The sequence below is a fragment of the Cherax quadricarinatus genome, chromosome 20, assembly GCF_038502225.1.
Source record: "Cherax quadricarinatus isolate ZL_2023a chromosome 20, ASM3850222v1, whole genome shotgun sequence".
In the NCBI taxonomy this organism is placed as follows: Eukaryota; Metazoa; Arthropoda; class Malacostraca; order Decapoda; family Parastacidae; genus Cherax; species Cherax quadricarinatus.
The window spans coordinates 34,011,025-34,076,884 of NC_091311.1; the positions used below are offsets into that span (position 1 = coordinate 34,011,025).

Sequence of the window (65,860 nt, forward strand, 5' to 3'; positions counted from 1 at the left end):
TGCGTGCTAAAGGAATAACAGGAAAAGTCGGTCGATTGATCTATAATTTCCTCATTAACAGAACACAGAGAGTAGTCGTCAACAGAGTAAAGTCCGAGGCAGCTACGGTGAAAAGCTCTGTTCCACAAGGCACAGTACTCACTCCCATCTTGTTCCTCATCCTCATATCTGACACACACAAGGATGTCAGCCACAGCACCGTGTCTTCCTTTGCAGATGACACCCGAATCTGCATGACAGTGTCTTCCATTGCAGACACTGCAAGGCTCCAGGCGGACATCAACCAAATCTTTCAGTGGGCTGCAGAAAACAATATGAAGTTCAACGATGAGAAATTTCAATTACTCAGATATGGTAAACACGAGGAAATTAAATCTTCATCAGAGTACAAAACAAATTCTGGCCACAAAATAGAGCGAAACACCAACGTCAAAGACCTGGGAGTGATCATGTCGGAGGATCTCACCTTCAAGGACCATAACATTGTATCAATCGCATCTGCTAGAAAAATGACAGGATGGATAATAAGAACCTTCAAAACTAGGGAGGCCAAGCCCATGATGACACTCTTCAGGTCACTTGTTCTATCTAGGCTGGAATATTGCTGCACACTAACAGCACCTTTCAAGGCAGGTGAAATTGCTGACCTAAAAAATGTACAGAGAACCTTCACGGCGCACATAACGGAGATAAAACACCTCAATTACTGGGAGCGCTTGAGGTTCCTAAACCTGTATTCCCTGGAACGCAGGCGGGAGAGATACATGATTATATACACCTGGAAAATCCTAGAGGGACTAGTACCGAACTTGCACACGAAAATCACTCACTACGAAAGCAAAAGACTTGGCAGACGATGCAATGAAAAGCAGGGGTGTCACTAGCACGTTAAGAGATCATACAATAAGTGTCAGGGGCCCGAGACTGTTCAACTGCCTCCCAGCACACATAAGGGGGATTACCAACAGACCCCTGGCAGTCTTCAAGCTGGCACTGGACAAGCACCTAAAGTCGGTTCCTGATCAGCCGGGCTGTGGCTCGTACGTTGGTTTGCGTGCAGCCAGCAGTAACAGCCTGGTTGATCAGGCTCTGATCCACCAGAAGGCCTGGTCACAGACCGGGCCGCGGGGGCGTTGACCTGGAGTTTACCTGGAGTTTACCTGGAGAGAGTTTCGGGGGTCAACGCCCCCGCGGCCCGGTCTGTGACCAGGCCTCCTGGTGGATCAGCGCCTGATCAACCAGGCTGTTGCTGCTGGCTGCACGCAAACCAACGTACGAGCCACAGCCCGGCTGATCAGGAACTGTCTTTAGGTGCTTGTCCAGTGCCAGCTTGAAGACTGCCAGGGGTCTGTTGGTAATCCCCCTTATGTGTGCTGGGAGGCAGTTGAACAGTCTCGGGCCCCTGACACTTATTGTATGGTCTCTTAACGTGCTAGTGACACCCCTGCTTTTCATTGGGGGGATGGTGCATCGTCTGCCAAGTCTTTTGCTTTCGTAGTGAGTGATTTTCGTGTGCAAGTTTGGTACTAGTCCCTCTAGGATTTTCCAGGTGTATATAATCATGTATCTCTCCCTCCTGCGTTCCAGGGAATACAGGTTTAGAAACCTCAAGCGCTCCCAGTAATTGAGGTGTTTTATCTCCGTTATGCGCGCCGTGAAAGTTCTCTGTACATTTTCTAGGTCGGCAATTTCACCTGCCTTGAAAGGTGCTGTTAGAGTGCAGCAATATTCCAGCCTAGATAGAACAAGTGACCTGAAGAGTGTCATCATGGGCTTGGCCTCCCTAGTTTTGAAGGTTCTCATTATCCATCCTGTCATTTTTCTAGCAGATGCGATTGATACAATGTTATGGTCCTTGAAGGTGAGATCCTCCGACATAATCACTCCTAGGTCTTTGACGTTGGTGTTTCGCTCTATTTTGTGGCCAGAATTTGTTTTGTACTCTGATGAAGATTTAATTTCCTCATGTTTACCATATCTGAGTAATTGAAATTTCTCATCGTTGAACTTCATATTGTTTTCTGCAGCCCACTGAAAGATTTGGTTGATGTCCGCCTGGAGCCTTGCAGTGTCTGCAATGGAAGACACTGTCATGCAGATTCGGGTGTCATCTGCAAAGGAAGACACGGTGCTGTGGCTGACATCCTTGTCTATGTCGGATATGAGGATGAGGAACAAGATGGGAGCTAGTACTGTGCCTTGTGGGACAGAGCTTGTCACCGTAGCTGCCTCGGACTTTACTCTGTTGACGACTACTCTCTGTGTTCTGTTAGTGAGGAAATTATAGATCCATCGACCGACTTTTCCTGTTATTCCTTTAGCGCGCATTTTGTGCGCTATTACGCCATGGTCACACTTGTCGAAGGCTTTTGCAAAGTCTGTATATATTACATCTGCATTCTTTTTGTCTTCTAGTGCATTTAGGACCTTGTCGTAGTGATCCAGTAGTTGAGACAGACAGGAGCGACCTGTTCTAAACCCATGTTGCCCTGGGTTGTGTAACTGATGGGTTTCTAGATGGGTGGTGATCTTGCTTCTTAGGACCCTTTCAAAGATTTTTATGATATGGGATGTTAGTGCTATTGGTCTGTAGTTCTTTGCTGTTGCTTTACTGCCCCCTTTGTGGAGTGGGGCTATGTCTGTTGTTTTTAGTAACTGAGGGACGACCCCCGTGTCCATGCTCCCTCTCCATAGGATGGAAAAGGCTCGTGATAGGGGCTTCTTGCAGTTCTTGATGAACACAGAGTTCCATGAGTCTGGCCCTGGGGCAGAGTGCATGGGCATGTCATTTATCGCCTGTTCGAAGTCATTTGGCGTCAGGATAACATCGGATAGGCTTGTGTTAGTCAAATTTTGTGGCTCTCTCATAAAAAATTCATTTTGGTCTTCGACTCTCAGTCTGGTTAGCGGCTTGCTAAAAACTGAGTCATATTGGGACTTGAGTAGCTCACTCATTTCCTTGCTGTCATCTGTGTAGGACCCATCTTGTTTAAGTAGGGGCCCAATACTGGACGTTGTTCTCGATTTTGATTTGGCATAGGAGAAGAAATACTTTGGGTTTCTTTCGATTTCATTTATGGCTTTTAGTTCTTCCCGCGATTCCTGACTCCTAAAGGATTCTTTTAGCTTAAGTTCGATGCTTGCTATTTCTCTGACCAGTGTCTCCCTGCGCATTTCAGATATATTGACCTCTTTTAGCCGCTCTGTTATTCTTTTCCGTCGCCTGTAAAGGGAGCGCCTGTCTCTTTCTATTTTACATCTACTCCTCCTTTTTCTTAGAGGAATAAGCCTTGTGCATACATCGAGTGCCACCGAGTTAATCTGTTCTAGGCATAAGTTTGGGTCTGTGTTGCTTAGTATATCTTCCCAGCTTATATCGGTTAGGACTTGGTTTACTTGGTCCCACTTTATGTTTTTGTTATTGAAGTTGAATTTGGTGAATGCTCCCTCATGACTAGTCTCATTTTGTCGGTCTGGGGCTCCATGCATACATGTCTGAACCTCAATTATGTTGTGATCTGAGTATATTGTTTTTGATATGGTGACATTTCTTATCAGATCATCATTGTTAGTGAAGATGAGGTCTAGTGTATTCTCCAGTCTTGTAGGCTCTATTATTTGCTGGTTTAAATTGAATTTTGTGCAGAGATTTAAAAGCTCGTGTGAGTGTGAGTTTTCATCAGAGCTGCCTCCTGGTGTTATTTCTGCAACAATATTATTTGCTATATTCCTCCATTTTAGGTGCCTTAAGTTGAAATCCCCCAGGAGCAAGATGTTGGGTGCAGGAGCTGGAAGATTTTCCAGACAGTGGTCAATTTTTAACAGCTGTTCCTGGAATTGCTGGGATGTTGCATCCGGAGGCTTGTAGACTACCACAATGACTAGGTTTTGGTTCTCGACCTTTACTGCTAAAACTTCCACTACGTCATTTGAGGCATTAAGCAGTTCTGTGCAAACAAGTGACTCTGCAATGTACAGGCCAACCCCCCCCTTTTGCCTGTTCACTCTGTCACATCTGTATAGGTTGTAACCTGGGATCCATACTTCGTTGTCCAAGTGATCCTTTATGTGGGTCTCAGTGAAAGCCGCGAACATTGCCTTTGCCTCTGCAAGCAGTCCACGGATGAAAGGTATTTTGTTGTTTGTAGCTGGCTTTAGACCCCGGAACTCTCTCCAGGTAAACTCCAGGTAATGATTACATGTCGGTTGGCTACATGAAAAGCGGATTTAAGGTCAAGGAAGGTAGTGTATGAGCTGTCAGTGAATCACATCATCAGAAGCTTGAAATGTTGCATAAAAGAGGAAGAGGTCCAAGCAAATACAGGCACAGGGAGCTCCCAGCGCTTGTATTTGTTTGGACCTCGTCTTTTTCGCAACATTGCAAGTTCCTGATGATGTGTTGATTGCAACACGAAAGACCTAGAGGTATCATTTAACTCGCCCCGTGGTTGTTTTGCATACAGAGAGACTTGAAGCCTTGTTTCACTTGTCTTCGTATGAATCGATGACGTCCCCAGTGGCTGGAACGTTTCCCTATATTCCCTGGCCAGCACGTTTCATTTTCATTTCATCACACTGAAAGTTAAGACACATGTGCAACATCTGGATATCTTTATTGTAGACGTTTCGCCATCCAGTGGCTTTATCAATACAGATTCTGGGACATAATTAGAAGACAGTAGAAGTATATACACCACATCACACTGTTTAGATGTATCTGCCTGAAATGCCTAGGCATGCTAGTGGCCTTCTTTGTAATTAATATTTTATAATATGTAAACCACACATTATAATCTTCACAGAGAAAAAAACATTTCAATTTCATTATATACATCTCCATTGTATATATTCTTGCATTAAAAAGTTCTGTATTACTGCATTATCTTCGCTGTAGGTTGTGTGTATTAAATAATCATTATGGATTGTGTACCTTTATCATTGGAGTGCTGCAGATAATGGCTCAATCGTTCTCAAGGTTAAAGTCGTCCATCTTCCATGAAATGTATTATACATATTAATTATTGATCAATTTAATTTGTAAATATTTCAAAAGGAAACTACACAGTGCTACGTCAGAAGGCATTTACCTAAAATTTTATCATGTTGGTTCACAAGCAAGAAAGGCTTTAAAAATTGTCCAAGTTTGCCTTTAAAATGCTATTACGTTTGTACTGTGAAAACAAAACTCGTGAATATGAAGATAGCAGTGGTTGTCATGGTAACTGATGTAAACAAGACATAGGCACAGCTCCACGCTGAAAGTTCACAAGACGTTTATTGTGTGGCAGTTACCCGCTTCTGAAGCTCCTCTGTGGCAGTGTTACCCGCTTCTGAAGTTCCTATGTGGCAGTGTTACCCGCTTCTGAAGTTCCTATGTGGCAGTGTTACCCGCTTCTGAAGTTCCTATGTGGCAGTGTTACCCGCTTCTGAAGTTCCTATGTGGCAGTGTTACCCGCTTCTGAAGTTCCTATGTGGCAGTGTTACCCGCTTCTGAAGTTCCTATGTGGCAGTGTTACCCGCTTCTGAAACTCCTATGTGGCAGTGTTACCCGCTTCTGAAGTTCCTATGTGGCAGTGTTACTCGCTTCTGAAGTTCCTATGTGGCAGTGTTACGCGCTTCTGAAGCTCCTATGTGGCAGTGTTACCCGCTTCTGAAGTTCCTATGTGGCAGTGTTACCCGCTTCTGAAGTTCCTATGTGGCAGTGTTACCCGCTTCTGAAGTTCCTATGTGGCAGTGTTACCCGCTTCTGAAGCTCCTATGTGGCAGTATTACCCGCTTCTGAAGTTCCTATGTGGCAGTGTTACCCGCTTCTGAAGCTCCTATGTGACAGTTTTACCCGCTTCTGAAGTTCCTATGTGGCAGTGTTACCCGCTTCTGAAGCTCCTATGTGGCAGTGTTACCCGCTTCTGAAGTTCCTATGTGGCAGTGTTACCCGCTTCTGAAGCTCCTATGTGGCAGTGTTACCCGCTTCTGAAGTTCCTATGTGGCAGTGTTACCCGCTTCTGAAGTTCCTATGTGGCAGTGTTACCCGCTTCTGAAGTTCCTATGTGGCAGTGTTACCCGCTTCTGAAACTCCTATGTGGCAGTGTTACCCGCTTCTGAAGCTCCTATGTGGCAGTGTTACCCGCTTCTGAAGTTCCTATGTGGCAGTGTTACCCGCTTCTGAAGTTCCTATGTGGCAGTGTTACCCGCTTCTGAAGTTCCTATGTGGCAGTGTTACCCACTTCTGAAACTCCTATGTGGCAGTGTTACCCGCTTCTGAAGCTCCTATGTGGCAGTGTTACCCGCTTCTGAAGTTCCTATGTGGCAGTGTTACCCGCTTCTGAAGTTCCTATGTGGCAGTGTTACCCGCTTCTGAAGTTCCTATGTGGCAGTGTTACCCGCTTCTGAAACTCCTATGTGACAGTGTTACCCGCTTCTGAAACTCCTATGTGACAGTGTTAACCGCTTCTGAAACTCCTATGTGGCAGTGTTACCCGCTTCTGAAGTTCCTATGTGGCAGTGTTACCCGCTTCTGAAGTTCCTATGTGGCAGTGTTACCCGCTTCTGAAGTTCCTATGTGGCAGTGTTTCCCGCTTCTGAAGTTCCTATGTGGCAGTGTTACCCGCTTCTGAAGTTCCTATGTGGCAGTGTTACCCGCTTCTGAAGTTCCTATGTGGCAGTGTTACCCGCTTCTGAAACTCCTATGTGACAGTGTTACCCGCTTCTGAAACTCCTATGTGGCAGTGTTACCCGCTTATGTAGCCTGTGTGTAGTATCTCGAAGTTTAACGTTATGTATAACTGAAGTTGGTTAAACAAGACTAAATAAAAATATAGCTTGGTAAAGACAACACCAAACAGAACAGTAACTGATTATTGTCTAGGAATACCTTTCCTCTACTTCATATAACGAGTATTTAGTCTCTGTCTTTGTTCTTCCGTCTCCCTCTCTCTTACACACAATTAGAAGCACGAGCATACTCTCGCTAGCTTTTGAAGACAGACGGGCATCGTTAAACTTCAGACCAGTGTCGCTGACATGCATTTTATGGATATTATCAGGAAAAACAGTGGTGGAACACCTAAAATGTAGTGGGTGCATACATGACAACCAGCACGGCTTTAGAGATGGTAAATTTTGCCTCACAAGCCTAATTGAGTTCTTCGACAAGGTAACAGAAGACAGGAGAGAGGGATAGGCAGCTTCCATCTTCTTGGACTGTAAGAAGGCTTTTGTCACAGTGCCGCACAAGAGACTAATACAGAAGCTAGAGTAGGAGGTAGGAATTACAGGGAAAACAATACAGTGGATTAAACGCGTACCTGACAGGTGTCGGAATGGGTGTTATTTCTTGTATACGTGAATAACATGGCGAAAGGGATAGTCAGAGGTATCCCTGTTCGCAGGTGTAAATCTAATGAGAATACTATTAGACATGGACTAGGACAGACTACAACTGGATATGGACAGGCTGCTGGCCTGGTGTGACAAGTGGCTACTGGAGTTCAACCCCAGCAAGTGCAAAGTGATGAAGCTTGGGGAAGGGCAAAGACCGCAGACGGAGTACAGACTAAATAGGGGGACAAACCTTAGTTAAGGAGAAGGATCAGGGGTGAGGATTGTATCGAGCACATCGTATGAGGCGCACATGAATCAGTTTAATGCAGTAGATGTGCCTCTGGTAAATTAAAGAGTAGCTTTTAGACATCTAAGTAAGGAGCCATTCACGATTCTGTGTGCTAATTTCTTGACATGCTTGACCAGTGTAGAACCCACACCTAGTTAAGCATGTCAAGAAAAGAGAGAAAGAGCAGAGTTATGCAACGAAACTAGTCCCGTAACTAAGGAGTATGCCTGATGATTCTGGAGAACAGGAGGATTAGGGGTGACATGATAACGTACAAAATACTAAGACGAATTGACAGAGTGTATGTTGACAGAGATGGGAAGCAGGAACACGAGGGCACAACTGGAAGTTGAAAACTCAGATTAGTCACAGGACGTAGTATTTCTTGAGCATTAGAGCGGTCAGGAAGAGGAACTACCTAGAGAGTGAAGAGGTAATGGCAGGATCCATACATAGCTTTAAAGGTATGATAAGGTTCTCGAAGCCAGGAGTGAATCTAGTAGCAATTAACGAAGAGGCGGGGTCAGGAGCTGAGACTCAACCTCTGCAACAACATATAAGTGAGTATATATACGAGTACGCGAATACGCGCGCACGCACAGACGCAGACACACACAGCGACCAGTGAAGAGGCGGGGCCAGGAGCTTGGAATCGACCCCTGCAACCTCAACTAGCTGAGTACACACATTGAAGAGGCGGGGCCAGGAGCTATGTATTGACCCTTGCAATAGGCGAGTATCTAGCCTAGACAGGACTCGCAGCAATGGTTTTAAGTTGGAAAAATTCAGATTCAGGAAGGATATAGGAAAGTACTGGTTTGGTAATAGAGTTGTGGATGAGTGGAACAAACTCCCAAGTACCGTTATAGAGGCCAGAACGTTGTGTAGCTTTAAAAATAGGTTGGATAAATACATGAGTAGATGTGGGTGGGTGTGAGTTAGACCTGATAGCTTGTGCTAACAGGTCGGTTGCCGTGTTCCTCCCTTAAGTCAATGTGACCTGACCTGACTAGGTTGGGTGCTTTGGCTTAAGCCGGTAGGAGACTTGGACCTGCCTCGCATGGGCCAGTAGGCCTTCTGCAGTGTTCCTTCGTTCTTATGTTCTTCTTATGTTCTTAAATAGGTGAGTACACACTACCGACGTCAACGCGCGCGCGTGCATCTGCTACCTCTGTTGATAGCAGTTAAAAAAGTTCTATGACATCGTCCAAGAAAGAAAAAACGAAAGCCTCCAAAAAAAGAAAATCAGAAAGATTCTGACAGTCTTATTATCATTATATATATATATATATATATATATATATATATATATATATATATATATATATATAAAATATATATATATATATATATTATATATATATATGTCGTGCCGAATAGGCAGAACTTGCGATCTTGGCTTAAATAGCAACGCTCATCTTGCCATATAGGACAAGTGAAAATTTGTGCATGCAATAATTTCGCAAAAATCATTCTGAGCCTAACGAAAAAAATATGTTTCATTGTGTTTGTTTATTATTAAATTATTGTAAACTTATCTAAAATATATTTAGTTGGATTAGGCTAAATTAAATTGCGCTTGCTATAATAATGTTAGATAAGTTTTGTAAGGTTATTTTGGTACAAAATTATTAATTTTTACATTATCATAAATTAAAAAAATGATCTTATCTTTTATAATGAACTTATTTTTAAAGGAGTTCTTGCTAATTGACCAATTTTACCTATTCGGCACGACGTGTATAATATAATAATATATATAAATATATATATATATAAATATATATATATATATATATATATATATATATATATATATATATATATATATATATATATATATATATATATATATATATATATATATATATATATATATATCTTCAGAGAAGAATATAAACGTCCTGCCGAATCCAGCGGAGTTACAGGATTAACATGGAAGGTATGTAGACTTCTGTTACTGTATTTGATGATTCACTGGATCAGCACCATGACCTTGCTCAAGGCAGCTGGATACAATTCAGTTTGATATTTTTATTATGCACTCCATATCTGTGGAAGGTTACCTTATCTTATCTCACGCAATTGACACGGTTCATGAATACTACTCCTCAAGCACTCTAATCTTTTGACCGGCACCACAAGATGGGTATGGGGCGCATAATAAAGCAGGTATGTTGATTAAGGGGCTCTTGATTCAAAGAACTGAAGCTGTTATCCCCATCCAAGGAGCAAACCTGAAAAATAGACAAATACGACTATATGAAAACTTTTTGGACGACGTTTCGCCCAGGCAGGGGACTTCATCAAGCGAGAAGATAATCCTAAAAGAGAAGGGTAGGTGGGCGAGTCCCCTGTGGAACGTGTAATTGAAGGGGCGGAGAAAACCTTAGCTGTCTCATCCCTTTGAGGTGTACTTTTTTTTTTAGTTCAATTTACTTCCATTAATACCTGAAAGTGGGCGTCAGGTCACACTGGTTGCTAAACGTCTTAGACGCTTCCTGGCTATAGAGGTTCTGCTAAACTAAGAACCACTGTCATGACCCCAAAATGCCGAGGGCTGATTCAAGGCACTTTCTCCTTTGCACATCGTCCTCCTTAACGATCAATGCTCCTTCATTTCAATTCATCATAGAGTTGCGGACATTTCACTGGGCCACGCAGGCGTTGCTCAAGTATCATTAGATTAATGGTGTATAATACCTACAACTAGACGAGTATGACACATGTACAACAGTTGGGTATGTATTGCCGAAACGTTTTGCCTGCTATGCAGTTTCTTCAGTCAGAGTTATCTTCTCTACTGGTATACAGTAAATATACTGTACAATTAAAACCTCCACTTCATTTGTGTCATTTTCACCAACTGTCTACATCATGTCCTTATCTTTACCATGCGGTACGTCAGTCAGACGTTCAATAAACTGGAAGAACTCGTAGATATTTCTTAGCACATTTAAAATTCAAGTTAAAATTTCCCTCTAACATTAGTCCACTACTTACCGGTTATTATTATTATTATTATAATCAAAAAGAAGCGCTAAGCACTACTTACCGGTGATTCATACACCACTGAAGAAAAAGAAATGAAATCTAATAAGGGGCTATACAGCGCCTGGGAAATGGAAGGCAAACAGGTTTAATCAAAGAAAAAGATCAAGAGCTCTTCATCAACATCAAGGAACCCTTTTAAAAATAGAAAAGAAACCATAGTGAATATACCTAGAAGTATATATTTATTAGTGATTGTACACAGGGTTGATATTAAGCAATTTCTTAGATATTGAGAATTCTTGATTATTCAGGTACAAATAAGAAATCAAGGTTCCTTGTGCAAGTCATGATGCAGCTGTCAGCTGGTTATCAACTCCGACAGGTAAAACAGCGTTCTAAACCAACTAACAAGCTGAAAATTAAAAACCACGAGTTATGTTCTTCACTGTTCCCAGGTCCTGAAGTTAGGGTGGGGGGCTCTGGCCACCACTGGGTGCGTGTGGACTGGGGGGACCCTGATGGGGACCTCAGTAGTGGCGACTCTCCAGGGTCGTCGCAGGGAGGTGACCCCGGTCACGCCACCCCTATTGATGTCACCACCCCCAGGTGAGTCTACCTGGCCTGGTCTCCCCTCCGACAGGTAATAAGGGAGGATGGGATGAAATTATGCTATTCCCTTTTTCTCTCTCTCCAACGTATTCTCGTTCGCTTATAAACCTCTGATAACTGCTCTCTCAACATGTTATATTTCTCCCTTTCTCTCTTTGCTACAGTCTATCTTCACATTAAACACCCACATATCATCTTTATATCTTATGTGGGATTGAGAAAGGAACGGGAGATGGAGATAAAGGAAGACATGTTGAAGAAGACAATGTTCACTATAGAATTACTAGAACATATAAGACATGGAACAGGTAAATTAATGTGGGTTCGAATAGCAGCCGCACATATAAACATGTTTGAATTACATGAAGTGTGACAAGGTAGAAAAGAACAACATTTTTTGCTATCCTGGCAGACCCCTCAAGGAAGGTTCCTTGATGTTGGTGAGGGGCTCTTGATTTAGGGAATTGGATCTGAGCTCCAGTTCCCCGAATTAAGCCTGAATGCCTTCCACAAGGCGCTGTATAATCCTTTTAGCGCTTCCCCCTTGATTATAATAATAATAATATCCTGGCAGACAATACCTTCAGAAATCCTTCCCTTACAAGTAATTAAAACTTTCTCAACTAACTTCTAAATTCAGTGCTCTCAAACACATACAATTTGCATGGCACATCACAAAGATTAATTACACTTATGGCTGTTTTAACTCTGATAGTGGGAAGGCGAGAAATGTTATCATAAACGAACCTGATAACGCAAAACAGAGAAATGTTCTAATTAACAAGCGAGCTTTCACCTTACAAACTGTGCTGTTTGCCATATTTATTGCTTTCATGAGTGCAGAAGCTACGACTACAGATAATTTACATGTCTGTGATGCCCTCTTTTCACTGTTTGCGCTAAACACTGAGATCTAAATGTAATATGCTTGTGTTTGATGCCAGAAACAGGTATTCACGAATTATTGACAAAGAGGATACAAGTCAAACTTCTGTAGATTCCCTCCCACATATAGGCCTCCAGGAACGTGAAGAAGTCGATCCCTTGGCTAGAGTAGGTACCATCACATCACCCCATGTTTAAATATGAATGCATATACACACTCCACCAAGGACTTATACTTTTGCTCTTTTGTTTAGTCACTATTAAAAAAAAAGAGACTAACAACGAGTTTGAAGATAATAAATCAGTACAGATGAGAACTACCGGATCCATTGCCCATCAGATTTTCATTAACTAATTGCATCAAATCTCGTTGTGAGAAGACACACATGACCACACACTAGAACACTCTTCCATAAATTGTCCAACAATCCTACCATTTAGATATAGGACCAAATAAATCCTGCAGAAAATGGCTAATATCTTCTTTGTCAATAAGAAAATCTCTAGGTGGTGCAAAAGCATCACCTATATAAGCAGATCTAACTTACAATGAGACTAATGTAATTAAAGATATCTGAAATTTTATCCACACATTGTATTCAGTAGAATATTAACTATATAATAATACTGTAACTTATGAAATGACTTAGAGTTAAAAGAAATACCTGTACCCAGTGTGGTCTAATAAGGACTCACTATGAGCTCTCATCCATTCTTGAACTCTACTGCTCACAGGATTAGCTGCAGGTGCACACTCCTGTCAGGGGGATGGGAGTCCCCTGATGCTGACGAAGAGCTCTTGAATCAAGGGCGCTTCAAAGAGTTAGAAATACTTTAATGCTAGTAAAGGAGTTTTCATTAAAGAAACTTGAACTACTCGTCTTTAGATCAAACCTCGTTACACCATATTTCCCAATTACATAACCTTTGTAAATATCTGAAAGGTTTACATCAGTCTGGAACTAAAGGGACTCTTGTGTTAGGATTCGTGGGTACTTTGTAATCGAGGGTCTGGGTGTGTTGTATCACATCAGCCCCTTAAGGGCAAGCCCTGACACTTGTATCATTTAATATTTTGATCGGGTTCTCCTCTTATTACCATCTCTACCACTACTGAGTAATATTTAATGACAGAGCTGGAGAAGAAGTGAATGATGTTTGACTTCTTTAACAGTGACAATCGTATTCATTAATATTTTGATCAAATTCTACTCTTACTACCACCATCATCATCATCATCATCATCATCATCATCATCATCACCATCATCACCATCATCACCACCACCACCACCACTGAGTGATGTTTATTGACAGGGCTGGTGAGGGTGTCAATGATTCCTACGAAGACTACCTAGAGTTGGCCTACGCTAAGGAAGTTCAGCCAGACACTTACCTCCAGGACGAAGACGTGAGCTCCATCTATACATTTGTACACAATTAGTCACATATGCGAGCATTGAGAGTAATAAAGCTGGGATGCGTGTCTTTCTTACAAACTTGTCTATGTTCATCACCCGTTTTGACTTGTATGTTTAGTTTGAGAGTTTTATTATCTACACTATGATCATACTTTGGGTGGTAGTTACCCCATACCCATCCAGTGGCCTCGGTCAAAAAAAAAAAATACAGACACAAAACACAGACCGGGCCGCGGGGGCGTTGACCCCCGGAACTCTCTCCAGGTAAACTCCAGGTAATGAGTTCATTGAATGGGCACCCAACATTTTAATAGCTAAGTTCCAGTTGTAATGCTCTGCTATGCTAAAGTGATCTATTACACAATGTTAATAATAATAATAATAATAATAATAATAATAATAATAATAATAATAATAAATGTGATTCAAGAGTGGCTATTTTTATTGGAAAGTGCAGCAGTGGAAAAAAGTTACATTGACTTCACTGGGTTAGCCTAGGTTACTCTATACGTAATTTAGTATATAAAACCACTGGAAAAGTTTAAAATTATGTGGGAGGCTCTAATAAACACTCGCTATAGGGTCTGGATGAAGGTCCTATGGAGGAGGAGATGGACCGCACTGAGGTCTTCCCTGAGCGTCCCACACAGGTGTACACGGTCCAACTCCTCTCACCCAGAACCGGATGGACCACCATCTACAGGTCAGTCATTACCTCTCCATTACCTTGTCAAGTTTTTATTTTATTTTATCTTGTTGCCACACTGGCCGTCTCCCCCAAACAGAAGACACCGAACAATATAACTCATTCGCCATTATTCACTCATTAGCCGTTTCGTCAGAAATATGCGGACCCTCCAGTAGCAACACTCCAGGACGCTTCCGCTTCCAGGACTCAAGTCTGGCTAACCGGTTTCCCTGATTGCCTTCACGTTACCTTGCTCACACTTCAATAACACGTCAAACCATGAAAACCATTCGACTCCATTCATTCCAATATATCTCGCTGACACAGGCCTTCAGGATGCTCAAGCCCCTACCACTTAAAAAAAAGCTCCTATACCATCTCCCTCCAGCCCTTTTGGGATGACCCCTGCCCTTCCTTCTACCCTGGATGTATATACCTTCCTGGTCATCCAACTGACAGGTACTCTTATATTTCTGTTTACGGCTTCTTTCTCATGCTACACATGACATGACCACAATGCCCACGCCTATTATAATCGGTGCCATTTACCGGATGCCACATACAAACATTCCAAATTTTATTGATAAAATAAAGACACTAATAATAAACAACCAAGTGAACAAGCACCACCTACTCTTAGCCGGAGACTTCAACATCAACCTTGACCTAACAGATGATCAACCAGTAATAGATTTCATCAACAATATGAGCAACACACTTCTCATAGCATCTATAACTAAATCAACCAGGCTGACAGAGGCAACTGCAACCATAATTTACCATAAATGGACCAATATACTAGCCCCCCTTAAATCAGGGATAATCACAGACAGCACTACTGCCCACTACTCCACCTTCCTCGTAACACTGCTAAACCTCTCGAATACAACAAAATTTCTTTTAGATTTCATGATGAGGCCTCAATAAGCAACTTCACAACAGAGCTACGGACAGTTGACTGGCCGACAGAATTCTCCAATGCCAATGGTATCGATAATTGGATTGACATATTTCTTAAAAAATGCTTAGACTATATAACGAACATTGTCCTATAAAAATGAAACAAATCACGAATAAACGGTTATGTTGCCCATGGCTAACTAACAGCATACTAAGGTCTATAGATAAGAAACATCAGTATGAAAAGCAATATAGGCAGGGCTTAAAACACAAAGACATTATTAAACACTATGCATCAGTTCTCACCAAACCGATAAAGACCAAGCAATTATACTATTCAAGCAGATTCACCGAAACAAGAGGAGTTATAAAGACCTGGAAAACACGCTCTCAGATTCTAGGCACCCACAAACTGAAAAAAACAGGGATATTGTTCTAACTAAACCAAATGAATCACAATTACAGCCTATTGATACAGTCAACAAGATAAATGTCTTCTTCTCAACCATAGGATCAAACCTCGCCAGTAAAATCCCAGGTACCAACGCCCGAGCAAGTGACTATTTAAATGGAAACTTCCCATCCTCCTATCTTGCACCTACCGAGCCCACCGAAGTCACCTCGATTATCAAGTCACTTAAAAATAAACCAGGGAACCTGTCTCAAGTCCCACCATTATTGTACAAGCGAGCGGCTCATGCCCTTTCACCTATTTCTTTACTTAACAAATCCCTAGAAATTAGCACCTTCCCGACACTACTCAAGACAGCAAGGGTTACACCAATACACAAAGGTGGTGACCCCACAGATGTAAATAACTAAAGGCCATTATCAAACTTACCGTTACTATCCAAAATCTTCGAGAAACTCGTACACAAGAGACTAAATTCGTTTATAACAGCACAAAGAATACTCAACCCTTGCCAAATTGGCTTCAGGGAAAAACAAAAGCACAAACGATGCAATAGTAAAAATGCTAGACCTGCTCTACACTGCAGTGGAAAATAAGGGATATCCATTAGGTTTCTTTATTGACCTAAGGAAAGCTTTTGATACAGTAGACCACGGTATCCTACTCCACAAACTTGACCATTATGGTATAAGAGGCCATACACTTACATATTTCAAATCCTACCTTACTAACAAGTATCAATACGTCTCCATTAAGGACACCTCATCATCACGACCACTTGATACTGGAGTGCCTCAGGGAAGTGTCCTTGGTTCCCTGCTCTTCCACTTATACATCAATGATCTTCCTAACGTAGCAGCACCTGAAACCAATTCTCTTTGCTGACGACACGACTTATGTCATCTCCCACCCAAATCTTGCCTCACTCAACACCATTGTTAACGAGGAGCTACTCAAAGTATCTACTTGGATGACAGCCAATAAGCTTACACTTAACACTGACAAAACCTTCTATATTCTGTTTGGTAACAGAGCAGGTGTTGCACAACTCGACATTAAGATCGAAAGTGCTCCTATTGCTAAGCATACTGAGGGAAAATTCCTGGGCCTACACCTTGACAGCAACCTAAATTTCAGCACCCATATCCAACACATAACAAAAAAAGTATCCAAAACTGTTGGGATCCTCTCTAAGATATGTTACTACGTACCACAATCAGCCCTACTCACACTATACTATTCACTCATCTCTCTCTACCTCACATATGCCATTTGTGCTTGGGGATCAACAGCAATTACACACCTAAAGCCAATAATAACTCAACGAAAAGCAGCAGTGAGAATTATCACAAAGTCCAATGCTAGGCAACACCCCCCCCCACTCCTCAAAGACTTAAACTTACTCACTGTTCAGAACATCCACATTTATTACTCTCCAATCTACATTTACAGAACCACAAATTCCCATATTAACCCTGAACTAAAACACTTTCTTGATAGTTGTGACATGACCCATAGGCATAATACCAGACACAAACATCTCTATGACATTCCCCGTGTCCAGCTAAATCTATACAAAAACTTCAATGTACATAAAAGGGCCTAAAATTTGTAACTCCCTGCCTGAAAACTCTAGAACTGCAGACTCAACCACCATTTTCAAAAGCACAGTTAAAAAAATCTTATCTCCCTAATACACCCCACCGGTAGCTAACCACATGAGAACCACCGTATCTTGCATATATCCAAAACAAAATACACTTACTTGATATCTGTGACTCCCCCTAATTTACACTAATGACTGTCAACATAAAATTCTGAATACAGCTTTTGATAAATAAGTCATAAGTTTGTCTAAGACACTCCGTTATAGGAGCTTTAATAGAAACTGTTATCATGCCAAGACGAGACCAGTCCCATTGATAAACTAATTGTTAATATTTTAAATGTTTTGAACTACCTCACTTTTGTAAATCTAGTTAATCACTACAGCTACCTCACTTTAATACCAGTATGATCCATAACTTATGTCAATATACAGTAAGAAATACATAACTTCCCTGGTGACTCCACCAGGGGCAGCGGGCGAAGCTGTGTGGTGGAGGGCCTGGCGCCTGCACAGTTGACCCAGGTTCGAGTTTGCCTGGTCCAAGACCAACTCACCTCTCCCTGGTCTACCCTGACCATCAAGACCAAAAGTGAGTTAATCCACCCATTCATTAAACATCTCGTGAAACTTAAATAATTATACATTATATTTTTGTACATAAAGTAGCTGCTAGGTAAACTCCAGGTAAACTCCAGGTAAACTCCAGGTAAACTCCAGGTAAACTCCAGGTAGGGAGTGAGTGTTGAAAGCATGCCTTTTTATTCATTTTCTAAATATATTGAAAAGAAGAGAGTACAACATGAAAATATAGACTAGAGATTTTGAGAGATCTTGCAAAAGGTTTCAATAAAATATAAAATATAAATACGAAGATTAAGTTGAGAGAGAGAGAGAGAGAGAGAGAGAGAGACAGAGACAGAGACCTGTGGATCTTGTGGATCTGTCAGTTACAATAGGGTTACGTTAGATAAGGGTTCCCCAAAGTGGTCAATATCGACCCTTTAGGGTCGATGGTACTATCGGAAGGATCGATATATGCCTGGGGGTCAAAAGGGGGTAAATAAATGTCTTGGGACTTGCTTTGCGTCGTGTATCTGACCTTCCACCCTCTCCCTTGTCTCTCTCATCTCTCGTGTCCTGGGAAGGATATACATACTGAGCGTACTTCATCACCTTCAGTATATTCTCAACACCCATAGTGATACCAGTGGTGCCAAGGAAGTGATTACTGTGCATCTATTATAAATTCAGTATTATTACACCCATAATGGCAGCTGCTGATACCAAGAAGTACCGGCAGTATTCACAAGAATATTTAAAATTCGGATTTGTAACTTTGTTTACCAAAGAAACAATGTCAGTGAGCCTGTTACGTGAAAATACTTTCAGCAATATTGCCACGAAACCTTCGAAGATGAAGACCACCTTGAAAGGGTTCACCCTAAGAAACAAAAAAAAAAGAACCTGATTATTTTAAGTTGCTTTAAGAAAAAAGAAAAATCAACCAAATTTAAAGCCATTTTTCAAAGCAAGTGCCAATGTTGATAATAAAGTAAGAGTGAAGGCATCATACAATATCTCCCTCACCATAGCAAGGAAAGGAAAACCGTATCCAATTAGCGAGATCATAATTACAGCAATTACAGAGGTAATTGAAATTGTTATGAAGACTCTCAACCTGCGACTAGCTGAGGATTCGAACCCATGTCATTTTGGCGCGCCTAATGGTGAGCGAAAATCACACATGACGCTCTAACCCAGGGTACATATACTTTATATATATTGTATATATTGTATATATTGTATATATATATATATATATATATATATATATATATATATATATATATATATATATATATATATATGTGTGTGTATGTGTGTGTGTGTGTGTGTGTGTGTGTGTGTGTGTGTGTGTGTGTGTGTGTGTGTGTGTGTGTGTGTGTGTGTGTGTGTGTGTGTGTGTGTGTGTAGGTATTAGGTTGGTAGACAGCAACCACCCAGGGAAGTACTACCGTCCTGCCAGATGACTGTGAAACAGAAACCTGTAACTGTTTTGCATGATGGTAGGATTGCTGGTTTCTTTTTGTCTCATAAACACGCTAGATAACAGGGATATCTTTCTACTCCTACTTACACTTTGGTCACACTTCACAGACACGCACATGCATATATATATATATACATACATCTAGGTTTTTCTCCTTTTTCTAAATAGCTCTTGTTCTTCTTTATTTCTTCTATTGTCCATGGGGAAGTGGAAAAGAATCTTTCCTCCGTAAGCCATGCGTGTCGTATGAGGCGACTAAAATGCCGGGAGCGATGGGCTACTAACCCCTTCTCCTGTAGACATTTACTAAAAAAGAGAAGAAGAAAAACTTTATAAAACTGGGATGCTTGAATGTGCGTGGATGTAGTGCAGATGGCAAGAAACAGATGATTGCTGATGTTATGAATGAAAAGAAGTTGGATGTCCTGGCCCTAAGCAAAACAAAGCTGAAGGGGATAGGGGAGTTTCGGTGGGGGGAAATAAATGGGATTAAATCTGGAGTATCTGAAAGAGTTAGAGCTAAGGAAGGGGTAGCAGTAATGTTGAAGGATCAGTTATGGAAGGAGAAAAGAGAATATGAATGTGTAAATTAAAGAATTATGTGGATTAAAGTAAAGGTTGGATGCGAAAAGTGGGTCATAATAAGCGTGTATGCACCTGAAGAAGAGAGGAATGTAGAGGAGAGAGAGAGATTTTGGGAGATGTTAAGTGAATGTATAGGAACCTTTGAACCAAGTGAGAGAGTAATTGTGGTAGGGGACCTGAATGCTAAAGGAGAAACTTTTAGAGAGGGTGTGGTAGGTAAGTTTGGGGTGGTAGGTAAGTTTGGGGTGCAAGGTGTAAATGATAATGGGAGCCCTTTGATTGAACTTTGTATAGACAGGGGTTTAGTTATAGGTAATACATATTTTAAGAAAAAGAGGATAAATAAGTATACAAGATATGATGTAGGGCGAAATGACAGTAGTTTGTTGGATAATGTATTGGTAGATAAAAGACTGTTGAGTAGACTTCAGGATGTACATGTTTATAGAGGGGCCACAGATAAATCAGATCACTTTCTAGTTGTAGCTACACTGAGAGTAAAAGGTAGATGGGATACAAGGAGAATAGAAGCATCAGGGAAGAGAGAGGTGAAGGTTTATAAACTAAAAGAGGAGGCAGTTAGGGTAAGATATAAACAGCTATTGGAGGATAGATGGGCTAATGAGAGCATAGGCAATGGGGTCGAAGAGGTATGGGGAAGGTTTAAAAATGTAGTGTTAGAGTGTTCAGCAGAAGTTTGTGGTTACAGGAAAGTGGATGCGGGAGGGAAGAGGAGCGATTAGTGGAATGATGATGTAAAGAGAGTAGTAAGGGAGAAAAAGTTAGCATATGAGAAGTTTTTACAAAGTAGAAGTGATGCAAGGAGGGAAGAGTATATGGAGAAAGAGAGAGAGGTTAAGGGAGTGGTGAAGCAATGTAAAAAGAGAGCAAATGAGAGAGTGGGTGAGATGTTATCAACAAATTTTGTTGAAAATAAGAAAAAGTTTTTGGAGTGAGATTAACAAGTTAAGGAAGCCTAGAGAACAAATGGATTTGTCAGTTAAAAATAGGAGAGGAGAGTTATTAAATGGAGAGTTAGAGGTATCGGGAAGATGGAGGGAATATTTTGAGGAATTGTTAAATGTTGATGAAGACAGGGAAGCTGTGATTTCGTGTATAGGGCAAGGAGGAATAACATCTTGTAGGAGTGAGGAAGAGCCAATTGTGAGTGTGGGGGAAGTTCGTGAGGCAGTAGGTAAAATGAAAGGAGGTAAGGCAGCCGGGACTGATGGGATAAAGACAGAAATGTTAAAAGCAGGAGGGGATATAGTTTTGGCGTGGTTGATGCAATTATTTAATAAATGTATGGAAGAGGGTAAGGTACCTGGGGATTGGCAGAGAGCATGCATAGTTCCTTTGTATAAAGGCAAAGGGGACAAAAGAGAGTGCAAAAATTATAGGGGGATAAGTCTGTTGTCTGTTGAGTATACCTGGTAAAGTGTATGGTAGAGTTATTATTGAAAGAATTAAGAGTAAGACGGAGAATAGGATAGCAGATGAACAAAGAGGCTTTAGGAAAGGTAGGGGGTGTGTGGACCAGGTGTTTACAGTGAAACATATAAGTGAACAGTATTTAGATAAGGCTAAAGAGGTTTTTGTGTCATTTATGGATTTGGAAAAGGCGTATGACAGGGTGGAGAGTGGGGCAATGTGGCAGATGTTGCAGGTGGGTGTATGGTGTAGGAGGTAGGTTACTGAAAGCAGTGAAGAGTTTTTACGAGGATAGTGAGGTTCAAGTTAGAGTATGTAGGAAAGAGGGAGATTATTTCCCAGTAAAAGTAGGCCTTAGACAAGGATGTGTGATGTCACCGTGGTTGTTTAATATATTTATAGATGAGGTTGTAAGAGAAGTAAACACGAGGGTCTTGGCAAGAGACGTGGAGTTAAAAGATAAAGAATCACACATAAAGTGGGAGTTGTCACAGTTGCTCTTTGCTGATGACACTGTGCTCTTGGGAGATTCTGAAGAGAAGTTGCAGAGATTGGTGGATGAATTTGGTAGGGTATGCAAAAGAAGAAAATTAAAAGTGAATAGAGGAAAGAGTAAGGTTATGAGGATAACAAAAAGATTAGGTGATGAAAGATTGGATATCAGATTGGAGGGAGAGAGTATGGAGGAGGTGAATGTATTCAGACATTTGGGAGTGGACGTGTCAGCGGATGGGTCTATGAAAGATGTGGTGAATTATAGAATTGATGAGGGGAAAAGGGTGAGCGGTGCACTTAGGAGTCTGTGGAGACAAAGAACTTTGTCCTTGGAGACAAAGAGGGGAATGTATGAGAGTATAGTTTTACCAACGCTCTTATATGGGTGTGAAGCATGGGTGATGAATGTTGCAGCGAGGAGAAGGCTGGAGGCAGTGGAGATGTCATGTCTGAGGGCAATGTGTGGTGTGAATATAATGCAGAGAATTCGTAGTTTGGAAGTTAGGAGGTGCGGGATTACCAAAACTGTTGGCCAGAGGGCTGAGGAAGGGTTGTTGAGGTGGTTCGGACATGTAGAGAGAATGGAGCGAAACAGAATGACTTCAAGAGTGTATCAGTCTGTTGTGGAAGGAAGGCGGGGTAGGGGTCGGCCTAGGAAAGGTTGGAGGGAGGGGGTAAAGGAGGTTTTGTGTGCAAGGGGCTTGGACTTCCAGCAGGCATGCGTGAGCGTGTTTGATAGGAGTGAATGGAGACAAATGGTTTTTAATACTTGACGTGCTGTTGGAGTGTGAGCAAAGTAACATTTATGAAGGGATTCAGGGAAACCGGCAGGCTGGACATGAGTCCTGGAGATGGGAAGTGTAGTGCCTGCACTCTGAAGGAGGGGTGTTAATGTTGCAGTTTAAAAACTGTAGTGTAAATCACGCTTCTGGCAAGGCAGTGATATAGTGAATGATGGTGAAAGGTTTTCTTTTTCGGGCCACCCTGCCTTGGTGGGAATCGGCCAGTGTGTTAATAAAAAGAAAATAATATGTATATATATATATATATATATATATATATATATATATATATATATATATATATATATATATATATATATAATATATGTCCACTGGTATGATACATATATACAGAGAGAGCAAAATATATAGAGTGTGAGCCAGCAGTTGTCTGCTCAGACAAGTGTGCGCGAATGCGGGGGTAAAGCTGGAAGATGGTGTCTCAGGTCAGCTACGCAGTACTCTAGCAGGTGTGTCCTTGGACAGGTAGGTTTGTGTAGGGGTAGAGTGTGTGTGTGTGTGTGTGTATGTGTGTGTGTGTGTGTGTGTGTGTGTGTGTGTGTGTGGTTGTGGTGTGTGTACTCACCTGATTGTGGTTGCAGGGGTCGATACTCAGCTCCTGGCCCCGCCTCTTCACTGAGTGCTACTAGGTCTTCTCTCTCCCTGCTCCATGAGCAGTGTGTGTGTGAGTGTGAGAGTGAGTGTGTGTTTTGGAGAAATGGGGGGGGGGGGAGGTCAGAGATGGGTAAACAGTACTTTAGCTGCTAAAGCATGTCTTTAGGATCAGGTTAGAGGACATGTGTAGCCCTAGTGATCAGTGCCCCTGGTGGTTGTCTCATGGGTCAGGTGTGGGTGGGAGTATACCGCTGGTGATGAGCACTTAATCAGATGTGTGGTTGGACAGGTGTGCCGAGCAGCGGGCAAGACCTGGTGGAGGCGGTGCAGGAGGATAATGCCTCACTGGTGAGAGATGTTCTTACAGACCTTCACAAGTTCTCCCAGTAAGTACCGACACTTAGAATGATGTCCTCACAGTTCTATACTTCTTCCAGTAAGTAGCAACGTACAGACTGACGTCCGCTCAATTCTAAAGTTTCCCAAGTAAGTAGCGACACTGACTCATGTAACAGACCAGAAGGTAAAGAGAAAAATAGGTCATTATTATTTTATCCAGGCGAAAGCGTTAAGCCCGTAAAGCGTAAAGGAATGGGGACTGGACAGTTATCAGGTTTGATCCAAGCTTGAGTTTCTCCCCGCCTCCATGATGCCTCTTTAGTTTGACAAGGGATCTTCAGAAGCGTGATTCCTTGTCGGTCAAGTTAGGTTAGGAAACAGGACAAGTGTTTCCTGACGCAGGTCTTAGTCATATGATAACCCATCGCGGGAGTTTTTGGTCATCTGACCGAGATCTTCCGCTAAAAATTAGTTTCCTTATCAAAGGTATTCTGGAAATCCAGGTGTACTACTGATGGCATTTTTTGTACCATTTGTTACATATACAATTCAATAATTCTAGTTAATTTCTTAAGCAGGATTTATTTGGCAAAATATCGTCTTATTTTTCATTTTATACCTTATCTTGAACCATTATTTTTGTTTTCCATTCCTCGCAACATAATAAATGTTCTGTTTATCTTATGGATTAATTAACTTTTTATTCATTTTGTTTTTCGTGTCTTGAGCACAATAATTCTTTAATAAACATGATCTTAATATTAGTACACTTAACGCCATAATCTTCACATTATTTGTTTTAGTCCAACTTTAACCCGAATTTGTATACGTTTTTGTTTGACACTCACTATGTTAAACTTAAAGGTAAATCGGCTGCATATCTATGCTGTTTTGTTAGTATTAATTAGTCCCTATTAGAATTTTTATTTGAAATGTTGTGTACATTATGGGATTTTTTAATTAATAATGATTTCGAGTTAATAATTTATCTTCCGTAAATTTAATGATTATGCAAGTAGTAACAGCTGTTTCTTTACCCAAAACTGACGTTAAGCTAGTTTTATGGAGAATCTTTAGTGTGTGTGTGTGTGTGTGTGTGTGTGTGTGTGTGTGTGTGTGTGTATGTGTCTCTATATATATATATATATATATATATATATATATATATATATATATATATATATATATATATATATACATACATACATACATATATATATGTCGTGCCGAATAGGCAGAACTTGCGATCTTGCCTTAAATAGCAATGTTCATCTTGCCATATAGGACAAGTGAAAATTTGTGTATGCAATAATTTCGCCAAAATCATTCTGAACCTAACGAAAAAAATATATTTCATTGCGTTTGTTTAGTATTAAATTATTGTAAACAAATCTAAAATATATTTAGTTGGGTTAGGCTAAAATAAATTGCTCTTGTTATAATAAGGTTAGGTAAGTTTTCTAAGATTCTTTTGGTGTAAAATTATAAATATTTACATCAACATTAATTAAAAAAAAATATATCTTTAACGTACAAGAAAAAAATTCAGAAAGGGTTTAATTTTAAATGAGTTCTTGCTAATTGACCAGTTTTACATATTCGGCACGACATATATATATATATATATATATATATATATATATATATATATAGATATATATATATGAGAGAGAGAGATACAGAGAGAGAGACAGAGATACTGGGAGGGTTCGTGGAGATGTGATGGCTGGAGTTAAACACACTTGTTGGATGGTAACACATATATTAGCAGAGTGTGAAGGGAGGAGCCCAGACTGCCTGGTAGGTCTACGGTGAACTAAGGGCAAGACAGCGCATCCCACACACTCATTCGGCATCACATGACGTCACACATGCTAGTCACTGAGCCTAGCAAGGAGTCATGCAGGTGAAACATATGGATGGTACTAACTATGATACTCAGGTAACATATACATGTACAGGGGATCAGCAACTATGCTGACAGCTCGGTCATGTTATGTATGTCGTCTCGATATACAATACTATGCTATAGGCTGAACAAGCAGGTGGGTCTGGGCTGATTCTATGCAATGGCAAAGACATATGTAACTTAGAATTGATGGATGGTACAATAATGGATGTTAACGTAATGGGTGTTAACATAATGGGTGTTAAAATAATGGGTGTTAACATAATGGGTGTTAACATAATGCATTACGAATTATAAGAACAAATTGTGGTATAATAAAGGATGGAATTGATCGATCGATCTGTATTCATGCACTCTACGGATTCTGAGGAAGAATACATATATTTACAAAGGTGAAAGTAATTAACAGCAAAGGCAGATCTGGCACACACAGATCATTACTGCTAATCTCAGAATTCGGAGGGAAAGTGAACAAAAAAAAATCTGAAAAACTGATCAGCTAATAACAGAGAGAGAGACAGACAGAGAGAGACAGAGACACAGTGTGTGTACTCTCCTGGCCCCACCTCTTCACTGAGTGCTACTAGGTCCTCTCTCTCCCTGCTCCATGAGCTTTATCATACCTCATCTTAATGCTGTATATGGTTCCTGCCTCCACTATCTCACTTGCTAGGCTATTCCACTTCCTGACTACTCTGTGACTGAAGAAATATTTCCTAACATCCCTGTGACTCGTCTGAGTCTTCAGCTTCCAATTGTGTCCCCTTGTTTCTGTGTCCCATCTCTGGAACATCCTGTCTCTGTCCACCTTATCTATTCTCCATAGTATCTTGTATGCCGTTATCATGTCTCCCTTAACCCTCCTGTGTGTGCGCGCGCGTGTACTCGCCTGATTGTACTCGCTAATTGTGGTTGCAGGGGCCGAGACTCAGCTCCTGGCCCCGCATCTTCACTGATCGCTACTAGGTCCTCTCTCTCTGCTTCCTGTGCTTTGTCATACCTCGTCTTAAAGCTACGTATGGTTTCTGCCTCCGCTATCTCACTTGCTAGGCTATTCTACTTCCTGACGACACTGACTGAAGAAATACTTCCTAACATTTCTGTGAGTCATCTGAGTCTTCAGCTTCCAATTGTGTCCCCTTGTTTCTGTGTCCCCCTCTTCTTGACGTGCTTGACCAGGTAACGGTCCAAACTGGTGCTGCATACTCCAGTATGGGCCTAACGTACACAGTGTACAGCGTCTTGAACGATTCCTTATTAAGGTATTGGAACGCTATTCTCAGGTTTGCCAGGTGCCTGTATGCTGCAGCAGTTATCTGGTTGAGGTGTGCCTTCGGAGACGTGCTTGGTGGTGGTACTCACCTAGTTGAGGTTGCAGGGGTCGAGTCCAAGCTCCTGGCCCCGCCTCTTCACTGGTCGCTACTAGGTCACTCTCCCTGAACTTTGAGCTTTGTCATACCTCTGCTTAAAGCTATGTATGGATCCTGCCTCCACTACATCGCTTCCCAAACTATTCCACTTCCTGACTACTCTGTGGCTGAAGAAATACTTCCTAAGATCCCTGTGATTCATCTGTGTCTTCAACTTCCAACCGTGTCCCCTTGTTGTTGTGTCCCATCTCTGGAACATCCTGTCTTTGTTTACCTTGTCAATTCCTCTCAGTATTTTGTAAGTCGTTATCATGTCCCCCCTATCTCTCCTGTCCTCCAGTGTCGTCAGGTTGATTTCCCTTAACCTCTCCTCGTAGGGCATACCTCTTAGCTCTGGAACTAGTCTTGTTGAAAACCTTTGCACTTTCTCTAGTTTCTTTACGTGCTTGGCTAGGTGTGGGTTCCAAACTGGTGCCGCATACTCCAATATGGGCCTAATGTACACGGTGTACAGGGTCCTGAAAGATTCCTTATTAAGATGTCGGAATGCTGTTCTGAGGTTTGCTCGGAGCCCATATGCTGCAGCAATTATTTGGTTGATGTGCACTTCAGGAGATGTGCCTGGTGTTATACTCACCCCATGATCTTTTTCCTTAAGTGAGGTTTGTAGTCTCTGGCCCCCTAGACTGTACTCTGTCTGCAGTCTTCTTTGCCCTTCCCCAATCTTCATGACTTTGCACTTGGTGGGGTTGAACTCCAGGAGCCAATTGCTGGACCAGGTCTGCAGCCTGTCCAGATCCCTTTGTAGTTCTGCCTGGTCTTCGATCGAATGAATTCTTCTCATCAACTTCACGTCATCTGCAAACAGGGACACGTCGGAGTCTATTCCTTCCGTCATGTCGTTCACAAATACCAGAAACAGCATTGGTCCTAGGACTGACCCATGTGGGACCCCGCTGGTCACAGGTGCCCACTCTGACACCTCGCCACGTACCACGACTCGCTGCTGTCTTCCTGACAAGTATTCCCTGATCCACTGTAGTGCCTTCCCTGTTATCCCTGCTTGGTCCTCCAGTTTTTGCAGTAATCTCTGGTGTGGAACTGTGTCAAACGCCTTCTTGCAGTCCAAGAAAATGCAATCTACCCACCCCTCTCTCTCTTGTCTTACTGCTGTCACCATGTCATAGAACTCCAGTAGGTTTGTGACACAGGATTTCCCGTCCCTGAAACCATGTTGGCTGCTGTTGATGAGATCATTCATTTCTAGGTGTTCCACCACTCTTCTCCTGATAAACTTCTCCATGACTTTGCATACTATACATGTCAGTGACACTGGTCTGTAGTTTAGTGGTTCATGTCTGTCTCCATTTTTAAAGATTGGGACTACATTTGCTGTCTTCCGTACCTCAGGCAATCTCCCTGTTTCGATAGATGTATTGAATATTGTTGTTAGGGGTACACATAGCGCCTCTGCTACCTCAGGACCCATGTAGAGATGTTATCCGGCCCCATTGCCATTGAGGTATCTAACTCACTCAGAAGCCTCTTCACTTCTTCCTTGGTTGTGTGTACTGTGTCCAGCACTTGGTGGTGTGCCCCACCTCTCCGTCTTTCTGGAGCCCCTTCTGTCTCCTCTGTGAACACTTCTTTTAATCTCTCGTTGAGTTCCTCACATATTTCACGGTCATTTCTTGTCTCTCCTTCCTTCCTTAGCCTGATTACCTGGTCCTTGACTGTTGTTTTCCTCCTGATGTGTCTGTATAACAGCTTTGGGTCAGATTTGGCTTTCGCTGCTATGTCATTTTCATATTGTCGTTGGGCCTCCCTTCTTATCTGTGCATGTTCATTTCTGGCTCTACGACTGCTCTCCTTATTCTCCTGGGTCCTTTGCCTTCTATATTTCTTCCATTCCCTAGCACACTTGGTTTTTGCCTCCCTGCACCTTTGGGTGAACCATGGGCTCATCCTGGCTTTTTCATTAGTCCTGTTACCCTTGGGTACAAACCTCTCCTCAGCCTCCTTGCACAGTGTTGCTACATATTTCATCATCTCATTAACTGGCTTCCCTGCCAGTTCTCTGTCCCACTGAACCCCGTTCAGGAAGTTCCTCATTCCTGTGTAGTCCCTTTTCCTGTAGTTTGGCTTCATTCATCCTGGTCTTCCTGCTTCCCCCTCCACTTGTAGCTCTATTGTGTATTCGAAGCTTAAAACCACATGATCGCTAGCCCCAAGGGGTCTTTCATATGTGATATCCTCAGTATCTGCACTACTCAAGGTGAATACTAGGTCCAGTCTTGCTGGTTCATCCTCTTCTCTCTCTCTTGTAGTGGCCATTACGTGTTGGTGTATGAAGTTTTCCAGTACCTCCTCCATCATCTTAGCCCTCCATGTGTCTTGGCCCCCATGTGGCTCCAAGTTCTCCCAATCGATCTCCTTGTGGTTAAAGTCACCCATGATCAGGAGCTTTGCCCTGCATGCATGAGCTCTTCTGGCCACTGCAGCCAGTGTGTCAACCATCGCTCTATTGCTCTAGTCATACTCTTGCCTTGGCCTCCTGCTGTTCTGTGGTGGGTTATACATCACTGCAATTACCACGTTGGGACCTCCAGAGTGAAGTGTTCCCGCTATGTAATCACTTGCTTCTCCGCTGTCTCCTCTCTCCAGCTCATCAAAATTCCATCGGTTTTTGAGCAACAGTGCCACTCCTCCACCCCCCCTACCTCTGTCTTTTCCTCAGGATCTGGTATCCCGTTGGAAAGATGGCATCTGTTATCATACCTGTTAGTTTGGTTTCTGTGAGGGCTATGATGTCTGGTGATGCCTCTTTGACTCTTTCGTGCCACTCCTCCCACTTATTTGTTATTCCATCAGCATTTGTGTACCATACCTTCAGTTTCCTTTCCAACACTGTAGTTTGGGGGGCCTGTGAGGGTGGGAGACCTGGTAGCATACTGTGGGATTCTATAGCTGGGTGTTGGGTGGAAGCTGTGAGTGTGGATTGTAGTTTGTGTTGGGATGGTGTTCTGAGGATAGTTCTGTGTACTTGCCCTTGCTGCTCTGTTCTGCTCTGATTGACCTCTGCTGATTCCATCCTTGTCTCCTTTCGCTTTTTTTGTCCTCTCCCTCATTTCGATGACACAGGGTGGTTTGGTGTGTGTGTGTGTGTGTGTGTGTGTGTGTGTGTGTGTGTGTGTGTGTGTGTGTGTGTGTGTGTGTGTGTGTGTGTACTCACCTAGTTGTACTCAGTTGTGGTTGTAGGGGTCGAGTCATAGTTCCTGGCCCCGCCTCTTCACTGGTCGCTACTGGGTCACTCTTCCTGCTCCATGCACTTTATCATACCTCTTCTCAAAGCTATGTATGGATCCTGCCTCCACTACATCACTTCCCAGGCTATTCCACTCCCTGACAACTCTGACTAAAGAAATACTTCCTAATGTCCTTGTGATTCATCTGAGTCTTTAACTTTCAACTGTGCCCCCTTGTTGATGTGTCCCATCTCTGGAACATCCTGTCTCCGTCCACCGTCCACCTTGTCAATTCCTCTCAGTATTTTATATGTCATTATCATATCCCCCCTCTCTCTATCTTCCAGTGTCGTCAAGTCGATTTCCCTTTACCTCTCCTCGTAGGACATACCCCTTAGCTCCGGGACTAGCCTTGTTGCAAACCTTTGCACTTTCTCTAGTTTCCTCACATGCTTGGCTAGGCGAGGGTTCCAAACTAGCGCTGCATACTCCAATATGGCCCTAACGTAAACAGTGTACAGGGTCCTGAATGACTCCTTATTTAGATGTCGGTATGCTGTTCTTAGGTTTGCCAGGCGCCCGTATGCTGCAGCAGTTATTTGGTTGATGTGCGCCTCAGATGTGCCCAGTGTTATATTCACCGATAGATCCTTTTCCTTGAGTGAGGTTTGTAGGCTCTGGCCCCCTAGCTTGTACTTCGTCTGTGTTCTTGTTTGCCCTTCCCCAATCTTCATGACTTTGCACTTGGTGGGGTTGAACTCCAGGAGCCATTTGCTGGACCAGGCCTGCAGCCTGTCTAGATCCATCTGTAGTTCTGCCTGGTCCTCGTCCGATTGAATTCTTCTCATCAACTTCACATCATCCGCAAACAGGGACACTTCGGAGTCTATTCCTTCCATCATGTCGTTCACAAATACCAGAAACAGCACCGGCCCTAAGACTGATTCCTGTGGCACCCCGCTCGTTTCAGGCGTCCACTTTGACACCTCACCACGTACCATGACTCGCTGTTGTCTTCCTGGCAGGTATTTCCTGATCCATTGTAGTGCCTTCCCTGTTATCCCTGCCTGGTCCTCCAGCTTTTGCACTAATCTCTGGTGTGGAACTGTGTCAAACGCCTTCTTACAGTCCAAGAAAATGCAATCTACCCAGCCCTCTCTCTCTTGTCTTACTGCCATCACCCTGTCATAGAACTCCAGTAGGTTTGTGATACAGGATTTCCCATCCCTGAAACCGTGCTGGCTGTCATTGATAAGCTCATTCCTTTCTAGGTGCTCCATCACTCTTTTCCTGATAATTTTCTCCCTGACCTTTCATACTATACATGTCAGTGACACTGCTCTGTAGTTTAATGCTTTGTGTCTATCTCCTTTTTTAAAAACTGGGACTACATATGTTGTCTGCCATACTTCCGGTAGTCGCCCTATTTCGATAGATGTATTGAAGATAGTTGCTAGTGGTACACAAAACGCCTCTGCTCCCTCTCTCAGGGTGCATGGAGAGATGTCATCCGGCCCCATCGCCTTTGAGGTATCTAGCTCGCTTAGCAGCCTCTTCACTTCTTCCTCGGTTGTATGTATTGTGTCCAATACTTGATGGTGTACCCCACCTCTATGCCTTTCTGGAGGCCCTTCTGTCTCCTCTGTGAACACTTCTTTGAATCTCATGCTGAGCTCCTCACATACTTTGCGGTCATTTTTTGTGACCTCTCCTCCTTCCTTCCTCAGCCTGATTACCTGGTCCTTGACTGTTGTTTTCCTCCTGATGTGGCTGTACAACAGCTTTGGGTCAGATTTGGCTTTCGCTGCTATGTCATTCTCGTATTGTCTTTGGGCCTCCCTCACATGTGCATATTCATTTCTGGCTCTGCGACGGCTCTCCTTATTCTCCTGGGTCCTTTGCCTTCTATTCTTCTTTTATTCCCTAGCACACCTGGTTTTGGCCTCCCTGTGTGTGTGTGTGTGTGTGTGTGTGTGTGTGTGTGTGTGTGTGTGTGTGTGTGTGTGTGTGTGTGTGTGTGTGTGTGTGTGTGTGTGTGTGTCTGTGTGGGTGCGTGCGTGTGTGTGTGTTTGTGTGTGTGTGTGTATTCCTCGACTATAGCGTGTTGAAGGACCCGTGTGGTGCAGGATGGAGCGTATAGACCACGTGGTTGAGGTGGGTCACACGGCCCTGGTGGCGGCGGTGAAGGGTGGGTCACGGGACGCCCTTGCGGTGCTGCTGGAGAGGCGGGCAGCTGTGACTGTCCCTACAGGTGGCCCACACCTCACCCCTCTCGCCCTCGCTGCCTGGCTTGGCCATTTACAACTGGCACGCAGGCTCCGGGCAGCCGGCGCACTCTGGAACCAGGTGGATAGGTGAGTTATAATGCCCCATCATCTTGGCAGGTGAGTCGAAATGTCCCTCTTGTTGTTAGGTGAATTAATGTGTCTCCCCACGTTGAGAGAAGAGTCGAAATGTGTCACGAGTTGGATGAAAATGTCCCCTTTAGTAGACGGGTAGGCCAAAATGTCCCTTTATGTAGACAGGTGGGCTGAAATGTCTTGTGTAGACAGGTGGGACAAAATGTTCACTTATGTAGACAGGTGGGCTGAAATGTCCTCTTATGTAGACAGGTGGGCTGAAATGTCCCTTCATGTAGACAGGTGGGCTAAAATATCCCCTTATATAGACAGGTGGGCTGAAATTCCCCCTCATGTAGACAGGTGGGTCAAAATATCTACTTACGTAGATAGGTGGGCCAAATATTCCACCCAATGTGGTGCAATATTCCACCCTATGTCATCCAATATAGCTCGGAACAATGCAAGCGTTTGTTCCCACATTGTAATTATCATACAGAATGTGTGGCTGCATATTGCTTTTATATTATATTTTGATGGAAAAAGGCCGTAAAAGTAAATTGAGATGGTTTGGAAATCAATATTTTTTTGATAAACATTCTGGTTAACAGAACTATAACATGTTTTAAACTACCCTTAACATATTACAAAGGTAATTTTTTTTCGTTAATATAGTTGAGTTTACAGGCCAAGAGGTGTTACCCTACATCAGCTCATTATAGACTGGGAGCTGCTTGTCCCACAGTAGATTTACGGGATCAGAGCTGTTATCCAACAGGTTGAGAGATGTAATTCCATCTTAGCTCTTTTCAAAGCCCAGCCCTGGCTTGGGTATACAGTACTCCTCTCTCTCAGAAGGTATACAGTGCCCCTCTCTCTCAGTAGGTATACAGTGCCCCTCTCTCTCAGTAGGTATACAGTACCCCTCTCCCTCAGCAGGTATACAGTACCCCTCTCCCTCAGCAGGTATACAGTACCCTCTCTCTCAGCAGGTATACAGTACCCCTCTCTCTCAGCAGGTATACAGTACCCCTCTCTCTCAACAGGTATACAGTACCCCTCTCTCTCAACAGGTATACAGTACCCCAAGCAGGTATACAGTACCCCTCTTAACAGGTATACAGTACCCCTCTTAGCAGGTATACAGTACCCCTCTTAGCAGGTATACAGTACCCCTCTTAACAGGTATACAGTACCCCTCTCAGTAGGTACACAGTACCCCTCACTTTCAGCATGTATACAGTACCCCTCTCTCTCAGCAGGTATACATTACCTCTCTCAGCAGGTATACAGTACCTCTCTCAGCAGGTATACATTACCTCTCTCAGCAGGTATACCTCTCTCAGCAGGTATACATTACCTCTCTCAGCAGGTATACACTACCTCTCTCAGCAGGTATACAGTACCTCTCTCAGCAGGTATACAGTACCTCTCTCAGCAGGTATACAGTACCTCTCTCAGCAGGTATACAGTACCTCTCTCAGCAGGTATACAGTACCTCTCTCAGCAGGTATACAGTACCTCTCTCAGCAGGTATACAGTACCTCTCTCAGCAGGTATACAGTACCTCTCTCAGCAGGTATACAGTACCTCTCTCAGCAGGTATACAGTACCTCTCTCAGCAGGTATACAGTACCTCTCTCAGCAGGTATACATTACCTCTCTCAGCAGGTATACATTACCTCTCTCAGCAGGTATACATTACCTCTCTCAGCAGGTATACATTACCTCTCTCAGCAGGTATACATTACCTCTCTCAGCAGGTATACATTACCTCTCTCAGCAGGTATACATTACCTCTCTCGGCAGGTATACATTACCTCTCTCGGCAGGTATACATTACCTCTCTCGGCAGGTATACATTACCTCTCTCGGCAGGTATACAGTACCTCTCTCGGCAGGTATACAGTACCTCTCTCGGCAGGTATACAGTACCTCTCTCAGCAGGTATACAGTACCTCTCTCAGCAGGTATACAGTACCTCTCTCAGCAGGTATACAGTACCTCTCTCAGCAGGTATACAGTACCTCTCTCAGCAGGTATACAGTACCTCTCTCAGCAGGTATACAGTACCTCTCTCAGCAGGTATACAGTACCTCAGCAGGTATGCATTACCTCTCTCAGCAGGTATACATTACCTCTCTCAGCAGGTATACAGTACCTCTCTCAGCAGGTATACATTACCTCTCTCAGCAGGTATACATTACCTCTCTCAGCAGGTATACAGTACCTCTCTCAGCAGGTATACAGTACCTCTCTCAGCAGGTATACAGTACCTCTCTCAGCAGGTATACAGTACCTCTCTCAGCAGGTATACAGTACCTCTCTCAGCAGGTATACAGTACCTCTCTCAGCAGGTATACATTACCTCTCTCAGCAGGTATACATTACCTCTCTCAGCAGGTATACAGTACCTCTCTCAGCAGGTATACATTACCTCTCTCAGCAGGTATACATTACCTCTCTCAGCAGGTATACATTACCTCTCTCGGCAGGTATACAGTACCTCTCTCGGCAGGTATACAGTACTTCTCTCAGCAGGTATACAGTACCTCTCTCAGCAGGTATACAGTACCTCTCTCAGCAGGTATACAGTACCTCTCTCAGCAGGTATACAGTACCTCTCTCAGCAGGTATACAGTACCTCTCTCACCAGGTATACATTACCTCTCTCAGCAGGTATACATTACCTCTCTCAGCAGGTATACATTACCTCTCTCAGCAGGTATACATTACCTCTCTCAGCAGGTATACAGTACCTCTCTCAGCAGGTATACATTACCTCTCTCAGCAGGTATACCTCTCTCAGCAGGTATACATTACCTCTCTCAGCAGGTATACCTCTCTCAGCAGGTATACATTACCTCTCTCAGCAGGTATACAGTACCTCTCTCAGCAGGTATACATTACCTCTCTCAGCAGGTATACATTACCTCTCTCAGCAGGTATACATTACCTCTCTCAGCAGGTATACAGTACCTCTCTCAGCAGGTATACAGTACCTCTCTCAGCAGGTATACAGTACCTCTCTCAGCAGGTATACATTACCTCTCTCAGCAGGTATACCTCTCTCAGCAGGTATACAGTACCTCTCTCAGCAGGTATACAGTACCTCTCTCAGCAGGTATACATTACCTCTCTCAGCAGGTATACAGTACCTCTCTCAGCAGGTATACATTACCTCTCTCAGCAGGTATACATTACCTCTCTCAGCAGGTATACATTACCTCTCTCAGCAGGTATACATTACCTCTCTCAGCAGGTATACAGTACCTCTCTCAGCAGGTATACATTACCTCTCTCAGCAGGTATACCTCTCTCAGCAGGTATACATTACCTCTCTCAGCAGGTATACAGTACCTCTCTCAGCAGGTATACATTACCTCTCTCAGCAGGTATACAGTACCTTTCTCAGCAGGTATACAGTACCTCTCTCAGCAGGTATACAGTACCTCTCTCAGCAGGTATACAGTACCTCTCTCAGCAGGTATACAGTACCTCTCTCAGCAGGTATACAGTACCTCTCTCAGCAGGTATAAATTACCTCTCTCAGCAGGTATACAGTACCTCTCTCAGCAGGTATACATTACCTCTCTCAGCAGGTATACATTACCTCTCTCAGCAGGTATACATTACCTCTCTCAGCAGGTATACATTACCTCTCTCAGCAGGTGTACAGTACCTCTCTCAGCAGGTATACAGTACCTCTCTCAGCAGGTATACATTACCTCTCTCAGCAGGTATACAGTACCTCTCTCAGCAGGTATAGATTACCTCTCTCAGCAGGTATACATTACCACTCTCAGCAGGTATACATTACCTCTGTCAGCAGGTATACATTACCTCTCTCAGCAGGTATACAGTACCTCTCTCAGCAGGTATACATTACCTCTCTCAGCAGGTATACAGTACCTCTCTCAGCAGGTATACACTACCTCTCTCAGCAGGTATACAGTACCTCAGCAGGTATACAGTACCTCTCTCAGCAGGTATACAGTACCTCTCTCAGCAGGTATACAGTACCTCTCTCAGCAGGTATACAGTACCTCTCTCAGCAGGTATACAGTACCTCTCTCAGCAGGTATACAGTACCTCTCTCAGCAGGTATACAGTACCTCTCTCAACAGGTATACAGTACCTCTCTCAGCAGGTATACATTACCTCTCTCAGCAGGTATACATTACCTCTCTCAGCAGGTATACATTACCTCTCTCAACAGGTATACAGTACCTCTCTCAACAGGTATACAGTACCTCTCTCAGCAGGTATACATTACCTCTCTCAGCAGGTATACATTACCTCTCTCAGCAGGTATACAGTACCTCTCTCAGCAGGTATACAGTACCTCTCTCAGCAGGTATACAGTACCTCTCTCAGCAGGTATACAGTACCTCTCTCAGCAGGTATACAGTACCTCTCTCAGCAGGTATAGATTACCTCTCTCAGCAGGTATACATTACCACTCTCAGCAGGTATACATTACCTCTGTCAGCAGGTATACATTACCTCTCTCAGCAGGTATACAGTACCTCTCTCAGCAGGTATACAGTACCTCTCTCAGCAGGTATACCTCTCTCAGCAGGTATACATTACCTCTCTCAGCAGGTATACATTACCTCTCTCAGCAGGTATACAGTACCTCTCTCAGCAGGTATACAGTACCTCTCTCAGCAGGTATACAGTACCTCTCTCAGCAGGTATACAGTACCTCTCTCAGCAGGTATACAGTACCTCTCTCAGCAGGTATACAGTACCTCTCTCAACAGGTATACAGTACCTCTCTCAGCAGGTATACAGTACCTCTCTCAGCAGGTATACAGTACCTCTCTCAGCAGGGATACATTACCTCTCTCAGCAGGTATACAGTACCTCAGCAGGTATACAGTACCTCTCTCAGCAGGTATACAGTACCTCTCTCAGCAGGTATACAGTACCTCTCTCAGCAGGTATACAGTACCTCTCTCAACAGGTATACAGTACCTCTCTCAGCAGGTATACAGTACCTCTCTCAGCATCTAGGTGAACATTGCTAAAGACGTATTTCAATCTAAATTGTAGATGAGGTTGGATGAGGTAAGAACCAATTGACAAATTCTCCTGTTCAAGAACCAGCTGACACATTCTCCTCTTCAAGAACCAGCTGACACATTCTCCTCTTCAAGAACCAGCTGACACATTCTCCTCTTCAAGAACCAGCTGACACATTCTCCTCTTCAAGAACCAGTTGACACATTCTCCTCTTCAAGAACCAGCTGACACATTCTCCTCTTCAAGAACCAGCTGACACATTCTCCTCTTCAAGAACCAGCTGACACATTCTCCTCTTCAAGAACCAGCTGACACATTCTCCTCTTCAAGAACCAGCTGACACATTCTCCTCTTCAAGAACCAGCTGACACATTCTCCTCTTCAAGAACCAGCTGACACATTCTCCTCTTCAAGAACCAGCTGACACATTCTCCTCTTCAAGAACCAGCTGACACATTCTCACCATGAACCGGTTGACACACATTCTCACCTTCAAGATCCAGTTGATATTCTTCATGAACGTGTTGACACACACACATTCTCACCTTCAAGAACCAGTTGATATTCTTCATGAACGTGTTGACACACACACATTCTCACCTTCAAGATCCAGTTGATATTCTTCATGAACGTGTTGACACACACACATTCTCACCTTCAAGATCCAGTTGATATTCTTCATGAACGTGTTGACACACACACATTCTCACCTTCAAGATCCAGTTGATATTCTTCATGAACGTGTTGACACACACACATTCTCACCTTCAAGATCCAGTTGATATTCTTCATGAACGTGTTGACACACACATTCTCACCTTCAAGATCCAGTTGATATTCTTCATGAACGTGTTGACACACACACATTCTCACCTTCAAGATCCAGTTGTTATTCTTCATGAACGTGTTGACACACACACATTCTCACCTTCAAGATCCAGTTGATATTCATGAACGGGTTGACACACACACACATTCTCACCTTCAAGAACGGGTTGACACACATTCTTATTTTCAGGAACGGTTGACGCACTTTCTCACCTTCAGGAACGGGTTGACACACACTTTCTCACCTTCAGGAACGGGTTGACAGCGCTGCACTACGGCGTGGCAGGTCACCAGCTGGAAGTGGTGAAGGTGGCCCTGCAGGAGGGTGCTAATGTAAGACTGCCCGCAGGAGGGTACTCTGTTCTCAGCCTGGCCGTCGCCGCCGCTCACAGGAGAGCCACCTCAGCCAGGTGAAAATGATTAAATTATTATTATTATTATGCTTATTATTATACAACACATTTCCAATAAAATCTCCAAGACCATAGGCATACTATCGAAGATACGGTACTATGTTTCATAGTCAGCCCTCCTGGCCCTATATCACTCATTTACCCCTATCTCATCTATGGAATTTGTGCATGGGGCTCAACAATAAACCATCTCGGACCATTAATTACTTAACAAAAGGCTGCAGCCAGAATAACAAATTCCCACTACAGGCAGCATACTCAACCAATGATGACACTCTTCAGGTCGCTTGTTCTATCTAGGCTGGAATATTGCTGCACACTAACAGCACCTTTCAAGGCAGGTGAAATTGCTGACCTAGAAAATGTACAGAGAACCTTCACGGCGCGCATAACGGAGATAAAACACCTCAATTACTGGGAGCGCTTGAGGTTCCTGAACCTGTACTCCCTGGAACACAGGCGGGAGAGATACATGATTATATACACCTGGAAAATCCTAGAGGGACTAGTACCGAACGTGCACACGAAAATCACTCACAACGAAAGCAAAAGACTCGGCAGACGATGCAACATCCCCCCCAAAGAAAAGCAGGGGTGTCACTAGCACGTTAAGAGACAATACAATAAGTGTCAGGGGCCCGAGACTGTTCAACTGCCTCCCAGCATAAATAAGGAGCATTACCAACAGACCCCTGGCAGTCTTCAAGCAGGCACTGGACAGGTACCTAAAGTCGGTACCTGACCAGCCGGGCTGTGGTTCGTACGTTGGATTGCGTGCAGCCAGCAGTAACAGCCTGATTGATCAGGCTCTGATCCACCATGAGGCCTGGTCACAGACCGGGCCGTGGGGGCGTTGACCCCCGGAACTCTCTTCAGTTAAACTCCAGGTAATCAAAACTCTAAACTTACTCACCGTACAAAACATCGAAACTTATTATTGTACCTACTACATACATAGAACAGTAAACTTGGATATAAACCCTTCTCTCAAACTTCTCCTTACCAACCTCAACAGAACACATGACCACAAGGCACAGATCACTCTTTGATGTTCCTCGTGTCCATCTCACACTATGTAAAAACGCAATGCACATAAAAGGCCCAAAAATCTGGAATTCATTACCTGTGAATATAAAAGAAACACTGTTTATCAATTCAAGACTTCTTAAAAACCAGTTACTCACCCACAACTAAATAAATACTGATTAACTGTATCTCATAAACATATAACCTGTGACCCTATCAAACTGTTTTTTTTTTTTTGCAATTACATTACCTAATAGAATATTCCATCCTCTTGAATGCTCAGTAACTCATCAAATGTGCTACAAATTTGTACAGCTATAAAGCTTATTTGAAATACTCATTTGTACTTCATGTAATTTGTTTACTGTATTTTTACCACTTAAGTTAATTTTAAGCCTGCCCATAATGCTCTGCGTACAAGGGGCTTTTAGTATGTACACTCAACCACTGTATTTCTTTTGTTCTTTTGTACAATTATGCATCATGTCCAAATAATAAATAAATAAATAAACACCTATGAACTCGATGAGGAATGAGAAAAACATGAAAAATATCTGTAATCTCCCTCCACGCGATTATTTTTTACCAGAAATCGTTTATGCTAAATTCCATTTTGAAGGTTCATTCTTCTCAGCCTGTGTAAACACCGTCAACAACCAGGCGCCAGAAACTTTCCAGTTCAGTGTTTTGCGTTTAATATCGTGAGGAATATGGGACTTCTCGAGTGCTTGCTACAGAAATATAGTAATTATATACGACTCCGCTGACTCTCAGATATGTATATATTTTGTATGATAAATGGGTGACGATTGTGAACCCGAGGAATGGGAGTAGCAGCAATGGATGGGGGGGGGGGAGGCAGAAAGTTATGAACCTGGGAAATGAGAGTAGCAACAATGGGAGGGGGGGGGGCAGAAAGTAAAATAAAATTCTACAACCTAATGTGCATATTATTTGGGACTAACTTGAGTAAGGAGGCCTGAGAGGGCGGGGGTGGGTGGGCACCTGTGGGTGGCAGGGTGGCGACCAGGAGGCAGTTCGTCAGTCTATGGGTCATGGTGACCAGGATGGTCACAATGATTTCTTGGTGGTCTCAGTGAAGACCATGGTCTTGGGCCCCCATAACCATTGTAGTTCCCAATAAGCACCTTGATCCTGGGGAATATTGTGGCCCCCGAGTTCTGTGCTTCCGGAGAGTACTGTGGTCCTGGGGAGTACAGTGGTCCTAGTATGCAGTGACCACTATGGTCTCAGTATCCAGGTTAGTCCAGTGACCACTTAATCCTGCACCAGCTACCTCATAGCCCAGCACTAGCTATCTCATAGCCCTGCACTAGCTATCTCATAGCCCTGCACTAGCTATCTCATAGCCCTGCACTAGCTATCTCATAGCCCTGCACTAGCTATCTCATAGCCCTGCCCTAGCTATCTCATAGCCATGCACCAGCTGCCTCCCAGCCCTACACCAGCTTGTCTTTGAGTCACCCGGTCTAGTCTTCCCCAGGTTGAGTATGGAGGAGGTGGAGGAGGCGACGAAGATGGTGGAGGCGCTGGTGGAAGGAGGAGCAGAAGTGAACCAGCGTGACGCTGGAGGGAACACTGCTCTCCACGTTGCCCTAACACTCGGCCTCCCACACTTGGTATGAGTATAAAATGTACTTGACTATAAATATAGTGTACTCACCTATGAGTAAGTATGGTACTCGCCAATTTGCAGCTCTTCCTTGTCCTCTTTGTTTTTTATTCCTTTCATTTATTTAACACCATTTGCAAAGAGGGATGCATCCGTTTTCTGGCATGTCCTTTACATATACTTGAAACAGAACTGATCCTAATATCGATCCTAGTGGAATTCCACTTTCACATTCTGATATCTCTTCTAGGACAATCTCTGTGTCCTCGTCCCATGAGGAACACTTTGATCCCCCGTCGTTCTTGCCTGCTACACAAATTTTTGTTCCAATGTCTTGCCAGGTAAAGTATCAACTGCCTTCTTGCGGTCCAAGAGTATGCAAGCCACGCAGACCTCTCGCCTGTCTCACTTCTGTCACTTTCTCATAGAGCTCCAAAAAGGTTTGTGAGGCAAGATTTACCATTTATGAACATGTACTGAATGCGTGAGTGTATTCATAGATTTCTACTCACCCATTTGTTATTGCATGGGTCGATTCACAGCTCCTGGCTCCGCCTCTTCGCTGGTCGCTACTAGGTCCACTTTCTCCCTGCTCCATAAGCTTTGTCCAATCTTTTCTTAAAGCTATACACGAATCCTTCCTCCACTACATCACTCTCCAGATTGTTCCACTTCCTGGCAAATCAGTGTCTGAAGAAATACTTCCTAACATCCCTGTGACTCATCCGAGTCTTCAACTTCGAGTTGTGACCCCTTGTTGTTGTGTCCCATCTCTGAAACATCCTGTCCCTATCCACCTAATGAATTCCTCTCGGTATTTTATATGTCGTTATCATGTCACCCCTATCCTTCCTGTCCTCCAGTGTCGTCAGGTTGATTTCCCTTAACCTTTCCTCGTAGGACATACCCCTTAGCTCCGGTATTAGTCTTGTTGAAACCTTTGCACTTTCTCTAATTTCTTGACATGCTTGACCAGGTGTAGGTTCCATACTGGTGCTGCATACTCCAATATGGGTCTGACGTGCCCGGTATACAGTCCTGAACGATTTCTTATTCAGGTGTCGAAACGCTATTCCTAGGTTTGCCAGGTGCCTATATGCTGCAGCAGTTATTTGGCTGATGCGTGCCTCAAGAGATATGCTCGGTATTATACTCACTCCAAGACCCTTTTTGTTGAGTGAGGTTTATAGTTTTTGGCCCGCTAGCCTGTACTCAGTCTGCGGTCTTCTTTCACCTTCCCCAATCTTCATGACTTTGCACTTGCTGGGGTTAAACTCCTGGAGCCAGGTGTTGGATCAGACTTTCAGTCTGTCTAGATCCTTTTGTAGTCCTACCTGATTTTAATCTACCTGAATTCTTCGCATTAGCTTCACATCGTCTGCAAAAAGGGGACACCTCTGAATCTATCCCTTCCGCCAAGTCATTTACATATACCAGAAACAGCCTCGGCCCTAGGATTAACAGTTGTGGAACCCCTCTCGTCACTGGCGCCCACTCTGACACCTCGACACGTACCATCACTGCCTGTCAGGTATTCTCTGATCCATTGCAGTGCCTTTCCTGTTATTTCTGCCCGTTTCTCTAGCTTATGCACTAATCTCTTGTGTGGAACTGTGTCGAAAGCCTCCTTACAGTCCAAGAAAATGCACTCTACCCCTCCTCTCTCTCTCTCTCTCTCTCTCTCTCTCTCTCTCTCTCTCTCTCTCTCATTCCTCTCACTCTCTAACTCACTCCTGCTTTACTTTTGTCACCTTGTCATAAAACTCCAGGTTTGTGATACAGGATTTCACCTTCTTGAAACCGTGCTGGATGGTCCACCTGTCTTCTGATAAGCTTCTCCATGACTTTGCATAAAATACATGTCAGTGACACCGGTCTGTAGTTTAATACTATATGTCTGTCTCCTTTCTTAAACACTGGGACTACATTTGCTGTCTTCCACACTTCAGGTAGTTTCCCTGTTTCGATAGATGTGTTGAAGATTTTTGTTAGTGGTACACACAGTGTCTGCTCATCCTCTCAGAACCCTTGGAGAGACGTCCGATCCTAACATCTTTGAGGTATCTAGCTCACATAGCAGTCTCTTCACCTCCTCGTCTGTTGTATGTAACATGTCCAGCACTTCTTGGTGTACCCTTCCGTCCTGGTTTCCTGGTGTCCTTTCTGTCTTCACTGAAAATACTTTAAATCTCGTGTTGAGCTATTCACACACTTCTTTGTTGGGTGCCCTGTAGTCTGGTAGTTAAAGCTGTCACTTCACACGGCTAGTCTCAGGGTTCGATTCCTGGCGGGGGTAGAAGCATTGGGTGTGTTTCCTTACACCGGTTGTCTATGTTCACACATCAGTGAAATGGGTACCTGTGTGTTAGTCGACTAGTGTGGGTCGCATCCTGGGACAAAACTGACCTAATTTACCCGAAATGCTCTGCAGAACAAGTGACTTTCTATATAGTAGTATGTCATTAATATCAACTGGGCCTGTATATCTTGTACATGTACTTGTAGAAATAAAGATATTATTATTATTATTTCAAGCTATCTCCCCTCCTTCCTTCCCCAGCCTGATTACCTGATCACTGACTTGTTTCCCTCCTGATGTGGCTGTATAATAACTTTGGGTCAGATTTGGCTTTCGATGCTGTCATTTTCGTATTGCCGCTGGGCGTCCCTTCTTATCCATGCACATTAGATTCTGTCTCTTCTGCTAATCTCCTTATTTTCCTGGGTCCTTCGTCTTCCATAATTTTTCCACTCTCTTGCTCACTCACTTTTCGCCTCTCTACACCTTTGGGTGAACCAAGGGCTCATTCTGGTCTTCCCGTTGTTTCTGTTGCGCTTGGATACGAAACTTTTCTCTGCCTCCTTGCATTTTGTGATCGCGTATTCCATCATGTCATTTACTGTTTTTTCCACCTGTTCTTTTCTCCACTACCTGATGCAGAAAATTCCTCATGCCTGTGTAGTCCCCTCTTTTGTAATTTGGCCTCTCCCAGCCTGCTCGTGCTGCTTCACTCTCCACTTTTAATTCTACAATGCAGTCAAAGCTCAGGACCATATGATCCTGTCTGAAGTACTCAAGGTGAATAAGAGGTCGAGCCTTGCTGGTTCCTTCCTTCCTTCCTCCCTCTGGTAGTACCCCTAACATGCTGATGCATAAGGTTTTCCAGTACCACCTCCATCGTCTTAGCTCTCCACGCTTCTGGTCCCCGGTGTAGCTCCAGGGTTTCCCAGTCAGTTTTCTTGTGATTGAAATCACCCACAACTAATAACTTTGTCTTGCCCATATGTTACTGTTTCTCTTGGCCTGACCTCGCACCTTGCTGACTGCTTACCTGGCACTAATGACAGGTATATCAATGTTAGTCAACTATTGTTGGTCGCATACAGGGAAAAAAAATGCAATGGAAATTCTTAAACTGGAGACCTCAAGTGACCTGGAACCCATCCAGCTAGAAAAATGTTCTAGGTAAGCAGAGTTTGTGTCCTAAATCTTCACCTTGACTGTAATTTTTAATTTCATTCCCACATTCAGCATATATCCAAGAAAATTTCCAAATCAGTAGGCATCCTTTCCAAGATATGATAGGGTACTAAGTACCCTATACCACACTAATATATCTCTACCTCACCTCTGGTATTTGTGCCTGGGGATCAACCATAGCCAACCACCTTAAACCTTTAATAACCCAACAAAAAACAGCACCACTTTTCAAAAGCCTGACCCTACTAAATATAAGAGACATACACTCATATTATTGTGCCTACTACATATACAGATAGCTACAACAGAATGCACAGTCACAATACAAGGCACAAGGCACTATGACATTCACCGTATCAGTCTCACGTTATTCAAAAATGCAATGCATAAAGGGCCTGAAGATCTGGAATTCACTACTTGAACTGGTAAAGGATCCCCTGATTACATACAAATTTACGACTATGCTTAAAAATCATCTCATCTCTCAATACTAACCAAACCAACCAAAATAACTTCTAATCAGACTGAAGCAACTCTCCCAAATATTATGAGACCTCTAGTCTATTAAAACATCTGCCAATCCATGAAATATTACTGCTTGAACCATCAATTGTAATATTGTTTTTATGTGCAACCAAGATTATTATTCTTACCAATCTCCACCCTGACTATTCCGAATTAGTATTAAGATAAAATATAGATTTATTACAAAGTTAACCATTCCTATCTTGTCTAGACTTAAATAGTTATGTGCTAGGATTAATTTGCCCTTAATGCCCAGGTACGATAGTGGCTTTCTTTGTACTTAACAAATCAAAATTGTAATTACACATAGTAACCTTTGCAAAGAAATAAAATATTTAATCTTTAAAGTCAGCACCTGACCAGCCCGGCTGGTCAGGTGCTGACTTTAGGTGCCTGTCCAGTGCCTTCTTGAAGACAGCCATGAGTCTATTGGTAATCCCCCTTATGTATGCTGGGAGGCAGTTGAACAGTCTTGGGCCCCTGATACTTACTGTTTTGTCTTTTCTATGTGCGCGTGGCGCCTCCTGCTTTTCATTGGGGGAACGTTGCATCTCCTGCCGAGTCTTTTGCTTTCATAGGGAGTGATTTTCGTGTGCAAGTTTGGTACTAATCCCTCTAGGATTTTCCAAGTGTATATTATCATGTATCTCTCTCGCCTGCATTCCAGGGAATACAAATCAAGGCACTTCAACCGTTCCCAGTAATTTATTTGCCTTATCGTACTTGTGTGTGCCGTGAAAGTTCTTTCTACACTCTCCAGGTCAGCAATTTCGCATACCTTGAAGGGGGCAGTTAGAGTAGAGCAGTATCCCAGCCTAGAGAAAATAAGCGATTTGAAGAGAATCATCATGGGCTTGGCGTCCCTAGTTTTGAAGGTTCTCATTATTCATCCTATCATTTTCCAAGCAGATGAGATAGATATATTGTGGTCTTTGAAGGCAAGATCCTCAAACATTATCACTCCCAGGTCCTTCATATCACTTTTTCGTTCAATTGCATGATTAGAATTTGCTGTATACACTGATACAGTTTTAATTTCCTCAAGTTTCCCATATCTGAGAAATTGAAATTTCTCTTCATTGAACTTCATATTGTTTTGAGCTGATCATTTGAAGATTTAGTTGATGTCCGCTTGGAGTCTTGCTGCGTCTTCGAGGTAGAACACTCATGTCAAATCGGGTGTCATCCACAAAGGAAGACACAGAACTATGGCTTACATTTCTATGTCAAATATGAGGATGAAGAATAGGCTGGTGGTGGGATACCCCAGTCTTCCTGGTGGTGGGACACCCCAGTCTTCCTGGTGGTGGGACACCCCAGTCTTCCTGGTGGTGGGACACCCCAGTCTTCCTGGTGGTGGGACACCCCAGTCTTCCTGGTGGTGGGACACCCCAGTCTTCCTGGTGGTGGGACACCCCAGTCTTCCTGGTGGTGGGACACCCCAGTCTTCCTGGTGGTGGGACACCCCAGTCTTCCTGGTGGTGGGACACCCCAGTCTTCCTGGTGTTGGGACACCCCAGTCTTCCTGGTGGTGGGACACCCCAGTCTTCCTGGTGGTGGGACATACCAGTCTTCCTGGTGGTGGGACATACCAGTCTTCCTGGTGGTGGGACACCCCAGTCTTCCTTGAGCGTCAAGGTCAAGCCGAAACTCAAGCATTGACGTTTCAGCTTTAAAGGCGCCACCTACCGTGGTTGGTGCGCGTGGCTCCCACGAGGTGCTCTAACTATCCTTCTCTTGCTCTGCCCGAACATCATTTTGGTCTCGCTTTCTTCCTGGTGCATCAACGCAGGTCGTAGAAAGTGATGCCAGAGCATCGTTTTCTGCGAGCGATGATGTAGGGATTCTGGTGAATGGAACGCCAAATACGAGAGGCCCCGTGTTCGTAGTGATCACGCCATGCTGAGGCTAGAATATTTTGTGAAAGTAAACGTGGAGAGGAATAGCGAGCGTGAAGGAAGGGGCAGACCAGTCTTCAAAAGAGGAGACTATTATGGCATAAGGCACTTCCTAAGAAGAGTGTAGTGGGTAAGGTGTGAAGATAGTGAATGAAATGATGAGTATGTAGATGTAAAATGTCTCGAGGCAGAGGAGAAATTTATATCCAGAAGGAGCACAGGCAATGAGCCCATGGTTCACTGATTGGTGCAGGAAAGTAAAAGCTAAAAGTGCAAGAGTATGGAAGACAAAAACAAAGAATGCCAGAAAATGAGAGAGCAAGCAAGCAAAAGTCAGAAATTAATTTGCGTGGATAAGAAGGGAGGCTGAACGACAATGACTCATCGAAAACTAAACATAAGCCAAAGTTGCTGTACAGCCACATCAGAAGAAAAACAACTGAAGAACCAGATAATAAGACTGAGGAAAGAGGGGAACTCACTAGGAATGATCAGGAAACCCGTAAAGGTCTGAACAAAAGGTTTAAAGAGGTATTTACAGTGGAATCTGAACAATGCCAGAGCCAGAGAAATTGAGTGCATTCATGAGTACTGGGCACAATACAAAGAACGGGAAGAGAATTTAACAATCTGCCGAACGAGCTAGATGTGTCAAAGACAACTGGACCAGACCAGATACCTCTGTGGGTTCTGCGAGAGGGAACGGAGGGACTGTGTGAACCGCTAGCAGTGATTTTCAAGTCAGTTGAAATAGGGAAGCTGCCAGAAGTCTGGAAGACAGCGAATGTAGTCATAATATTAAAAAAAAGGGGGACAAACAGGTGGCACTGAATTACAGGCCAATGTCACTATCATGCATAGTATGTTAGGTTATGGACAACTTTATAAGGAAAATAGTGGAGCACCAGGAAAGGAATGGATCCATAAATGACAACCAGCACGGTAAATCCTAACAAATCTGTATTTTTGGACTGCAAGGACTGCAAGTACTTCACGACCCCACGCAAGAAGGACGAAGGCTAAAGCAGCAGACAGGAATAACAGTGAAAGCACTGCAGTAGATCAGGGAATACTTAACACGAAGGAAACAAGTCATTGTAGGGAGGTATCAGATTGGGAGGGTGTGATGAGTGGGGTTCCACAAATGTCAGAATTTGGACCAGTACCGTTTCTTGTGAATGTATATCTGGTTTCGGGGGTAAATGCCCCGCGGCCCAGTCTGTGACCAGGGCTCATGGTGGATCAGGTCCTGATCAACCAGGCTGTTACTGTTGGTCCCGCGCAACGCGACTTACGAACCACAGCCCGGTTGATCAGGTACTGACTTTAGGTGCCTGTCCAGCGCCTTCTTCAAGACGATGTAAACGACATGACAGAATAATACAAACAGAAGTGTACCAGGAAAGACTGCAGATTAATCTGGACAAGCTGCAGGATTTTCTGACAAGTGGCAAATGCAACGTTATGGTAATCGGGGAAGGGCAAAGATGACCGGAAACAGAGCACAGACTTGGGAAACAAAGGCTTCATACCTTCCTTAAAGAGAAGGACAATGGGGTGAACATTACCTGGAGTTTACCTGGAGAGTTCCGGGGGTCAATGCCCCCGCGGCCCGGTCTGTGACCAGGCCTCCTGATGGATCAGAGCCTGATCAACCAGGCTGTTGCTGCTGGCTGCACGCAAACCAACGTACGAGCCACAGCCCGGCTGGTCAGGAACCGACTTTAGGTGCTTGTCCAGTGCCAGCTTGAAGACTGCCAGGGGTCTGTTGGTAATCCCCCTTATGTATGCTGGGAGGCAGTTGAACAGTCTCGGGCCCCTGACACTTATTGTATGGTCTCTTAACGTGCTAGTGACACCCCTGCTTTTCATTGGGGGGATGTTGCATCGTCTGCCAAGTCTTTTGCTTTCGTAGTGAGTGATTTTCGTGTGCAAGTTCGGTACTAGTCCCTCTAGGATTTTCTAGGCGTATATAATCATGTATCTCTCCCGCCTGCATTCTAGGGAATACAGGTTTAGGAACCTCAAGCGCTCCCAGTAATTGAGGTGTTTTATCTCCGTTATGCGCGCCGTGAAGGTTCTCTGTACATTTTCTAGGTCAGCAATTTCACCTGCCTTTAAAGGTGCTGTTAGTGTGCAGCAATATTCCAGCCTAGATAGAACAAGTGACCTGAAGAGTGTCATCATGGGCTTGGCCTCCCTAGTTTTGAAGGTTCTCATTATCCATCCTGTCATTTTTCTAGCAGATGCGATTGATACAATGTTATGGTCCTTGAAGGCGAGATCCTCCGACATGATCACTCCCAGGTCTTTGACGTTGGTGTTTCGCTCTATTTTGTGGCCAGAATTTGTTTTGTACTCTGATGAAGATTTAATTTCCTCGTGTTTACCATATCTGAGTAACTGAAATTTCTCATCGTTGAACTTCATATTGTTTTCTGCAGCCCAAATACTTCGCCTGAGGCACAGATCAACTGATTAATTGCTGCAGCAAACGCAAGGCTGGAAAATTTAAAGGTAGATTTCAGGAACCTCAACAAGGAGACATTCAAGACCCTATGCACGGCAAATGTCAGACTCATCTTGGCGCAGGCAGTGCCAGTATGGAACAGTCACCTTATAAAGCATGTACAGAAGATGAGAAAAGTGCAAAGATTTGCAAGGAAACTAGTTCCAGAGCTGATGGGCATGAGCTATGAGGAGAGGCTAGAGGAGCTAAACCTGACGACACTAGAGGACAGAAGAACCGAAGGGGACAACGTACACAATACTGAGAGGAACTGACAGGGTGGAGAGGGCGAGCCTATTTGAGATGCCAGTCTAATGACCACTGGGATACAGCTTGATATTAAAAACAGAAGAGTCACGAGGATGTTAGGAAACACTTTTTTAGCCTTACAGAGGCCATGAAGTTGAGTGACCTAGACAGTGAAGTGGTAGAGGCGTGATCCATAGTTTTAAGAATAAGTATGATACGCCCATGTAACCAGGAGAGCAAACTTATCAGCGGCCTGGTATAAAATACTGAGAGGAATCGACAAGGTGGATAGGGTCAGAATGTTTCAGAGATGGGACACAACAAGGGGTCACAACTGAAGTTGAAAACTCAGACGAGTCATAGAGCTGTCAGGAAGTGGAACAATCTGGAGAGTGATGCAGTGGAGGTAGGATTCATATATAGCTTTAAGAAGTTCGATAAAGCTCATTGAGAAGGGAGAGAGTGGACCTAGTAGCGACCTGCGAAGAGTCGGGGCCAGAAGCTATGAATCGACCCCTGCAACCTCAATTAGGTGAGTACAACTGAGTACACACATATGCAAAGTGTCTTATCGACAAATGCCTTAGACAAAATGGTAACCAACTCACTCTCACACACAAAGTGGTGGAGACAAACTCCATACATACTTTAAGAACAGGTAAGACAGAGCCCACAAGGCCAGGAGGGCGTGAGCCTGAGAAGTGGCAAGCTGAGAAGCAGGGCCAGGAGCTAAGACTGCTCCTGCAACCCACATATAAGTGAGTACTTATAAAGGCAAGTAAACAGCTTGCTAATCCGCCACTCAGCAAAGGTAGTAGACAGGTGTGTTGTTAGCAAGGCTCATCTGTCTTACAGTACCTGCACTCGCTACACCTGCATGCTTCCCCTATCCTCGACCGCTGCTGCCAGACGGGGCCGTACATGTCCTTCCCTCCAGACATCGCCCCCTCTCTCCCCTCTTCCCCACGTCCTCCGTCACCCCTTCTCCCTCCCTCAGTAGCATGTCTGCTGTGCGCACCACACCGTCATCCTGCTTTTGTTTTTTTTGCGGATCAATTTCCTGATGGCTCATGAGCAGGGAGGTGGGGCGATGAGGGCGGTTGCCTGGGGGGTAAGGGCGGCTGCCTGCGCAACCGCCAGGTGGGCGGGACAGGCGCAGCTGGGGCGGTGGCGGCGGCGCCACAAGCAGGCCTCTAGGATGGGGCCTCCACGGCCAAATGCGGTGTAAGTACAAGTTCAAGATCAAGTTCAAGACCAGATTTAAGTTGCCTGCTGCATTGTGGGTGACTGAGGTGGTTACCTGAGGAGAGACTGGCGCGGCCCTGGCTGAGGGGACGCGTCCCACACACACGTCAAAGAGCGAGAGGAACACTTGAGGAAGTGTAAGGAAGGTCGGGGATGAGAGGGGGGAACACGAAGAGGTGTAGGGAAGGTCATGGAAGAGAACACGAGAAGTAGAAAAGGCCAGGGAAGAGGAGAGGAAACATGAGCTGTAGGGAAGGTCAGGGAGCAGCCAGGGAAACTAAGTTTAGGGGAGGTTAGTGAGAAACGAGGGGCGAGATAGTGTTGCGACAAAGGTGAATGCTGGATTAGTGGAATAAGATAACTGAAAGGAAGATGATGAAAAGTAGAGGCACTGGGAGGAAAAACATATGCAAAATAAGGGAAATAAATGTAGGGGAAGATAATATAATAAACAAGATAGTCATACATTTAAGAGCAAATTAAGAGGAAAAAATAAAAGTGAATAAAGCGGACGTGATACAAGCAGAAATAAGATAAGGGGAAATACGCGAGGTAGGAGGGGGAGATAGATAGATAGATAGATAGATAGATAGATAGATAGATAGAGAGAGAGAGAGAGATAGAGAGAGAGAGACCGACCACCGAAAAAAAGGAAATCTCTCTAAAAGGCCGCTCTTGGGATGACCCTTAAAACTTGCTCAAACACCACAATGCCCTGACGAGAAAATAGCAAGAGTTGAACGTCCACCCCACCATAAAAAAAAAATTAACTAAAACCCTGAATTAAACAGCTGAAGTGTTCCAAACATCTCCAGCTGCTGCCTTCACCTTTAATAAGCAACCTCATACAAGCACAGGAATACCCGGGGGAGGTGAGGGATGGGGGAGGGGGGTGAAGAAGACTATGAATGAGGACCCACGGGTAGAGAGAGGGAGGGGAAGGAGGTCATTGCTTCCTCCTGGGAGACGTTCTCGTCAGCCGGAATCTGTCATAAAAAAAATTACGATGAAAAAGAAGAATGGCACTTGAAAATAGTGGTTGATATGGTTTGGCCGTCAGCTTAAAGACGGTCCTTGACACCACTGAGACGTCAGCTTGAAGTAGATTTTGACACTGTTGAGACGTCAGCTTGAATACTGTTCTTGACACCACTGGGACAACTTGAAAGCGGAGCCTGATACAGGTAGGACGTCAGCCATGATGAAGTGATGCTCTTCAGGAAGGTTACTGCCGGAGTGAGGCTGACGAGGACTGCACAGAATGGTAAAATTATGAGTTATCCATGAAGCTAGGTATTATAGCCTCGAGACCTAGAGCTCTGTTCTAATTACTTTATGCATAACAGCAAGGAAATCATCTCTGATGTTGAACGACCTGCTACAATGACAAGTCTAACACGGACAAGTTAAGATTAAAGATTAGCATCTTGAGCAGTTCTCTTCCTCCACCAAAGTTAATAAGTGCAAAATGAATGTTAGCGTGGATCGAGGATCGAGTTTTAAGAGCGTGTCCTGAATAACCCAGATGGATTATGGTGATAAGACAGGTAGAAAAAGAAAGGAGGGGGGGGGGCGGGATATTTAGTACGGTGTATTATCCCAATATGATCGAACCTGTGTTTCATATAGTACAGTTTTGCAGCCTGTGCTCTCAAGCATGAGAGTTTTTCGACTGTCTTGCTTGCTAAATTAAAAAAAAAAAAGGTTCTTTATATTGATTATGAAGTAAGAGTTCATCCCCAAGTTCTCCAGCTCAGTGCTGAAAGCTAAGTTTATTTTAGCAATATACCCTCGCTTAATCATAGTCCCGCCAACTAAACGTTTGACCAACAAATAACACCCAAGTAACTGCTGCGAGGTGAATAGGGGCGGCATGTGTACAGAGACTTTCTCCTAAGTCTTGTCTTACCAAAGATTTTTGAATGACATTTAGTATGTTGAAGGAGATATTCCATAATGAAGGACCGACAAAGTATCAGGCTGGTACACAACAACCATCCAGTGTGAAACGGAGGCCTGTTGAAAGTTTTCCATATTGTCAGGATTGCTAGTTTTTTGTTTCTTCAACATCCGAGATACACATTCCTGTGTAACTTACATGTTCTTAATCTTGTAATATTTATTTTTAATTTAGAAGACTTGGTCTGTGAGAACGGCCAGCAAGGACAATGATCCTTGTGTATGCAATAATTTCGGAAAAAATCATTCTGAACCCAACGAAAAAAATATATTTCATTGTGTCTATTTATTAAATTGTTGTAAACTTATGTAAAATGTATTTAGCTGGATTAGGCTAAATTAAATTGCGCTTGTTAAAATAACGTTAGTTAAGTTTAAGGTTCTTTTGGTACAAAATTATTAATTTTTACATTAACATAAATGACAAAATATATCTTTAAACGTATAAGAGTAAATTTTAGAAAGGACTTTAACAAAACACTAATTATGTGTAAGTAACTTGTAATTATTAAGTAACTTATAATTATTACCAATAGTAAGCTAGTAACAGTAAATAATCTGAGGTAGTACATATAGTAACTAACAATAATCTAGTAATTATGTATACTAAAGGTAGTACAAATTCTTGAGAATTGGAGAATGTAGAATAATGAATACACTGACAACAATGAAAAATATATTTCGTATAATGCAGATGAATACTGAAGAACAACTGTGAGCAGTGATTATTATTATTATAATCAAGGGGGAAGCGCTAAACCCGGAGGATTATACAGCGCCTGGGGGAGGGATGTGGAAGGCATTCAGGCTTAATTCGGGGAACTGGAGCACAGATCCAATTCCCTAAATCAAGAGCCCCTCACCAACATCAAGGAACCTTCCTTGAGGGGTGTGAGCAGTGAATAGAATTTATTGCAATAATAAATAATGATCAAAGTATGATTGTTAGAAGTAATAATAAAGGACACGTCACACTGTTTTGAGGCTTGGTTATATGAGTCAGTGATTAGGCAATTAATTAATAAAACAAGAGAGAAGTTTTGGCAAATAGAAATTAATCAGAACAAGACCAAACGTGAAAACTAGATTTAAAATTTAGTGCCTGATATTGCACAGAAAAGAAAAATTATTGTACAAACGGTTATTAGAACTGAAGAGAATGATTCCTGCTGAATCAGTATAAGATACGAAAAAAGAGGAAGTATAGCGCGATTCTTTATTGACAACGTTTTGCTTACACAGTGGGCGAAACTATTTCAGTAGGTCTTAAAAATCTAGTATTATATTTCTTTATTCAATAACAAAGGTATAATAAATGCTGGTTAATAGCACAAAGGAACCCACATGTAGAAAATAAAGCTGAACGAAAAAGCATGGCACATTTCTACCCACCTAGAGAACCTTTTCGGCAGACTGCTAAAGAATCCCTCGAGGAAGGTTCCTTGATGTTGGTGAGGGGCTCTTGATTTAGAGAATTGGATCTGTGCTCCAGTTCCCCGAATTAAGCCTGAATGCCTTCCACATCCCCCCCAGGCGCTGTATAATCCTCCGGGTTTAGCGCTTCCCCCTTGATTATAATAATAATGACTGCTAAAGAGGATCATTGTTGAGAGTCAGTGATATACATTAGTCTTATCTACCACTCCATGTGGCTTTGTTTATTCTGTATTTTCTAAATATGTTTAATAACAGCCATACCTAATGCAAGTAGAACGTTAAACCAAAAATATTTACGCCAGCCTAACATGTGTATTTTTGGCGTACAGGCGCGGACACTTGTGAGTCTAGGGAGTGAAGCCCACTTGGTAAATGGACACGGATACACGCCTTCTCACCTGGCATACCTTTCTGGACATTCTTTGGATAAGCCTACACCCAGAGACCAGGACAGGCCGCCCATGGGGAAACTGGAAGCCCTCACCCATCTTGTGGACGACGAGGAACTTCGATAATGCACAAGTGTTATCGAAGTAGTGAGGCTTGTTAGGTATCCCCGAAGTCGTAACTTTGATATTATAATTATAATCATAACGAAGCGCTAAACCCCTAAGGGTCATACAGCGGTACCTTTAAAATGTTGCCTGGCTTTTTCCTTCCTCTTGTCGATTTCATTATCGCTCATAACCCGAGAACGCTTCATCAAATCGGCTGCAATTTTTCAACACTTGTGTACGATAATAACATGTCCTATAACTAGTATTGTTGAACCAACATTCTCAAACATAGGTGGTCAGTCCCTCAGTCTGGAGAAGAGCATTGTTCCATAGAATGAAACAATATACTATGGAACAATGCTCTTCTCCAGACTGAGGGACTGACCACCTCAAAACTTTAAGGGTGATGGACTGATTACATCGTCTTCAAGTCTCTTCTGCTTCTATCAACTTTTCTGTACTCGACTGAAGAAGCCTACTGTGTAGGCGAAACGTTTCGAAATAAAGATACCTAACTGTTGCATATGTGTCTTACCTAACAACTTGTCGGTATTTTATACCATTTTAATGTTCATTCTCAAACATGTTAGGTGAAGATTTTACAATTTTGTCTGGAATGTTTATTCCTGTTAAATAATTTACAGTTTACCCCTTCTAAATGGCTTCAGTATTTCATGGCTGATGCACATAATAATAATAAAATAATAATAATAATAATAATTTTATTTCTTTTCTGCAGTATACAGGTAATGTAGCTTACATATAATAAAATATTTTTACTCACAAGAAAAAGCCACTTGCATGCGGTGCATTTCGGGCAGGATAGCGCATATTAAGTTTGGTTTGGACGTTGGCACAGTTATTACAGTAAAATAGTACACACGCAAACTTGGAATCTTTGCCATTAGTAGTGAATGACTCGTCTGCTTGGTTTCATCATTGGTCTGGTTTCATGAACACAAAGCTCAAGCTGTCCCTATAGGCGAATTTTACAGAAATAGTGATGTTCACTTCATACTCAATAACTAAGGAATGGTTCTTCTGATTGGCTTAAAATTATTATTGAAGATGTATTCTATAAGGATTATACCCTATAAGTTTCATCCAGGTAGGTGCAAATTTTAAATTTTGCCGAAATAGTAAAAAACCTGGAATCAGAGTCAGAAAGTCTTATCTCTAACAATTGCTGAAGAATGCCTTTACTGACTTCTTTTTTTTTTTTTGTAATTACGTTACCTACAAATCTGTGCAACTATAAAGCCTCTTATTTGAAATACTCATTTGTACTTCATGTTGTACTTTGTTTACTGTATTTTTGCCACTGAATATATCATTGCTTAGTTAATCTTAAGTTAATTTTAAGCCTGCCCATAATGCTCTGCATACAAGGGGCTTTTGGCATGTACACCCAACCACTGTATTTTTTTGTACAACTATGTATCATGTCCAGATAATAAATAAATCTTTAATCATCCGTAGGCTTTACTGAAACAACTTCTCACTTTCAGCTGTGTAAATTTAAATTTTCCTACTTTATTAAGTAAATAGTTTCAAATATAACTAAATAATGCCTCTTCTGATCGTCTTCAAGCCCAAAATACTGGTGTATCTTAATTGGAAGTGGTTTTTGTATTGATTCTGGGCTGAGAGTCAATCTGCCAGGTTCAGATTTGATAGCCGATCGTTGTACCATTTGTCAATGACAATTATTTATTGGCCACGTATTATAAATGTAACAATCAGCATGACGGTTGGCAGAAGAGTGTACCTTGTGACCCTTTCATATTCATCTACACTTCTCTGTGTGAGGAGTTTAGTTGAAAGCTGGACCCAGTACAAGTAAGACCTCGGGGTTGGCAGATGTACATATGTTGAGATAATAAAGTGCCACCAGAGCAACAATGTATCTCCTTCCGGTCCTATTCACTCTCCCGCTCTACCTGTGAAAATTATTATTAGTCTTGAGTAAATTACCTGTATGAATTATTACCTGCAAGTAATTTGGGTGAGGTAAGTGGGACTTAGTCACAGTAGATCATTGAACTGTAACTCCCTGACTGCCCACTTCCTCACCAGTCTCACAAAAAGCTAGACCTGACATTAAATTAATAATTACAGTAGTAAAACTAGCTACTTTGGTAATTAAAGTTGTGGACTGTATATAATTAGGAATGCTGGGTACACTAAATATAATTGGTACTAACACTTACCATTTAGTTACTGTAGATGGATTACACCACAATACCTAACACCTAGACCCTACACTGGCCAGCTAGTGATCTACAAAATAGAGCGAAACACCAACGTCAAAGACCTGGGAGTGATTATGTCGGAGGATCTCACCTTCAAGGACCATAACATTGTATCAATCGCATCTGCTAGAAAAATGACAGGATGGATAATGAGAACCTTCAAAACTAGGGAGGCCAAGCCCATGATGACACTCTTCAGGTCACTTGTTCTATCTAGGCTGGAATATTGCTGCACTCTAACAGCACCTTTCAAGGCAGGTGAAATTGCCGACCTAGAAAATGTACAGAGAACTTTCACGGCGCGCATAACGGAGATAAAACACCTCAATTACTGGGAGCGCTTGAGGTTTCTAAACCTGTATTCCCTGGAACGCAGGAGGGAGAGATACATGATTATATACACCTGGAAAATCCTAGAGGGACTAGTACCGAACTTGCACACGAAAATCACTCACTACGAAAGCAAAAGACTTGGCAGACGATGCACCATCCCCCCAATGAAAAGCAGGGGTGTCACTAGCACGTTAAGAGACCATACAATAAGTGTCAGGGGACCGAGACTGTTCAACTGCCTCCCAGCACACATAAGGGGGATTACCAACAGACCCCTGGCAGTCTTCAAGCTGGCACTGGACAAGCACCTAAAGTCAGTTCCTGATCAGCCGGGCTGTGGCTCGTACGTTGGTTTGCGTGCAGCCAGCAGCAACAGCCTGGTTGATCAGGCGCTGATCCACCAGGAGGCCTGGTCACAGACCGGGCCGCGGGGGCGTTGACCCCCGAAACTCTCTCCAGGTACTCCAGGTAATTAATGGTACACATCCCTTATCTTTCACCATCCATACAAAATTCTTGAGGTCCTGCAAATTTCCTGTCCCAGTTCTTTAGCAGGGGACATTAATTCAGGTTGAGAAACCCCAGTTTGGACACAAAGACGCTGGATTATTAGCTGAATTTTCCACGACAGCCAGTGTTCACAAATTACAAATGGCGTCTCCCCTGGCATCAATATTGGCTGCTCTACAGCCCCCTTCCTTCAAATTTCTCAAAGGGTCCAAATAGCATCACATTTTATTAAGCAGTTATTATATTATTCATTTATATGTTCTACATTTAGGAAATATAAAAAAATCCATATTGTCCACAACACGTTGACGCAAGAGTCACTTGTGTTTGATTGGGTCATATATCCTCTACATAAACTACAATACTCAAAACCTGTATTGTCGAACAGTTTTCATAATAACTTACCAAAACAATAATGTTAAAGTGTTGCAATGCCAGCTACCTTCCTACACGAGTCACACTCACTACAAACTTTTTTCACCATCTAGCCTAGGAGATATGTCAAGGGAAATGTTTTTGGGTCTGTCAAAGCGACGTGAGGCAGTGGGAGCAAATTTCATTTATACTGAAAGATAAAAACACCAAGAAAAAAAATATCCTTTTTGGAAAATTTGAGTCTTGTATAACAACTGGGAAAGTAAAGAGCGAGTCAGCTGAAGTTGCCAACCCTGGTACTGTCTTGGAAGACAGTGCCTGTAAGGTTATAGAAATCCAAGACAGTGCACCAGCTGGGGACTGGTACTAGTACTGTAGTAACAGGAAATGACCAAGACATACAAGATTTAGAAATGCAAAATAGCAATATTTCCGGAGATGGAAAAAATGGGATGATACTTCAGAGAAGGGTGTTGATACACCACCAGAAATAACTGGTAGTGGTGCTGATGGTAGGACTGGTACTGCAGATAGTCGGGGTCACGAAAAACTGCAGTAGGGAACCCAGTCACAAAAAAATCCTGGCAAACAGAAATTAAATCTATGCAAATTCTGTCTTGGGCATCTGTAGGCTTGGAAAACAGGTGGGACTTGGAATTTTGACCATCCAAAAATGTTCTGCGACTTCTCTTTGTAAACTATTTTACCCTGAAACGTGTTATTCTTCAGTCCATGAAGGAAAATGCTACAACACATACTGTCGGGCAAACCATTTACAAGGGATAGGAAGGTACAGATCACACAGACCTTGGGAAACAAACCAAGGTTGTTACAACCACTCCAGAGGAAACGTTTTAGTGCCAGGAAGAAAAAAAAAATGGTAGGAAACGACACTAATGGAGTGGAGGCAGTCAGGGGCCCCCCTCCCACCCCAGAACAACAGATATTAGTGCTGGCTGATAAAGCCCCCTACATGCCATCACTGTGACATTTATTTTTGCAAATATACAGTGTCTAAGGGCATCAGCAAAATAACTTTCATCAGTGGACTGCTTACAGAGTCAAATGCAATGTTTGTAGCTTTCACAGAGACCCACACAAAAGATCACTGACAACGAAATATGAATCCAGGGTACAACTTACTCAGATGCGACAGAAAGAACATGCAACAAGGGGAAAGGGGAGTTGGCCTTTAGGTTACAGAGTCGCTTGTTTGCTCGGAATTATTGAATACCAGCTGAAGTTTTGGCAGTAAAGACTGAAAACCAAAAAGCTTGTCATTGTGGTTGTATACAAGCCACCAAATACAACTTTCCAGCAATTCAAGGAACAGTTTTTGAAAATTGACTACTTAGAAAATCTCCCAACCTCAGCCTCAAATATCTTGTTGCTGGGGTGATTTCAACTTAAGACGCCTGAAATGGAGGAATGTGACAAATAATATTTTAGCAGAGATAATCCCATGAGGCAGCTCAGATGAAAATTCACACACATGAGCTATTAAATCTCTGCAACAAATTCACCTTAAGACAGCAAATAATGGAGCTAACAAGACTGGAAAATACACTTGACCTTATCTTCACTAATAATGATGATCTGGTACAAAATATAACAGTATCAAAAGCAATATACTCGAATCACAACATAATCGAGATACAGACATGTATGCGCAGGGATCCTGACCAGCAAAATGAGATCAATTACGAGGGTGCCTTCACCAACTTCAACTTTATGTCCTAAATGTAACAACCTGGGAAGATGTCCTAAATGTAACAACCTGGGAAGATATCCTAAACAACAAGAATCCGTACCTTCGCCTAGAAAGAATTAATTATGTGGCACCTCAGGTGTGATGAAGGCACATTCCTTTAAGAAAAAAAGAAGAGATGTAGAGAGAGATGCTCCCTCTAGTGGCGAAGAGTCACAGAGATGCTCAAAGGGGGCCAGTCTATTTGAAATACGGAAGGAGGCACTGGCCAGAGAAATAGAAAATATAGAATTTAAACTTAAGGAATCATACGGGAGCCAAGACACACAAGAAGAACTTAAAGCCTAATGAAATTGAAAAAAAATTCTTAAGCCAAAATCTAAGGCAAAAATCGCATCCGGTATTGGTCCCCTGCTTGAACGTGATGGTATTTACACAGACGACAGTAAAGATATGAGACATACTGAAGTCCTAATTCGACTCAGCGTTTAGTGAGCCGTTAATCAGACTAAATGTCGACAATCTGAATTTATTTTTACGGCCGAGACTCAAAATTTGGTTAATTTAAGAATTTCTGATATAATTCTAGCACAACAGGATTTTGAAAAGCACTAAATGACAAGCCCTGCACTCTGCCCCAGGACCAGACTCGTGGAACTCCGAGTTCATCAAGATCTGCAAGACACTCCTCTCACGCTCCTTAAATATTCTATGGACACAGGAAGGAGGAGGAGGACTAAACTTACAAGGGTCATACAGCAAGGGTCATTCCACAGTCACTAAAAGCAACAGATATAGGCCCCACCCAACAAAGGTGGCAATAAAGCAATTGCAAAGAATTACAGACCAATAGCACTAACGTCCCACATCATAAAAATCTTTGAAAGGGTTTTAAGAAGCAAGATCGCCAATTACTTGGATACCCAACACTTGCACAACCAGGGCAACATGGGTCATTCCTGCCTCTCACAACAGGTGGACCACTATGACATGGTCTAGGATGCACTGGAGAACAAACAAAATGCAGATGCAGTATACACAGACTTTGCGAAAGCCTGTGACAAGTGTAACAGCACACAAAATACGCGATGAAGGAAAGACAGGAAAAGTAGGTAATGGATCTATAACTTCATAACAAATAGAACACAGTAATAGTAAACGGAGTAAAGTCAAAGGCGGCTATAGTGAAAAGTTCTGTTCCACAAGGTACAGTACTCTCTCCCATCCATTTCCTCAGCCTCATATTTGATACAGACAGAGATGTAAGCCACACTAAGTGTCTGGGGCCCAAGACTTCAATTGCCTCCCAGAATACATAAGGGGGATTACCAACAGACCCCTGCCTGTCTTCAAGAAGGCACTGGACAGGCACCTAAAGTCAGTACCTGACAAACCGGGCTGTGGTTCGTGCGGCCAGCAGTAACAGCCTGGTTGATCAGACCCGATTCACCATGAGGCCGGGTCTCAGACCGGGCCGCCGGGGCGTTGACCCCCGAAGCCCTCTCCAGGTAAGCCACACCATGTCCTTTGCTGATAATACCAGAATTTACATGATAGAGTCATCCATTGAGAACACTCCAAATCTCCAAGCGGACATTAACCAAGTCTGTAAATGGACGTTAGAATTATTATAATAAAAAAGAAGCGCTAAGCCACAAGGGCTATACAGCGCTGCAGGGTAGGAAAGGAAGCGAGGGTACTGGGCGGCAGAAGGGGGGAGGGGCGATCAGTAGGTTACAGAAAACAATTGGGCAGGGGATAGTGCAGGGTAGAGGGTAGCAAGAGATCGAGGTAGAAAGGGCTGAAGGTATCATCAGAGTTTGTGAAGTAAGTCAGTTGTCAAAAAGTCAATGAGAGAGCCCGGATGAAAGGTGGGTCCATCAGCGAGAAGGGAAGGTAAAGAGAGAGCAGCGGAGCAAAGACGACGTTGGAGGTAAATTCTGCGTGCTCGTTGATAAAGTGGGCAGTCTAACAAAGTGGCTGACCGATAATGGAACCTGACAATTCTCACAGAGAGGAGCAGGGCGCCTCTCCATGAGATATCCATGAGCAAGACGAGTATGGCCAATGCGGAGACGGGAGAGAGTAGTCTCTCAACCTCGGCACTGGTGACAAAATGGCCAGTAACCTATACTCGGTTTAATAGATTGAAGTTTGTCACCGAGTAGAATAGACCAACGTTGTCGCCAACGGGTGTGAACGTGGGTAGCTATTGCAGCAAAGTAGTCCGTAAATGGAACACCTCTATATGAAACTAGTAGGTCATGTACTGCTGACCGTGCAGCAGTGTCTGCCTGTTCATTGCACTGTACGTCAACATGCCCAGGGACCCAACACAAAACAATATCTTTATGCTTGGTAGAGATGCGGCGTAGCCAAAGTTGGATATGGAGGACTAAGGGGTGAGGTGTATCAAATTTCTGTATAGCCTGCAAAGCACTAAGGGAGTCTGAGACAACCACAAATGATGACACAGGTATAGACGCAATACGGATAAGTGCTGCAAGAATGGCATACAATTCAGCAGTAAAGATACTAGCCGAAGATAGTAAATGCCCTCGTACGACGCTGTCCGGAAACTGCTGCGAATCCTACGCCGTTAGAAGACTTAGAGCCATCTGTGTACACTGCAATGGCATGAAAATGAGAGAGAAGTAGTCAAGAAAAAGAGTGCGGGAAGCTACCGTAGACAGTTGGGCTTTCGAGCAAGGGAGTGAGAAAGAACAGACTCGAACAGCTGGAACTTCCCAGGGGGGTAGGGAAAAGTGAGATGCTACATGAACATAGAAAGGTCGTAATTGAAGAGAAGACACGAGCGAATGTAGGCGAAGAGAGAAAGGAGAAAACAGGGGCGGAGAAAAAATAATGTCTACTAACATCGGTGACCATTCTATAAATGGAAGGATTGCGGAGATCATGAGAGCGTACATAGTAGCGAAGGCAATGGGCATCACGGCGATCGGATAAGGATGGAACGTTCGCTTCTGCATAGAGGCTCTCAACAAGGGAAGAGCGAAAAGCACCAAGGCATAAACGTAATCCTTGGTGATGAATAGGGTTGAGGCTAGATAGAGTAGCAGGAGAGGCAGCTGAATAGATCTGGTCACCATAGTCAAGTTTCGATAAAATGAGGGTGGAATGTAGGCGAAGGAGAGTTCGACGATCAGCTCCCCATGAAAGATGAGCAAGGGTTTTAAGAAGGTTCAGCCGGCTGTGACAAGTTGTCTTCAGAGAGGTAATGTGAGGTTTCCAGGATAACCTACGGTCAAAGAGGAGGCCTAGAAACCTGACTGTATCACGTTCAGGGATACGGGTGCCATAGAGGTATAAAGGATGATCGGAGATGACAGAGCGTCTAGTGAAAGTAATTTGGTGAGTTTTGGTACTGGAAAATTTAAACCTATGTGTGGTGGCCTAATTGGAAACACGGTCGACCGCATGCTGGAGATAAACTGTAATGAGGTGACAGTCAGCGCCTGCACAGGCAATAGCGAAGTCATCAACATAGAGTGATGACCAAATATTGGATGGAAGACTAGAGGCCAAATCATTTATAGCAAGGAGAAAAAGTGTTGTGCTCAGAACACATCCCTGGGGGACACCTTCAGCTTGGATAAAGTCCGGGGAGAACACATTATTAACCCGAACACGGAAATGTCTGTCAGTTAAAATGGACCTTAGAAAACGATAGGAAGTTCAATGAAGACAAATTTCAATTACTCCGCTATGGAAAACTCGAGGAAATAAAGTCTGGATTTATTTATTTATTTATTTAATGTCTTTGCAAACAGTACATTGAGATTGTGTATATACAATAGTGGGTTGCAATACAAAGAGAGCCTCTATTATGTCTTGGCATTATGGGCCAACATTATTCGCTTACATTCTACTTAATACTAAGGAGTAGTATATCATAGTTGTACAGTAGGAAAGTAATTATTTCATAGTTGTACAGTAGAATATTAATTATAAATGAATCAAAATTTGTATAATACAAAGATATACGTAATTATATTCTAAAATGCTTTTGTGAAAAACAATGATTCAATTATATTCCTGTCAACAATGGATAAAAGGTTCAATGTGATTGTTTCAGTTATGATGTGGGAGTACATAGGTGAGTAAATGTGTACTGAGTATTTAGCATTTAGCATAGGGTGATTAAGTGCCTTTTGAGAAGAGTCTTAAATTGATTTTCAGACTGGGTTACTTTATTATCTTCTGGTAATGAATTCCATATTTTGGGCCCCCCCCCTTTATGTGCACAGAGTTTTTACACAGTGTGATATGGACTCGAGGTACATCAAAAAGAGATCTGTCTTGTGTTGTGGTCATGTGTCTTGTTTAGGTTGGTGAGGAAAAGTTTGAGTAGGGGTTTATATTTGCGTGTATTGTTCTGTGTATGTAGTAGGCACATGAATAAGTATGGATGTTCTTAATGGTAAGCAGATTCAGACTTTTGAAAATTGGTGGATTATTATTATTATTATAATCAAGGAGGAAGCGCTAAACCCAGAGGATTATACAGTGCCTGGGGGGGATGTGGAAGGCATTCAGGCTTAATTCGGGGAACTGGAGCACAAATCCAATTCCCTAAATCAAGAGCCCCTCACCAACATCAAGGAACCTTCCTTGAGGGGTGAAAATTGGTGGAGTATGCTGGCGGGAGTGGGAATTTGTTATCATTCTTACTGCTGCCTTTTGCTGGGTTATTAGGGGTTTTAGGCGATTTGATGTTGTTGATCCCCATGCACAAATTCCATATGTAAGATAAGGGTATATGAGTGAATGGCACAGTGCCAGGAAAGCTGATTGTGGAACGTAGTACCTTATCTTTGATAGTATGCCTACAGTCTTGGAGATTTTCTTGGTGATTTGTTGTATGTGTGTCCGGAACTTAAGGCTACTGTCAAGATGGATACCTAGGAATTTTCCCTCCGAGTCTTGTGACTGATGATCCATTTAGCGTAATGTTAATTGGATCATTTGCAGCTTTGTTTCCAAACTGAATGAAATAGGTTTTATCAGTGTTCAGGGTAAGCTTGTTAGTCATCATCCAGGCAGATATTTTCTGTAATTCAGCGTTGGCTGTGTTTGCTAGTATGACTGTGTTTGGGTGGGAAAATACATATGTAGTGTCATCTATAAATAATATGGGTTTGAGTAGCTGTGATGCATTCGGTAGATCATTGATGTAGATGAGAAAGACGAGTGGGCCAAGGACGCTTCCTAGTGGGACTCCTACTGTGATTGGTTGGGTGGAGGAGTTTGCATCATTTGCACCCCTCAAGGAAGGTTCCTTGATGTTGGTGAGGGGCTCTTGATTTAGGGAATTGGATCTGTGCTCCAGTTCCCCGAATTAAGCCTGAATGCCTTCCACATATCCCCCCCCAGGCGCTGTATAATCCTCCGGGTTTAGCGCTTCCCCCTTGATTATAATAATAATAATGCATCATTTGCATACACATATTGAGTTCTGTTACTAAGGTATGACTTTAGGTAGTTGAGGGAGTGGCCTCTGATACCATAGTGCATTAATTTGGAGTACAGTAGTTCATGGTCGACTGTATCGAAAGCTTTACGTAAATCAATGAAAATGCCCAGCGGGACTTCTTTCTTTTCAAGTGCGGTATATATTAGTTCTAGCATGTGTATGATAGCGTCATTT

At 43.1% G+C, this 65,860-nt stretch overlaps 1 protein-coding gene across 2 annotated transcripts; it reads left to right on the forward strand.

Moving 5' to 3' along the window:
- The first annotated feature begins 9,439 nt into the window (after positions 1 to 9,439).
- Positions 9,440 to 55,305, forward strand: LOC128700492 (fibronectin type 3 and ankyrin repeat domains 1 protein-like). Of its 2 annotated transcripts, XM_070086926.1 has the most exons (10): positions 9,440 to 9,551; positions 11,059 to 11,209; positions 13,414 to 13,507; positions 14,099 to 14,220; positions 17,594 to 17,715; positions 23,374 to 23,470; positions 32,074 to 32,301; positions 38,394 to 38,552; positions 41,086 to 41,221; positions 54,847 to 55,305. In XM_070086926.1, exons 1-10 carry the CDS (start codon positions 9,545 to 9,547, stop codon positions 55,030 to 55,032), a joined length of 1,302 nt encoding a protein of 433 aa, XP_069943027.1. In that variant the 5' UTR covers positions 9,440 to 9,544; the 3' UTR covers positions 55,033 to 55,305. The 2 variants fall into 2 exon arrangements, with proteins under 2 accessions (XP_069943027.1, XP_069943026.1); XM_070086925.1 differs by lacking the exon at positions 9,440 to 9,551 and having other exon boundaries at positions 9,577 to 11,209.
- Positions 55,306 to 65,860: the final 10,555 nt, after the last annotated feature.

Coding starts and splice junctions, on each gene's coding strand:
- LOC128700492 (XM_070086925.1), top strand. CDS start 10,950: ATGATGCAGCTGTCAGCTGGTTATCAACTCCGACAGGTAAAACAGCGT. Junction 14,221..17,593: donor GGATGGACCACCATCTACAG/GTCAGTCATTAC, acceptor TGACTCCACCAG/GGGCAGCGGGCGAAGCTGTG. Junction 38,553..41,085: donor AGGAGAGCCACCTCAGCCAG/GTGAAAATGATT, acceptor AGTCTTCCCCAG/GTTGAGTATGGAGGAGGTGG.